Below are 63740 nucleotides of genomic sequence, written 5' to 3' on the forward strand. Positions count from 1 at the left end.
CTCCATCTATAGTGATTGAAAGCTGGGTGTAGTAGTCTGGGCCGGCATCCATGGTCTTCCAGTGTCGGTCCAGGACCTCCTGGCTTTCAGAGTTTCCATGGAGAAGTCAGGTTAATTCTGATAGATTTGCCTTCATATGTTACTTGATCATTTTCCTTAGCTGCTCTTAATATTCTTTCTTTATTCTGTATATTTTGGGTCTTGAATATTATGTGGCAAGGGGACTTTTTTGTGGTCCACTGTATTTTGTGTTTTTTAAGCTTTGTGTACCTTCATTGGCACGTCTTCTTTAGGTTGGGAAAGTTTATTTCTATGATTTTGTTGAATATATTTTCTGCCCCTTTGACATGGTTTCCATCACCTTTTTCTATACCTATTAATAATGATGTTCCATATTTCCTGGATGTTTTGTGTTAGGAATTTGTTGGACTTAAATTTTCTTTTGTTGATGATTCAGTTTTTCCTAGTGTATCTTCAACACTTGAGAGTCTCTCTTCCATCTCTTGTATTCTGTTGGTTATGCTTGCATCTGTAGTACCTGACCATTTGCCCACCTTTTCTATTTCCAGCCTTCCTTCAGATTGTGTTTTTTTTAATTGTCTCTATTTCAGTTTTCAACCCTTGCACTGTTTGAATTTTTCATGCAATTTTTGCTTTTCTTTTCATCCATTTGTTTCATATTTTGAATTTTTTGGTTTGCTTTTTCTTTCATTTCTTTGAGGGATTTTCCTGTATCCTCTTTGAGGGCCTCTGTCATTTTCATGATGTTGTTTTTAAGGTCATTTTATTCATATTTGTTTTATTGTTGCTGAGTGTATTTTTGTATTGTCTCTTTCCCATCCCTTCTTCTAGTGGGTGCAGAAAGAGTCTCTTTCTGGCCTGGTGGTTAGGGGACCAGACTTCCCTTTCAGTGGGTGCAAGCAAGTCCAATACTCTGGTAATTCTCCTCTTCCTGGTCTTAGTCCTGGTCCCCTAGGTGGAGAAGAAGACCCAGAATCTGGGGTGCATAAGGCTCCCTTCAGGAGAGGAGGCTCTGTGGCAGTCCCTAGGTACTGGAAGGCAGCCCCAGATACAGGACCTGGTTTACCTAGTCCCTTTGGTGTAAAGGAAAAGCAGGAATATTGGGTGTGGGTGCTTAAGCTCCTGCATGGAGTGGTGTCTGTAGCAGTTCCCAAGCAGTCCCCAGGCACTGGAAAACAGGCCGGTTAATGGAAAGATGGACTTTCTTAGCCCACATCTTATAGCTCAAGGTCTGTAACTTGTGCAACAGTCTCCCAATGGCTGTTTTATAATCTATTTTTTTTCACAGAAAACCCCAATAGAAGGGCAGGAAGTCTGTATTCAGTGTCTTTAAATCCTGGAGCAACCTGTTTCATTGGTCCATAGTGTGCTGCCCATTTAAACTGGGTCTGTCCATTTACAAGCAAAGATGGGTTGATTCACCTCTGACAATGGGAAGCTGAAGAACACAGTGTACACTTGTTTCTCTAGAAGAACCAGGCACATGAGAATCAGAGGTCCCAGGTTTCTTCACAGGTAGCAGAGGTGTATTCCAGGATGACTGGCAGCACACCAGAATGCCTGGCTCTTCAAGCCAGGCAAGATGGACTGAAATTTCTCCCTTTTGTTTCCATTGAGTACTGTTTAATCTTGACAGAGGTAGCTAAACTGGATAGTTGAACAATTATAGGAGTTTGGCCTTGGTCCAGTCCTAGTGGTTTGGTTTCTTCTGACAGGATGAGACACCAAAATGTTCCTGGATATCCATAAGTCTAACTGTCTCATTATCAGAGAAGGTGACAATGGCTTTCAGTTTATGAAAAGGTCTCATCCCAATCAGTTTTCCATTGATAAATACCCTTGAAGCTACCACCAGAGACTGTGACCTACATATATCTTTGTTTTATCCTTTGAAACAGTTTTTTTTAATATCTGGGAATGACTGGATAATAAAGGACATCTTCTTAGTTGTTGTCTTTAGTCCTTTAGTGGTAACATAATTGTCAACATATGTGCAGGGCCTTCATTTTTATCTCCAGCACTTAAAAAATCAGATTGAAAAATATATTATGGCAGTGACCCCAGCTTCAGGTGAGCTTGGGTCTCCCTGGGGCCACTCCCCATCCCCAGCCCTTCATCCATCCCCTCAATCTTCAGGGGGCCCGCTCCTGGCATCCAGAGGACCTGCCCACTCAGGAAAGGCATCAGCCCTTCCAGGCCTCATCCTCTGGCAACCCCAGCTTCAGGTGAGCTTGGGTCTCCCTGGGACCACACCCCATGCCCTGCCCATCACCCATCCCCTTAATCTTCCGGGGGCCCACTCCTGCCACCCAGAAGACCCACCCACACAGGAAAGGCATCAGCCCTTCCAGGCCCCAACCTCCAGTGACCCCAGCTTCAGAGGACCTGCCAACACAGGAAAGGCATCAGCCCTTCCAGGCCCCAACCTCCAGCAACACCAGCTTCAGCTCCTGGCATTTAGAGGACCTGTCCACACAGGAAAGACATCAGTCCTTCCAGATCCCAACCTCCGGCGAACCCAGCTTCAGCTTCAGCGTCCCCATCTTCAGGTTCAAGAAAGAAGGAGACCAGTGGAGACAGAAAGACCCCACCGCACACACTGGAAGAAGAGATGGGAAGAAGACAGAATAAGAGCTCACTCAGCAATAGAAAGCCCAACATGACTCCACCAGAATCTAGAGACCCAACACCAGCAAGACCTGAAAAGCACTACATAGATGAAGCAGAAGAGACAGACCTTAAAAATTATTTTATGAAGATGATAGAGACCCTCAAAGAGGAAACGAGGAAATCCCTTAAAGAAATAGAAGAAAAAAAAAACAAAAAATTCATGAAATGGGGGAAAAGGCAAACCAAAAAACTCAAGAAATAAACAAATCTCTTAAAGAATCTAAAGAGTACCAAGAAAAAACAACCAAACAAATGAAGGAAACAACGCAAACAGTTGAAGGATTGAAAGCTAAAATAGAAACCATAAAGAAAACACAGAACGAGGGGATGCTAGAAATAGAAAAGCTGGGTAAATGATCAGAAACTACAGATGCAAGTATCACCAATAGAATACAAGAGATAGAAGAGAGAATCTCAGGTGTTGAAGACTTTAGAGAATATACAATTATCAACCAAAGAAAATCTCAAAACCAACAAATCCCTAATAAAAAAAAACATCCAGGAAGTATGGGACATTGTGAAGAAGCCAAATTTGCTTTCAATTACCACAGATGGAGAAAAAAAATATTCCATGACAAAGCCATATTTAAACAATAGTATCCATGAATCCAGCTCTACAGAAAGTGTTGGAAGGAAAACATAGACCCAACGAAGATAACTGCACTCACAAAGACACGGGCAATAGATAATCCCACTTTACCAAACACCAAAAGTAAAAGGGAGGAGAACCTACACACAATAACTCCACTACCAATAAATCAAGCACAAACAAGAATCATCAATCAATGGTCATTGATATCCTCAGTGTCAACGGTATCACCTTGCCTATAAAAAGACACAGACTAGCAGAATGGATATGAAGACAGAACCCATCTTTCTGCTGCATACAAGAAACACATCTCAACGTCAAAGACAGATGTTACCTCAGAGTGAAGAGTTGGGAAAAGATTTTCCAATCAAACCGACCCAAGAAACAAGCAGGTGTAGCAATCCTAATATGTAACAAACTAGACTTCAAATTGAAATCAATCAAAAGAGATGAAGAAGGATATTTCATATTCATCAGAGGAAAAGTCCATCAAAGTGAAGTTTCAATTTTGAACTTCTATGCCCCAAATACAAAGGCACCCACATTCATTAAAGAAACATTACTAAAGCTCAAATTGCATATAAAATCTCACACTAGGAGACTTCACCACTCTGCTCTCACCTCTAGACAGGACCTCCAGACAGAAACTTAACAAAGAAACAAAAGAACTAATAGAAGTTATGACCCAACTGGGTTTAACAGACATCTATAGAACATTCCACCCAAACACAAAGGGATATACCTTTTTCTAGCACCACATGGAACCTTCTATAAAACTGACCACATAATAGAAAACATAGCAAACCTCCACAGATACAAAAAATTGGAATAACTTCCTGTATCTTATTGGACCACCATGCATTAAAATTAGAACTCAACAATAACACAAATCACAGAAAACTTACAAACTCATGGAATTGAACAATGCACAATTGCACCATCCCTGGGTAAAGGAAGAAATAAAAAAAGAAATTAAAGACTTCCGGGAATTCAATGAGAATAAAGACACAACATACCCAAACTTATGGGACACTCTGAAAGCAGTACTGAGAGGAAAGTTCATAGCACTAAATGCCCACACGAAGAAACTGGAGAACAGTCACACTAGAGAACTAATAGCACAGCTAAATACTTTAGAACAAAAAGAAGCAAACTCACCCAGGAGGATCAGATGCCAGGAAATAATCAAATTGAGGGCTGAAATCAATCAAGTAGAAACCAGGAAAATATTGAGAAGAATCAATGAAACAAAGAGTTGGTTCTTTGAGAAAATCAACAAAATAGACAAACCTCTGTCCAAACTAACCAAAAATCAGAGACAGTGCATGCTAATTAACAAAATCAGAAATGAAAAGGGGGGCATAACAATGGACATTGAGGAAACCCAGAGAATCATCAGGGAATACTTTGAAAATCTGCACTACACAAAATTGAAAAATTAAAGGAAATGGACAATTTCCTGGATATATATCACTTGCCAAAACTAAATCAAGAACAGATAAACAATCTAAACAGACCTATAACCCTTAATGAAATAGAAGCAGTCATCAAAAGTCTCCCAACCAAAAAAAGCCCAGGCCCAGATGGCCTCATTGCAAAATTCTACCAGAAATTCAAAGAACAGCCTATACCAATTCTTCTCAAAGTATTCCACACGATAGAAGTTGAAAGGTCTTTGCCAAACTCTTTCTACGAGGCTTCAATAACCTTGATGCCCAAGCCACACAAAGACAAAACTAAGAAAGAGAACTTCAGACCAATATTCCTCATGAACAACAGCCATTCATGATAAAGGTCTTGGAGAGATATGAGATAACAGGAACATACCTAAACATAATAAAAGCTATATACAGCAAACCAACAGCTAACATCAAACTAAATGGACAGAAACTCAATGCAATTCCTCTAAAATCAGGAACAAGACAAGACTGTCCACTCTCTCAATACCTTTTCAATATTGTACTTGAAGTTCTAGCCAGAGCCATATGACAACAAAAGGAGATCAAGGGGATACAAATTGGAAAGGAATAGGTCCAACTTTCCCTATTTGATAGTTTACATAAATGACCCAAAGAACTCTACCAGGGAACTCTCACAGCTGATTAACATCTTCAGTAAAGTGGAAGGCTACAAGATCAACTCAAGAAAATCAGTAGCACTACTATATACAGATGATAAAAGGGCATAGAAAGAAATCAGAGAAACATCACTCTTTACAATTGCCACAAACAACATAAAATACCTTGGGGTAATGATAATCAAACAAGTGAAAGACCTGTATCACCAGAACTTTGAATCTTTAAAGAAAGAAATTAAAGAAGCCCTCAGAAAATGGAAAGATCCCCCAAGCTCTTGGATAGGTAAGATCAATATAGTAAAAATGGCAATCCTGCCAAAAGCAATCTACAGATTCAATGCAATCCCCATTAAAATCCCAGCACAATTCTTCACAGACCTTGAAAGAAAAATAATCAATTTTGTATGGAAAAACAAAAGACCCAGGATAGCCAAAACAACCCTGTTCAACAAGGCAATGTCCAGAAGTATCACCATCCCTGACTTCAAGCTCTATTATAGAGCTATAGTCCTGATAACAGCTTGGTATGGGCAAAAAAACACACACACACACACAAAAAAAACAGGTAGACCAATGGAATTGAATTGAAAACCCTGATATTAACCCACACATGTATGAAAATCTGATCTTTGACAAAGAAGCTAAAAATATACAATGGAAAAAACAAAGCATCTTCAACAAATGGTGCTGGCATAACTGGCTGCTAGCATGTAGAAAATGTGCATAGATCCATGTCTATCATCATGAACAAAACTTTAGTCCAAATGGATCAAAGACCTCAACATAAATCCAACCACACTGAACCTCTTAGGGGAGAAAGTGGGTGGTACCCTTGAACAAATTGGTACAGGAGACAGCTTCCTGAACATAACACCAGTAGCACAGACAGTGGGGTCAACAATTAATAAATGGGGCCTCCTGAAACTGAGAAGCTTCTGTAAGGCAAAGGACACAGTCAGCAAGACAAAAAAGCAGCCCACAGAATAGGAAAAATATTCACTAACCCCACAGAGCAAAGGACACAGTAAACAAGACAAAATGACAGCCCACAGAATGGGCAAAGATATTCACAAACCCCACATCTGACAGACGGCTGATCTCCAAAATTAAAAAAGAATTCAAGAAGCAAGTCTCCACAACACCAAAGGATCCAATTTAAAAATGGGGTATAGAACTAAATAGAGAATTCTTAATAGAGGAGTCCAAAATGGCCAAGAGACACTTGAGAAAGTGCTCAACATCTTTAGCCATTAGGGAAATGCAAATCAAAACAACTCTGAAATATCATCTCACTCCTGTCAGAAATGCAAAAACCAAAAACACTAATGACAGTTTATGCTGGAGAGGATGTGGAGAAAGGGGTACACACCTCCACTGCTGGTGGGAATGTCAACTCGTGCAGCCACTTTGGAGATCAGTTTGGAGATTCCTCAGAAAAATGGAAATCAGTCTACCACGAGATACAGTAATTCCACTCTTAGGCATATACCCAAAAGATGTACCCTCATACAACAATGACATCTGTTCCACTATGTTAATAGCAGCATAATTTGTTATAGCCAGAACTTGGAAAGAACCTAGATGCCCTTCAACTGAAGAGTGAATAGAGAACATGTAGTACATTTACACAATGGAGTACTACTCAGCAGACAAAAAATGGAATCTTGAAATTTGCAGTCAAATGAGTGGGACTAGAAGAAAACATTCTGAGTGAGGTAACCCAGTCACAAAAAGACAAACATTGTATGTCCTCACTCATATATGGATTTTAGACATGGAGGAGGGCACTGCCAGCCTATAATCCCACCGCCAGCAAGTCTGGGGTGGAGGGAGGACACTAAGATAGATATGCACGATAACCCAGAGAAGGGTTATGGGATGTGATCTCCTTATTAGATTGGAGAGGAGTAGAAGGGGAGGGCAGAAGGAGATGGGAGAAAGAGAGGGAGAGAACGACACGGGAGAGCAGGAAGGTTGAGCCAGGGTAAGAATAGAGGAGATGGAAGATACCATAAAAGAGGGAGCCATTATAAGTTGGAGGAGAGAACTGGCTCTAGTGAGATCTTCACAGATCTACAGGAATGACACCAACAGGCGTTAAGGCTACCTCAAATGCCCTCCCATAATGGTGAGAATGATGACTGCCTTATATGCCATCCTAGAACTCTCATCCAGTGGCTGACGGAGACAGAGGCAGACACCCACAGCTGTGAACCGAATTGAACTCCTGGAATCCATTTGCAAAGAGGAGTGATGACAAAGAGAATCGTGATCGGTCTGGCGTGGCCCCCAGGAGCAGCTGACCAAAACAAGGGGCATCACATGGATCCCAGACTGATGATTGGGGGGGCAGCATGGGACTGATCCAAACATCCTCCCACCGAACCTGGGTGACAGAAAGGAGGTCTTGGCAATCTGTGGGACCTTGGAGAGTGGAGCAGTATTTATTCCTGGCAAACAGAGGGACTCTGGGAGCCTATGCCACATGGAGGGATGCTCTCTCAGTCTGGACACATGGGAAAGAACCGGTGCCATTCCTGAGATGATGTGACAGACTGTGGAAATCCCTCATGGAGGCCCTTGCCCTCCCTGGGGAGGGGAGGGGGGATGGAGTTGGGGTGAGGTGTTAGGAGGACTGGAGGGTGGGAGGAGAGGGGAGGGAGAGGGAACTGAAAGTGACATGCCTAAAAAGCTAAATAAAAAATAAGGAAAAAAGAAAGAGAAAACACTGTAGTTAAAAAAATCATTTTTAGAGCATAAAAGGGAATCCCAATTTGGCAAACCCAGAATGCAACATCCTACTATATGACTTCCCAAGAAACCCCCAATGAGACACATACTTATTTCCTTGAGCTCTGTCGAACAGCAGTGGAATGTAGACTGGGATCCAGCATTACATTCTGCTACGGGCTGAGAGATGCTTACTGGAGTCAGAGATTACTCAAACTGAAATAGAAAGTATTATCCTCTTACAACTCTGTTCTTCTCAACAACTGGGCTGACAATGAAGATACCAACACAGCAGCCTTTCTTAAGTCTTAGCAAAACCAATATTTCATTGAGTGTGACACACTGATCCACTATGAAAATGCTTTGTCCTTCTGAAATAAATGTAAATATCAATATGATCTGAAGACAATTATACATTTAGACTCTGAATGAACCAGTGATATTTCCTACTTTGTCACACCTGGACTAGGACTTCTCTCAGGCAGAGCCTGTGTCCTGCTCCCTCCTTTCCCCTTCATTTCTGCATTGTCTCCTTCTAGCACCTAATTCAGAGTCCAGCAGGTGAGTATAGGAACACTGAGCATCAAGTCAGACTGCAGGGGAAATAGCATTAAGGACCTCAAACACTTGGTCCACACTATTTTCTTCCCCAGTATAGGCCCGTGCCATATTCACCATGGAAACCACTCCTGATTGAAATGCCCATGCTTATTCTAAGATTAACCACATAATAATGTGTCATATTTCCAGAGCTATGAGAAAGCATGGCCAATTCTTATAGTGACACTAGACTCCCTTGTATTTATCTATGAGGGAAACTACAACCTGCTTGCTTCCATGGTTGTACCCCTTGGGGAGGGAAGGGATAGTGATATTTCAAATTACACTAAAATAGATAAACATGAAAAGTTTCAGAAATACTTCTAAATTATGGAGCCCATCCGACCCACCCTCAGTCTTTTTTTGATTTTTCAATCCTATTCTTCTCTTAATGGTTTGAATGACCAAGGCAGGAGTCTATTTACAGTGTCAAAAATGTATTTATTTCCATAAAGGACACACAGAATTCTAAAATATTCATTTTGAGGGAATGCGCTGCAGTGAATGGAGAGAATGAGTCCGTGATAATGTAAGAAATAGGATGATACTAGAGGTCACCCTTTCCACTACTGCTGGATGAGTAGACACAGAAAATAATTCTGGACTTGTAATGGTTGTCTGTGCTGTTCAGTCCCGACGGTGTCTTTTCAGTCTAAGGTGGAATTTCCCTCAGAGGGCCACTGGTACTCATGCTATAGAGAAAGGATTATAGTCAACTATGTAGACACTGTCTTCAACAATGTTCTCCCACTGATACCAACCTGCAGAGAGAGAGAGGGAGAGAGGGAGAGAGAGAGAGATGTTGAATGAACAAATGGTCACCTTTTTAATAATTCTCCATTTAAGACAGCATCTAATATGTACCCAAACTAACCGCCGACTTGGAATGTTGCGATAATAGGCACATGACACTAGAGACAGCTTAAATAATCTTTTCAGATACACAAGTTCTAAATAGCAAGTAAGAAACATCATGAAGTTACACAGGAATAGTCTTGATTTTTTTAAGTGTTTCAAGATAGGATTTCTATGGTTAGCTTTGGCTTGCCTGGAATTTCCAATGTAGGAAAGATTGACCTCCAACTCAGAGATCCTCCTGTTTCAGTCTCCCAAGTGCTGGGACTAAAGCCTTGTGTAATCAGAGACAAGAGACAGACATATCATTATTCCCCATTTTATGCCCAGTAAATGAAACAGGTCAGTAAGTGGCTCATGCCTATGTTTTATAAAGTCCATGACTGAAGTTCTTACACAGGGAATGCACTACACACAGAAAAACCCTGTGTACAGTTGTACAATTCATGGGAAGGACAATGTAGAACTGGGCATCACCCACAAATAGTCTGTTCCAGCATTTTTCTGGGGGTTTCCCTCAAACATCTTGTTTGTATCTTCTACTAAATACATGCCAGAATATTCCACAGTATGATATTGGGGAACAAGTGAGACCCCAAGTGTAGGAGAGAACACATCAGAAGTCTAAAGTGACCTGAAAATGTCAAGCCTATTAACAAATCTCTTGTGTCATAGTATTTAAATTTTTTATGGAAAATGGAATGTTTCCCCTTTAATGGAAACAGCTGAACTACAAAGGACAGGGTAGGAAACCAGTATTGCCAAGCACAGCAGCCTATTCATGTGAGCCCATCACTTGGATGTTGAAGACAGTAGGATACTGAGGAAGGTCATCCTCAGCTACTTAGTAAGGGCAATGCCATCCCAGACTACATGATCACAGAGCAAAAATCTGAAACCCAAACTAAAAACAAAGCAAAATGAAGGCACAAAAAATAAAACAGAAAATGGTAATAACCCACTGCATGCTATGCTGTGGTTAGTTGATATCCATAGGAAACCTGGCATTCTGAACAGAAACAGAGGAAGTGTATATTGGACTGAAAGTGGGATTGTAAGATGGGCAGCAGGGAGAATGAATGGGGGAAATGTGGGAAGGGAAACTAGAGGCAGGGTCAGGATGTAAAATGAATAAATAAATAAATACATAAATAAATGAATAAATAAATGGTTTCAGCTGAAAACTCCAGTAGTATTTAAGCTCCTTGAGTTTTACAGATTAGGAATATTTGCAGACATAGTAGCAATGGTGTAAGATCACTGAGCACAACACTCATCAAATAATAGAAACCAGCCACAGAGTCGTGTGGGTCCTAACATATCTCGTGAGAATCAGATGGCTTACATGTATGTCTTGGATCTGGAGATAGGGAAGGCAGGTGAACTCAAAGCCCCTGAGGAATGTGCACTTGCTTAAAGGCAGTCAGAGATCACTGGGTCTCATTGTTTGGCGGACAGTTATGAGAAATTACTTACTCATGACAGCCAGGGCACCCACAAACAGCAGCAGCAACAGGGTGGCAATGGGGATGACAAGCGCAAAGTCCTTAGTCATTTTCTCTGGTGGATTTAGTGAAGGGATTGATTCCTAGGGAAACAGTAAAACAGGAGTAGGAATAAATGAGCAGCAGTAAACACAAGAGTCACCGAGGGAACGAAATAGAATGCACATGCTTGAAATTAACCTAGACTCCAGGTCCTAGAGCTTCATCTTTACTGGCCTATCGCTAGTGAAATGTGCAGTAAGATGCAAGAATCTGAAGTGGTATAGGCAGTGGAACTCTAACACAATGGAAATCAGTGTCTTTGACCATGGTGGAAACCTGTTCTGTGTTAATTGAGGTGACTGCATGGGCAGATACCTCTGTCAAAACTGTAATCACATTCTTAATATGGGCTCATACATCATGTATGTGATTTTTGCCTGATTTAATCACATTCTGTGCTGGTTTGTGTGTGAAACAAAATATCACCATGTACTCTACAGAGAATGGTCAGTGGGAACGTTAATGCGTATCTTGAATTCAAATATCTTTTGTAAACATCAAATACCCTTTTTGAAAAAAGATTTAATTTATTCAGTACATATAGTGTTCCACCTGTATGTTTATCTGCACACCAGAAGAGTGTACCAGATCTTATTTTAGATGGTTGGGAATCAACATGTGGTTTTTGGGGATTGAACTCATGACCTCTGGAGGAGCCTCTCTGAGCCATCTCTCCAGCCCCAAAGTCAAATTCTTATTTCTTTATTTTTAAATATTTACGAATTTACTTATGTACATTTATTGAGACAGGGTGTAACTGTATAGTCTACATTGCCTAATGGTCCAGGCTGGCCTCACACTTCTGATATTTTGTATCAACTTCCTGAGTCCTGAGAATAAGGAGGATACTACTATATCTGACTCTTTTTTAAGCAAGTACCTTGAACTAATTTTACAGACATCTTTAGCTACACATTGTTTCATAGAAGATATACAAGACAGCATGGCTGATTGGGGAGGAATATACTTACAGTGTAATTATTCCAAGAGTCGTTCCAGAATGTCACAGTGTTTTTCCAATCTGCTCAACAAGAGGAAAAATTATAAACATACAAATTTAGATTTTTTTTCTACATCTATAATAGTCACCAACAGAGACGAAGTGTCATACCATGTTAGGGTGGGATTTAATAAGGCAGGAGATTTACTAAACAGCAAGTTTTGAACATTTAGATAATCAAAGTATATTTGAAATGCCCATTATATATCAAGGAATATATTGTTTTTATGTTCTGTTGTCTATGTATGAAACAGAGAATCCCATTTCCGCTGATGTAAGGGTTGTGACATCCTGACAAGGAGCCATTCACTGCAGTTTGCAGATGAAGCAGCCATCACATGACTCCATGTTTCTAATTTTAGCAAATGACAGACATCTAAGCTGGTAAAGTACACACAGTGACCATGCAATGAGGGGAAATACTTCAGGTCCTCAGTCCATGAGCCAATTCCCTGAAACAGGCTGAAACTAAGTACTGAAAAATTCTGTAAATCCTGAGAGAGTCTTGCATTTCTTCTGAATGTGCGGCTACCTGAAACAAAGTATTTGTTTTTCTCCCAAATTGTATTCTTGACAACCCTAGTTATAACCTAGAGGCCTCTGCAAACTCGGCATGGAGCACAGTCTTTCAGGGTCTTCCTGCTTGAATTACCAAAAAGCCATGGTGAGGCAAAATAAATAAGTATCACCCATCAGATTACCCTAACCATAACAACAAAAGTTATGAGGTTTCTGTCATCAGAACCAAGCCCTACCCACAGGATACAAGTTTTAGGAAGCTTTGAGACACACTGTAATAGCTGTCTTTTCATTCCTAGTTGTGAAAGGTTTGAATCTAAACTTGCCTTCGTGGTGGCATGCTTCTCTGATCTGTAAGTCAAGGTACTACCCATTAATGTAAACTTTACCAGTAGACAATTTGATGTATCAATTACAAGGCATCACTCAAAAGCATGAGCATGTTATATCACTTCCTAAAGCCTCTGTATTTGATGTGTATGTGTGTGTGTGTATTTTATCCCTACAAAGTATATATATATATATATATATATGCACACACACATATATATATTGCACTTTGCAGACTACCTGAATAAGCTAAAAGATCCTTAAAGTAAACCTTTATAAGCATTCACTATCTTTTTAAAGGGTGGTGTCATGATGCCTTTCCAGTGAGGATGTGGGAACAGTAGAAACCCTCTCCACATCATGCTCAGGGCAGATGTTCTGACCCTAAAGTCAGAAGAACCAGGTTCCTACTCAAGGTAATAGGGACAGAGACTTAGCCAATTTCTGTCTTCACAACTCTACCATGAACTTTCAGACTCTGTCAGTTCCTGTACCTATAAAATAGGAACAGATAACAGCTATATAGGACATAATTGTCTGACAATTGAACTCTGTATCATAAAGCATGAAGCATGCTGGCTAGTGATAAGAGGGCACTGCGTGTTGAACTGTATTGGGATTTACCTGGTGTATAAGTTTGTGCATGTACTGGTGTTGTAGCATTCAAGGAAGAGACTCTGCCTGATGCTGGTTCATCTGTGGGTTTCATTGACACATTCCTGGGTTCCATTGTAATTGTGGGCCTTTTTGTAGCTGTGAGTATTCTTGTTTTGAGTATTCTTGTTGTGGGTTTTCCTGTTGCTGGTCTTCCTGTTGTTGTGAGTCTTCCTGTTGTTGTGATTCTTCTTGTAGTTGTGGGACTTGTTGAAGGACTTGTTGGAATTTCTGTATTTGGAAATCAAGATGAAACAAGGATGAGTCAATAAGAAGGGGCAAGAGCTTCTGTTTTAGCATCATTGAGAAGCTGTCCCCCAGAGAGGCTCCTCTCCTAAACTTCTCTAATTTGTCACTGAGCAACTACTACAGGGCAGGGCAGGGCTGTGGGGACAGCTGACCAATAAGAGGCAGCTGAACTGAAGACATGGAGATGAGAACAGAGTCCACGTTCTTAAGGACAGTATAAATGACAGCTGTCAGGTCCTCAGATCTCTAAGCATCTGTGACACTGGAGCCTGTGGGAACCTGTGAATGCTCTCACTGGCTACTGACTTAACCCAAAGTTTTTATTCCCTGCATTTGCACTACAGTCAGTCCCAAGCAGCCACACCATATAGCCCTGCATCTTAGCATGCAGATCCCACACCAGCCCCAGCACAAATGGGATTTGAGCATTTGGGTAGAGAATGGACATTGTCTTCCTCTATAAGACAGAGAATGTTAATACCCCATATACAAAATTGCTTGGTATCAGAATTTAAATCCTTTTAACAATTCAAAATATTTGCATATAGATTTTGTCTTATAAAAGATCCTCAACTACAAACATGGTTTATGTATCATTCATATGCCTGCAATTTAAGTATATATGTTAATGGAAACTTTATAAATCTTTGATAATCCTGCACATAAAAATTTCATGGCGTTGAATTTTTCCTGGTGTTTTACCAAGGACATGCTTAAAAGGTTCTAGATTTTTAATCTCTTAAAAGTTAGGATTTTTGATTCAGGAAGGTTCAATCTACAGTTCACAAATCAACAGCATCCTAAGGACTCCAATCATCCAAATGGGTACCGATAGTCTTAGTATGCTACGTTCCTAGACAGGTCCTAAGGCAAATTAGTGCCAGGACTCATACTCTCAGTGTCAGCAAACATTACCCATGCAAGTTATCTCACTCAATTTTACCTCTGCTAACTACAAAATAATAGCTCAAGAATAAGGAAAATAGCTTTAACCATTCCTTATGTGGGGTACAGTGTAAGACTTCATGCAGTGTGTGTCTACCTTGTTGTTAAGGAGGAATCAGAGTTGCTGGATCACTTATGGCATCTGTAAGCATTGAGCTGTTAATGAATTTTTGAGCCTCATAAAAACTTCAATTAATGAATTGAAATTGGGTATTTTATGCTATGATGCCATGCCTATCCTTATGCTAGTTCTGGAAATCTAACCCCAGTGTTTTAGGCAAGAATATGTGCTAGACAAGTGCCTTCCCAAGCTACACCACAGGCTTTACTTGATTAGTGTGTTTGCAGTTCTAAGGACAGAAGCCAAGGCTTCAGGCATTCTAGAAAACTCACAACCCCTAAGAGGTATTTTTTTTAGTTACCTCCCTCTCTCTCTCCCTCTCCCTCCCTCTCTCTCTCTCTCTCTCTCTCTCTCTCTCTCTCTCTCTGTGTGTGTGTGTGTGTGTGTGTGTGTGTGTGTGTGTGTGTGTGTATGTGTGTGTGTGTGTGTTCCAGGTCAGCCTGATTTACAAGAGAAGGCCAAGTCTCAAAATCAATAAATCAATTAATAAACTGGGAGACAGAATAATGGTTCAATGGGTAGAGCCACTTGACTTGGATAACTGGACAGTTGACTAACATTCATAGATCTCACTTAAATATATATAAAGAGAGTTTCAACCCCACAAGTTTGCCCTCTGAAAAATTCATCCTGGTGTGTATACCCAACTCATACATATCATCCACTTATAGCCACAGAATATTAATGCAGGTTTTAAAACCAATTTAAACATAAAAGTGAATGAGTGAATGGATGAATAACCAAGTCTAGAGCTGAAAGGCTACAGAAAAAATTCTTAATTTAAAAGAATAGACAGATTATTTCCATTATTGATCTTTGTTGTCCATGTGTATCCTTTAGTGAAAGGATTAGGAGCAGCAGCAGAAGACAGGCAATTTTCATGAGTCTACTCCTTTAGTCAATGCAAAGATACCCTTTTATCAATAAGGAGAATGTAAAGCCTTGTGGTGGTGGAACACTTCTTTAATTCCAGCACTCTGGAGACAGAGGTAGGTGGTTCTCTGAATTCCAGGGCAGGCTTTTCTACAGAGCAAGTTCCAGGAAAGACAAAGATACAACGAGAAACCCTGGCTTTAATGAAAAAACAAAACAGAAAGGAAAGAAGTAAGAAAGGAAGGATAGAATTAGGGAGGGAAGAAGGAATCAAGGAAGGAAGGAAAGAAGAAAGAAAATGTAATATGTCAATATTTCAGGTTTTCATCTTGCTCAGTGTCCACTGCTTTTCCCTTTAATTTTTACGTTCTAATGAGCTCTCCTGCCATTGTGTCTCCTAGATTAAGAAAGCAGCAAGTCTCAAATATTTTGGATTGGTATGAAATATTGTATGACATTAAAATACATGGTTAGATTTCTTACAACATACTATATATGTGATTCAGCTCTGCTTTAAAATGTATTCTATAGCCTGGAGGTGGTGGCACATGCCTTTAACCCAGGCACTCAGGAACAAGAGGCAGGCAGATCTCTGTGAGATTGAGAGCAGTCTGGTCTGCAAGAGCTATTCTCAGGGCAGCTTCCAAAGCCACAGAAAAACCATATGTCAAAAAATAAAATAAAATAAAATAAAATAAAATGTACTCTATATGGTACTAAAAATTTCAAATTATTAAGATCTATTCAGGCCAGGTGGTGGTGGCACATGCCTTTAATCCTAGCACTTGGGAGGCACTTGCAGGTGGATCTCTGAGTTCTAGGCCTGCTTGGTGAGCTGAGTGACTCCCAGGGTAGTCACTACTAGACAGAGAAACCCTGTCTCAAAGAACCAAAAAAAAAACTATTCAGATCAACAAAGGCAACTTAGAGATTTACATTTATGTATTTATGTCTTTACCAAATGTTCAACAACAAGAATTAAATAAGTGGCAACATATGTTTGTTAAATAAGATATACTGAGTTGGGTATTGGGGCAGAGGCCCAAATGACCTGTCAAGGGCAGTGCTGGCCTCTGTGCTCTCTTAATCCCTGCTTATGGGACACAGCCCAACTCACAAGCCCCCTTTCTCCTTTTCACAATTTGTCCTGGCATCTTTCCCTTATCACTTTTCCTTGCCTTATCAGGTGACAGTCTTAGATTGTACAAGCTTATTCTGTTACTATCCTATGAATGGCCATCTTTTGTTTCTTATTTTAATACTAAAAGTGCTTCAATTCAAAAATCATTATTTTTAGAGCTTAACCTGACAGGAATGTGAAGTCCTAGTATTATGGAAGCTGCTAACCAATTGTAGACTGTTGAGGAATACCAGAGTCATCTTATAAATGATCAAGCTCTTTAATTGTGGTCATGCTAGATGATACTGGTGTAATTAACTACAGGTATAAGCCTGACCTAGTCCCCTATAAGTTTTCAGAGTCAAGCTTAAATCAAATAACTAGAAATGAAATGTCTACTGAGATATACCTAATAGACAGACAGTCCTCAAATGCTCAGAGATCTGCAAAATATGGCATCTAAAATGTTTACTTAAAAAGCTTTTTGTAATAGAGAGAAATGCCAGGCCCTTGAAGCACCCCTATTTCCTCAAAGAAGATGGATGGGCACAGAAGAACCTCCACCCAGAACTGGCTTCAAAAGTGGCAGCACCAGCCACGGAGCCAACCTGCCTTTCACCTCAACTGCTGTAAAGACCCTCTTCAGACCCTGAACAAAACAGGACACTGGTGAATTCATAGCCTCAATTTGCCTAAGCAATGTGACCGGGGAGGGCCCCGGGGTAGGCAGCCAGTAAATGTCTGCCCTTTTTATTCAATAACTCAGGTAAAGTTTATCCTTCTCAGAACACTGAAGCTGTTTGACTGACTAGTAGTTTGGCCAGTGTAACAAAAAATAAATAAATAAAAGACCCAGACACTGATACTGGGGTTCAAACTTCAAGCTGAGTATCAGAAAACCAAAACAGTTGGCCATTGCCTTTTTACCTCTACCTCAGATTGAATGGCTGAACCCTGTGCCTTCCCTTCACCAAGCTTCACACGACTGCCTCTCCTCAGGGTGGCTGGAGACTGAATGATTCATACTGACTACTGAAGACCCTGCTTCCCTCTTTTATACCCTACTAGTGCTGGGACTCATGGAGTGTGATCTGTTACTCTTTTAGACTGATTCAATCTCGTATATCTCTAGGTGGCCTTGGAATCAAAGAGATGCCTCTATCTCTTAATTCTGAGTCCTAGATTTAAGGAGTGTACTACCATCTCCTAGCTTCAGGATGCTGGGATTAAATGTGTTTATCACCAATGCCTGCTTTCAAAGCTTGAAACCTATCTTGCTGTTCTGAATCCTCAGGCAAGCTTTGAATAAATGAAAGTACCACTTCAGGTCAGCTTAACAACAACAACCAAAGCATCAGCTCACTTCTCAGTTCCCTGTAAAATTCAGGTCACAGGCCTCACTCTCCTAGAGCCAATACCAAGTCTAGACACAGTTCACCTTGATACCACCTCAAAAGAAAACTCACAAAACATTTGTTGTAACTGTTACCATTTCTTTGTTTAAAAGCCCTGCTTTGCAGTGACTGCTCTCAGTGGTCAGCCACCTGTATTTTAAGCTGTGAAACTTAAAGGGTGACAATCTAAGAATGTTTCATGGTATGGGAAAGTGACTTAAGGTGAGTAAATGATAATTTTGTTGTCAGAGGCTTTCAAAAAGCCTTAAATGATGATGAAACATGTTCCCAGATATTTCTCTCTCATTATGCTACTGTTATATTAAGATTCTGAAATTCAATAGTCTTAACAATCATGGATAACATTCAGATATCTTTTGACCCAGCTCTGGCAGAGTACTAAACAGCAAATTATCACTATATGATGTTGGCTATAAAACCAGGATTCTAAATTCACTCTACCAATACACTTAAAGGTTATTGTTTTCACTGTGATAAAAACATCTCTCAGGTTTCCAGACACAAGAAAGAATGTCAATGCTCTCAACCAGAATCATGACTGGCATGAGCTTCCTGTCATTTCTTCAGTGTGAATCTCATTACAGGTTAAAAATAATGTGATCACTAGGATGTCTAAAACCATCTCTAAATCTTAACTATTCACAAACTTAAGGAATTCTGGTAGGTTCCAGGATGTCAACTTGGATTCACCTCAAAAAGGTGAGATGCACCTATACCTCATTTACCAGTACCCAAGCAGCTAAGTCCTCCCACCTTTCCCCTTGTCTTGACACACACTTCCCTCACTCACAAGAACTAACTCCTTAAACTTAACCTTGAAATTGCTGGGCTGGCACATCACCAGGCCTAAGAGACACTGGACAGTTCTATAGAACCTGGATAATGTTGAGGCAACCTGCTACTCCAGGATGTGGCCTGCTCCTCAGTTCTCAGGTTCCCAAAATTCCAATATTCCCAGATCAGCAGGAAGTAGTCTGGATACCTAGACACCTTCATTGCCCTATCCTGCCATAACTAACTCCTCACCTTTTTTTAATAACCCAAAATAGAAGGAATGTTAGCATCCACACAGATGCCTGCCCAGCACAGAGGCAGTAACCTGTCTTGCTGTGTGATCTGTGTACATTCACCTCAGCTGCTCTCCCTGTCTCCCTCTTCTTCTCTCCCTTCCATGTCTCTCTGGCTCTCAGTGCCTTCCTCTCCCCCCTCTTTCTCTCTCTCCTGCCTCTTCCCACAATGCTGCCCCGCACTCCCTTTCCCCATCCCCTCTTTCCTTCTCCTCACCTCTTTCCCATTCCCTTCCCCCAATAAAACTCTCCACACCAGCAGTGTGCGCACGGCTCATCCACATCTCTCCCATCATGGTCTGGAAACAAGCCATCAAGGTCTCTCTCATGTAGAATCAGAACAATGCTGAGAAGATTATTGTTCAGGCCAGTCACTGAAGACAGTTCTCTGTCTGCCCTGCCATTGCTTTCTCTACTCCTCCCCCATTCCTGCTATTAATGAATCTCCTGTCCAGGTTATAAGAATAGACTCCCCGTCCCTGTTATCCTCTTCTTACCCATCAAGGGATGAGCCTCATAGATTGTATTGTTTCTTGCTAAAGCTCTCCCTCCCACCTGGAGGTCTGATCTCTGCCTTCTCATTCTCAAAAAGTTCATTGGAGGGAACTGTATGTTAGCATCATTCATGGACCAACTACTGGTGATCATGAAATCACACTGCACAGTGATTATGGACTAACCACTGCTCTTGTAACCACACTTCAGAGTGACAATGGACTAGCTGCTCATGTGACCACACTGCAGACTGACTATGGACTAACCACTGCTCATGTGATCATGATGCAGAGTGACAAGTGAACAGGAAGTGGAGGGAACACAATTCTATCAGAATATTTCCATTGTTCAAGCAACAAACTGTGTGACATGATGTGAGTCCTATTCCAAAAGCACAAGTCAGGAAAGACAGGGAGTGGAACTCTCCACCTATACTCAAACATATTTATAACAACATTCAGTTTCCTTCTTAGAGGAATTCAGAAAATATTAGCAAACAGAGGACTCAGTTCACTTGCAAGAAATACCAAAGGAAAGAAAGAACGCTTACCTGGTTTAACTTCCAGCAAATAGTTCACATAACTGAAAGACCCAGGAATTTCAACTGTACAACAATAGTGACCACTGTCACTCTGATCAGCATTCTGTATTGTCAAGGACACGTTTCCTTCTGAAATAGACCCCTGTAGCTGGTATCTTCTGTTCCTCTGATAGGTGACTCCATATCCATTGGTCCATATAAGTGTTCTTGCACAATAATAAAATTGACATTCGCCAAGGCCCCAGCAAGTGTTACTGACCCCGAGATTTGTTGAGTAATTACATGGCAGTGTGACAGGGTCTCCCACCACTGCCTTCACAACTACAGCAGAATCCACGAAACCTGTGATATAAAATGGGGGGAGGTGGAAAAGTGGAGAATTATTACTCAATATTTTTCTAAAATATTGTTTTTATATCTTTTTAAAAAATCTTAAGGGGTTGTACTCTTCCCTGTCATGTTTTTGGAATCATGTTTATTCATCCATATATTTGTATTCATTCAGGAACAAGAACATTTTGGAGCTTCAATTTATCCTGATTCTCTGCTCACTATATAACCTATAACCAAAAAGTCTTAAAGATTGTCATTAATTCTACCTACTTTAGACTCTTGAGCATTCCCCAGTTCATTGAATAACTTACCTAGGAGAAATAATATGAGGCCTGAAATGAAGACTTGAGCATGCATCATGGTGTTGACCTGAAGGACAATGAGAAGACACTCTGGTTGGCTGTGGCTCTCAACACACTGTATGGGGCAATTCTTCATTCTGACTATGAATCACACAGGCCTCTCTGCCTGGGACCCATGGCCTCCCAAACACTGTCTTCTTACTCTGTCTCTTCCCCACATATAGTCATCAATCTCACTTCTGGTCATGACATAAATAAGGCAGTAAACAGAGAAAACTGAAGACAGAAACATGAGCATGTTCTATTCGTAGACCTCTAAGCAAAGACCAGCCTTCTTCTTTGAAGTTTTTTGTTTTTTGTTTTTTGTTTTTTTGGTTTTATGAGACAGTGTTTCTCTGTATTGTTTTGGAAGCTCTAGGTCCAACCCGGCCTTGAACTTTCAGAGATCCCCATGCCTCTGCCTCCCGAGTGCTAGGATTAAAGGCGTGTGCCACCAACGCCCGGATGACCAGCCTTCTTCTAATATCAAAGACACACTTGTCTCCTAGGGGACACTGAGCTGTTTCTGCTCAGATCCACACTGGTTAGGTCCTGAAAACAGCCAAAACAAGAACACTAACAACATGGAATCAGAGAGAATATGAAGCATCTCTCATACTTCCACACACAGTGACTGAGATCACATCTTCCTTAGAGTTATCTAGAGACAAACAGAAAAGCATGGGGTACAAAACAGTACATTCCATTCCCAGAGCCCCTCCATGCCTAGATTTCCTCCTACATAATATAGCATTTATGTTAGCTCAGATTTTGGAAAATCTTCTGTGAAGGAGGAAATCATTTGGCTGTTTACTCACAGGCACCTAATCCTTTTAGAATCCCTAGCACCTATTCTTTTCAGTCATTTATGCCTGATGTTACCTGTCTTCAGATTCCAATATCTGGATTTTGACATTTGTTTCTTAATTGGCAAACCATAAAAACATGAGTAAGTCTGCCTAGTAAGTCTTTATTTTCACTTCTGGTCAGAGGAATCTGTGATTTTCTCTCTGAGAGGAGAGTCAGCCCTGTTACCAGTCTTAAAAATAGTAATGGCTTTCATGAAGGCCCATGAGCTCCGTATCTTCAGGTCTGGGATTCTGCACTATTACACTAATAGTCTCTGTACTTAGAGATCAGCAAAGTAATGCCTCAATATAGTGGCTAGAAAGTGACTTTAATGAACATCTTAAACATTGTATTTATTTAACATGACAGTGTTGGAACAAGTCTTTAATCCCAGCACTTGGGAAGCAAAGGCAAGTTGATCACTATGACATCAAGGTAACCGTGGTCTGCAGAGTGAATTCCAGGACAGCCAAGACTGTTTCATTAAGAAACCCATCTCAAAAAAACCAAACCAAAACAAAACAAAACAAACCAAAAAAAAAAAAAAACGCTTCTCATTTACTATAAAACAACTCCAAAGTATATAAAACCAACATGAGACCCCACTATTATTTTTAACATGGTACCAAACATTCAGTCCCTTTAGAATTCTACTGAGGAAGCACAAATTCTAATTGGTTTTAATAATAAAAACTCGAAGTTGGATATAGGATTTAATACTGAAATATCAGAGAACCCACCATAATTTTTTACCTCTACTGAATCCTCAGACAAAATGTTCGATCGTGTCGCTAGGAATCCTCAGACTGAAGGCCATGAGCTCTTGTCTCCTCCTTATATTCCTCTCTCCACCCACCCAAATCCCCCCTGTCTCCACCTCCCTAGTGCTGGGATTAAAGGTGTGTGACTCCCAAATACTGGGATTTAAGGTGTGAGCAACTGCCACCTGGCTGTTTCTCCTTGAGAGTGAATCAATCTTGTGTATCCCTGGGTGAACTTGGACTCACAGAGATCTGTCTATCTCTTAACCTTGAGCCCTAGGATTAAAGGTGTGTGCCACCACTGCCTCACCTCTATGGCTCAGCACTTGTTCTTCAGGCAAGCTTTATTTGTTAAGGCACAAGAAACTGAGACACAATTCCTTACCTAGAGTTTTTGTAGGTGCCCTAGTTATCTGGACCCTGCCTAGGCTCAGATTTGCTTTGGAGACCTCCTGTACTTGCTTTGGCAGTGGTGGTACACACCTTTAATTCTAGCACTTGGGAGATAGAGGCAGGCAGATCTCTGAGTTCAAGGTCTATAGATCAAAGTCAGATAAAGCTACAGAGAAAAATCTTGTCTCAAAAAAACAAAACAAAACAGAAAATGACCTCCTGTACCATAGTCATTGGCATTCTTTCCAGTTGATCTCCTAAGACCCTTGTTCAGGTGGTCTACTGCCTATGTTCCACTTCCTTCACTCCACATTTTTCACTTTTTCTCCTTTCTTACTGATCTGCTTCAGTGTGGGACATTTCCCATGGATCACTTATAGCCTTCAGCACCCATCCTGCCTCTGTCCCAGATCTCAGTTGTTCATGGCTGTCATGCCCTTGTTACCCTGAACATCCACCAGTGTGGGTATGATAGTGTGGGCCCTGCATCACTTCTCATGACCAGTGCTATCCAACAAAGCTAACATGTATTTTAAAAAGCAATGTGGAAAACAGCTAGGAAGAGTGGAGATGTCCCAATTGAAGAATACTGGAATATTCTAAAACCCCTTTTGTTTTGTTTGGTTTTTTTTGAAACAGGGATTCCTCTTTCTGTCTCTCTTTCTTTCGTCATATGCACTTCAGTGCTAACACCCACAACACAAACATACGCTATCTATCTATCTATCTATCTATCTATCTATCTATCATCTATCCATCCATACATACATATATAAATTCATCTACATATCTATCTCTAAGCATGCCTCCAGCGTGCTTATATTAAGGTCTTGGCCACCATGTACAGTCTTCAGAAGAACACTGATACTAGAGAGATTTCCAGAGATCTCCACGGATAATACCAATTGGCATCTAAGCAATAGTGGATAGACTTCCTTAATAGCCCCTCCCTGATGATAAGATTGGTGACTACCTTATATGCCATCCTAGAACTTTCCTCCAGTGACTGATGGAAGCACAGGAGGATACTCACAGCTAAACACTGAACTGAACTTCTGTAACCAAGTGACAGAAATGGAGGAGTGATGTGCAAAGGGGTCAAGACCATGCTGGTGAAACCCACAAAGACAGCTAGCCAGACGAGGGTGAGCTCTTGAACCCCAGACTGATGACTGTGAGGCCATCAGGGGACTGATCAAGACTCCCTAAATGTAGTGTCAGTGAGGAGGTCTCGGCCATCTCTGGGGCCTTGGGTAGTAGATCAGTATTTACAGTGGAGTAGGAAGGAAATTTGGGAGCCCGTTACACATGGAGGGATAGTTTGTCAGCCTGGACACATGGGGAAGGGCCTAATCCTGTCCTGGAGGAAATGACAGACTGTAGAGTTCCCCCTATGGAGTACCTCACCCTCCCTGGGTAATGTTGTTGGGATTTGGTGGGAGGTAGGTGGGGCTCTAGGAGGGACAAGGGAGGATCGGTGGCAGAGGGAGTTGGGATTGACATGTAAAGCATGCATGTTTCTAATTTAAATAAAACCATATATTGAGAAAATGATGATCAATACTGAAAGACCCTTCAGTCTTTCTCTCATGACCCTTGCCCCAAAGACCACCAGGGAGACAAAGTTCGTTGCAAAAGGCAAGAAGATTTTTATTAAGCCAGTGCACTGGGGTTCAGCAGCCTTTGGAAGGAGTGAACCTGGCACAGAAATTACAGCGAGTTTTTGAAGCCTGAAACCACAAATGGGGTGGTGGGGGTACAAGGGGAGTTTGGTAATCGGTGCCAGACCTTCATGAAAACACCCATGCTTGTGGCTGTCTGGCTGACTGGCTCGTTGTCTGTCTTAGGGAAAGTCTGTGCTCTGGCTGAACTTTACGACCAGCCTGGAACCTAGAGTTCTGGGGATGTTCCCAAGTCCTTCAAGACTGAGGCCTAGGAAATATTTTCCTGTCCATGATGACCACTAGGGGAGGCTGTTTATCTTTAAGTGCAGCTGCTCATGTCTGAGGATGGGACAGCTTAAAATTTTCCAACTGTTGCCTGGGGACGGGGGTGAGGGGGTTCTTCAATATTAAAAATAAAATAAAAATTAAAAAAAACCTCTCTGATGCGGGTGTCATTATGGGTGATCTCTGGGCAATACTGCAATGACCAGGGACTGAATTAGCTATTGAAATTTGACTAGTACAACTGAGTAAAACAAAAATAAAAACAAAAACAAAAGATGTCTTTTTGAGACATGGTTTCATATGTATCCCTGAGTGTCCTGTTACTTACTCTGTTGACCAGATTCACTGGCCTAAAACTCATAGACATGTGTTTCCTTTGCCTCCCAAGTGCTGGCATTAAAGTGATGTGCACCACACCCAGCTATATGGAATAAATAGTTTTAAAGATTTATTTGTTTATTGTGGGCACAGTTTCCTGTCTACATGTATCCCTGCAGGCCAGAAGAGGGCACCAGATCTCCTTAGAAATTGGTGTGAGCCACCAGGTGATTGCTGGGAATTGAACTCACAAACTCTAGAAGAGGATACAACACTGTTAACCTCTCCAGCTCTATTGAGTAAATTTTTAAAGATTTGATTTTATCATTTCTTAAACTATATATTTCTATGTGTGGCCCACGTGTACTTGAGTGCAGGTGCCTGCTGAGCCCGGGGACATCAAAATCCCTAGAATTGATATTACAGGAAGTTCTAAGACCCCTGGGGTGGATGCTGGGAACTGAACATACATCCTCTTTACTGTTGAGTCATCTGTCAAGCCTCCAGTGGAGTAGACTTTGTTGGAATCCAACTATAGCTTATATATTTCTTTGAGGCAATTTAATTGTGGATGAAGAGATGAACAAATGGAAAGTTAAGAATATCAAAAGAGATGACTCCCTCACTCAGGATTAGCAAAGAGAGAAAACAGGACACAATTTCTTTAAGAAATTGATATGTAAGAGTCAGGAGTGATGGCTCCTATCTACGATCCATTACTCACTGGACTGAGGCATGAGGCTTGCAATGAGGTTAGGGCAGCCTGGTGGACATAAAGTTGGCTCACACCTTTAATCCCAGCACTTGGTAGGCAGTGGCAGGCAGATCTCTGTGAGTTCCAGGCCAGCATGGTCTCCAGATAGAGTTCCAGGAAAGCCAGGGCTGTTACACAGAGAAACCCTTTTTCAGTAAACAAATGAACCAAACAAAAATAAAACATTTATCTAGACAAAGCTATCGAATAAAAATCCTTCAATAAAAGAAAAAGCAACACATAAGCCAAGTCTGGTGTCATAGTTCTGTAATCTCAGCTTGGAGAGGCAGAGACAGGTAGATTGGGGATGATGGCCTAGCCTGGGCTACAAAAAAGGAAAAAATATAAAGAAGCAAAACCAAAACAAGTGAGAGGAGAGGATAAGATCTTAAGGAAGACAGGTGAAGGGCAGAGGGTGCCAGAATTAAGGAAATGATGAAGATGGGAGCTGAGGAACTGAGGCATTAAATAACCACAAATCCTTAGTATTCAATTTCCCCACACTGTCCCATTGGCTTCCACAAGACAAGCAGGGCACCATAACATTTGAAGAGGATGTAACCCAGTAGAATTTCTTAATTATTTTATTCATTATTCTTGTATTTAACTACTTCTGTCTATGAATGTGTGCATGCCATGGAACTCATGTGAACAGAAGATAACTATCAGAAGTTGTTTCTTTCTTTCCACCAGTCTTAGGTTTCCAGGATCAAACTCAGGTGTCAGGTTGGCCATGCACTTTGATCCCCTGAGCTTAGTCATGGATGATGGGACTTTGCTTTAATAACTTAAGCTTCGTAGTCTTCCCAAGTCACTACAGTTTAGGGTCAACCTTGGCATCCTATGAAGGTTCCTGATGTCTTGCAGGGAGTTCTTTGTGATGTCTAAAGAGCAAGATCAAGGATTGGCTCCAAAGCTACACAGAGAGACCCTGTCTCACAAAACTGAAAAAAAAGTAGAAGGCTTTAATAGCTCATCTATGGAAGTCCATGGTTCCATTAAAATGAAGATCCACCTTCCAAGAATACAAAGAACTCCATTGGATTCTAAGTTTCCCTAAAGTCTGGAGACTCAAGCTACATTGTCCTACTGTCTTGCACACAATCACTCATCATCCCAAATGTCATCTCATAAGGTTCAGAAACTCCGAGGTGTACTATCCTGATTTCTTCCTTCCAGCACGATTCTGAAGAAGACTGTATTCACCAGTTAGGTAGGAGAGCCCCAGCTTCCTGTTACTGTCTCTCCTTCTACTCCTCTGCTGCTGCTGGACTTCCAGAAATTTCCATGGACACAGTTGAGACTCTCCCAGAATTCCATCCTTACCTCCTAGTTGCACATTCAAGTATTTTTTGGAAAACTGAGTATATCTGGTTCTACAATCATTTTCCACATAGTATCTATTCACCCACTTAAGGAGACGTCAAGAAAATAGTTAAAAAGCACACAGGAAGCAAAGGAAGGTTGATCATGTGATTTCAAGGTCAGCCTGATCTGTATAGGATGACCCTTTCTCTAAACGAACCAACCAACTAAACAAACAAAGACAATAACAAGAATGAAATTTCTTCTGAAATGTCTCTATAGCCTCAGCCAGGTCTTCACTTGAGTTCAGATGCCAGACCTGGAGATCATGTTGACTTTAATGTGTTTCCAGTATTATGGGATTTTAATGCCTGAACCAGCTTTCTCATCCTGCAGAAGAATCAACTGATAGGCACACAGAGCCATAGACTACAGGTGAAGCCCAGGGAGGTTCCTGGTGCTGAGGCACAAGTGAAAGCTGACTAATACAATCACTGGTATACCAACAACTATGGTCGTCCTAACACATGTTCATTTAGGGTCTATGTTAATAGTGGAATAGTCTAAGCAAATGAAGTTAGACTAGAGTGTCTGCCTGCAGACGTGTAGGCAGAGGGGCTGCCAGCACCCACAGCTGAGCTTCTCCATGCCCTGACTTCCCGTTGAGGGGTAATAATTGGCCTATGCAGGCTTCCAGTGTTGGGGAGGTGTGGGGTATTCGCCAGAGAAGACTGCTCAGACATATGTTTAAGTCAGTAGAAAGTCTGTATTATCTGGTCTGTGACTACACTGGGTGCTCAGGATCCCAGTGCAGCATGGAACCTAATATCAGTTTGGGTTTTTAAGCACGAATCTATGCTGTGGGTTGACCTATACTTCAGTTAAAAGGCATGGGTAGCCAGAACTCCAGAAGGTAAAAAGCAAGGTTAGTACATTTAGATACTTTACCAGAACTATGTGGATTTGATGTATTGGGCCTTTGATTTAGTTTTCACAGGTGTTGTTTTCCATGTGCTGAGATTTACAGCCTGAATGGCACTTCCATCATGGAGTCAGTTATGCTACGTTCTCAGTTTCTTCTAAGGTCTGGGGTCCTGTTATATTTCTCACTGGTCTTAGTGTATGAGTCTAATTAGGGACTCATCATGTTGTAAGGATACATTATTGGTTCTGAGGACTACCTTGCAACCATAGGAGTAGAGAGAATCACCACATAGAGTCCTTTCCAAGTTAGTTTTAGTGCCCATTTTGCTACCTGCTTTACTTCGACATCATTTTTGGACTGGAACAAAGAGGAGCTGGTGGTGGACTTGGAGGTCAAATGAATAGCTTTTATGGAGTACTACAGTGCCTGGAGTGACTTGAGAAAGGAATGGCTAGACATTTCTGCTGGTCTTCGAGCCTGGGAAGCAGTGGGAGAGGTCTTTGAAACATTATCTCATAGGGATCACTCCTTCCCTACATGGAGTGTAGCAGTCCAATGCAAAGTAAAGCTAAGAGGCCCATTCAACTTTTGTAGGACTCTAATGGGAGTTTTTGTTAGAGATGGTGTGTATGTGTGTGTTTGTGTGTATGTGTGTGTGTTGTGTGTGTATGTGTGTGTGAGTGTGTCCTGATTACTCTTTTTACCTGGCCAGAACTCTGAGTTCTATATGCACAATGAAGTTTTAAATCTGTGTTTATAGCTTTTGCTATTAATTGAAATGTTTGGCTTTGAAAGCCAGACCATTTTGAACACCATTGTTAGGAGGAGGCCAAATCAGGGGACTAGGTCATGGAGGATCTTTTTAAGCTACAATCGAGCAGTTTTTTTCCAGGTGGTGAATGCTTTTACCCAGTTTTAAAAGGTGTCTTTTTGTTTGTTTGTTTGTTTGTTGTTATTTTTCGAGACAGGGTTTCTCTGTATTGCTTTGGAGCCTGTCCTGGAACTCGCTATATAGATCAGGCTGGCCTCGAACTCACAGAGATCTGCCTGCCTCTGTCTCCCAAGTGGTGGGATTAATGGTGTATGCCACCAGCGCCCAGTTGGAAAAGATATCTTTAAAAACTAGTAAATATGCTGGACAGTTGTGATTCATGCCTTTAATCCCAGCAGTTGGGAGGAAGAGGCAGGTGGATCTTTTTGAGTTTGAGGCCATATTGACCTACAGAGTGATTTCCAGCACAGCCAGGGCTACACAGAGAAACACTTACTCGAAAAACTAAAACAAAACAAAATCTAGTAAGTGCATTTATCCTCCCCTAGCAGTTCAGTTCTTGGTGAAGTCAGCTTTCCCAGGATCCACTGGGGTATTGGTCTTTCATTCCTACCCCTTCTTGGGTAAGAGCCTCTGTTTTGGGTTCACTTGAGCACAAACCTAGCATCTGACTGAGACTTCTTACACTAGGCTGTCCAACATACCTCTATCTAGGCAACTCATAAATTTTTGTGGGTCACACAGGCCTTAGATAGTCAGCATTCTGGTATCCCTCAGAGGAGTTGTGTTATGTTGTGAGTTAAAGAGCTTGACCCAGAGTTTGTTAACATTCATAGCTCTTGGACAGGAGGGCCATCCTGTAGCTATAGGGCCCAATTGTTTGGATAGGTATGTCACAGAGGGTTTCTAGGGCCCCAAAGCTTGGATAATAACCAGTTTTGTCTTCTGCTTCGTCTCAGTCCAAATTCAGGGGTTAGTGTCCTCTTTGTGCTGGTGGATAGACCCTTCTATTTTCACAAAAGTCTTGTATCCAGAGGCAGCAATACTCAGTTGTCCCTAGAAACACTTGTACCTGTCTAAGAGTTTGGAGTGAAGATCTGAAGGATAGCAGCAATCCTATTGTAAGACAAGCTCCCTTTGCCTCCCTTCAGTTGGTAGCCAAGATAGGGAGTCTTCTGCAAAGCTGGGCTTTCTTTGCCCCCATTTTATACCTCATGGTATGTAATTCATGCAGCATTATCCCAGTGGCTCTTTTATGATCCATTTTCCCAGAAAACCCCAATGGAAGGACAGGAAGTCTGCATTTAGTGTCTTTAAATCCTGGAGCAACCTGGTTCATTGGTCCAAGGTGTGTTGCCCATTGAAACCTCCCTCTGGGTCTGTCCATTAAAAGCAAAGATGAGTTGACACACCTATGCCGATGGGAGGCTGAAAAACACAACTTTCAGGTTGAAGACAATGTACACTTGTTCGTCTAGAAGAATCATACATGTGAGAATCAGAAGTCCTGGTTTCTTCACAGGCAGGTGTAATCCAGGGTGACTGGCAAGGCACCAGGATGTCTGTCTCTTCAAGCCAGGAACTATGACCTGCAATTTCCCCCTTTTGTTTCCAATGGGTACTGTTTAATCTTGACAGAGGTAGCTAAACTAGATGGGTGAACAATTAATTATAGGATTTTGTCATTGGTCCAGTCCTAGTGGTTTGCGTTCTTCTGACAGGTTGAGACACCAAAATGTTGCTCCATGTCTATAAGTCTAACTGTCTCATCATCAGAGAAGGTGGCAGTAGCTTTCTGTTTATGGAAGAGGTCTCATTCCAATCAGTTTTCCATTGATAAACACCCTTTAAGCTACCCCCAGCGACAGGGACGTACTTATAACTTTGTTTTAATTTGGAAACTGTTTTGTTTTAATATCTGGCGCTGACTGGATAACAAAGGACATCTTTTTAGTTGTTGTTTTTAGTCCTTTAAAAAGGACCTAGGAAAGGTCGTTTAAAGCCTCCTTGGTCGCCCTTGGACAGAAAGGAAATCTATTCTGCCCAGGCTGCATAGTCTGTCATCCATCCTCTGCCTATCCCAGCAGTGGTTTTGTTGTTTTCCTTTGTTTACTATTATTCAGGGAATGGTGGGTGTTATGGAGCATTGATTGAAACAAAGACATAAACTACAAAAACAGAAGGGAATGGAAGGGAAAGGAACATTCTCTTTTCCTTTGGGCTCAGACAAGTGGAACATTCTCCCTTTCCCGAGGCTGTTTAAGCAAGCCCAGGGAAGAGCAGAGGGAAGGTCTTCTAGGAGAACTATTTCCCCCTCCCTGTGTGCACTCCACACAGATGACAGTTTGGCTTGAATGACAGTCCCAGGCGCTCCCTCTCCCCACCTTCACAAAGGAACCAACCCTGACCTTAAGCAAGAATCAAACTAAACAAAACTATCCAAGACAAACAAAACAAGCAAACACCCCTGTTCCCAGAGTTGGACAGGTGGAGGGAGTCTCTGAGTGACTTGGGAGACCCAAAAGGATTTGGATCCCCATCAAGAGGGGGCATAGGTCTTAAGCTGCATGGAATTAGTCTCTCAAACCTGAAAAAGCACCTGTTCAATACTGAAAAACAAAACTGACAGAACACATAGTAAGACACAGACACAAGCACACAGCCCTTAAAAACAACCAGGAGTGGCCAGAATGCATTCATACACCTGAACAAACAGAAGCATCAAGTGGTGTCTCATATGGATCTTGGACCCTGTATCAGTAGCTATGTCTGAACTGTGCAGCTGCAGATGCCCAGCCAGCTCAGAACAGGTTGCTCAAGACCTGAGTTGCACCAAGCCTGAGGCATTTGTTATGTAAACAGTGGAACTCCGGACACTCCCCTTGCTCTGCACCAATATGTATTCTGCCCCACTGTTGCTCATTGTTTCTCCTACACCACCTGCTGTATCTAATGGACTGAGAATCCCAGTAAACTTGTAAAATAAAGACACCTTGATTTTGCATGGGATCTGATCTTTTGGTGGTTTTGGGGGTTCAGAGTTTGGGCACAACAAAAGTACATGGCTGAAGTCAGACAATTATTCACTGTCCTATCTGTATTATTCTCAAAGTTGTGCACACATTTTTCTCAGAAAATGTGGTCCTGTTGCACCAAAATGTCCACAGAGTCATAAAGTTTAAATGGGTTGTCAAAATGGTCATGCTGCCACATAATTTTAATCACGGCGCTCAGAGTTTGAAGCTAAGAGAATCTCAGAGACATTGAGACCAGCCTGGCCTACATTGGGAGGTCTAGTCAAGCTGAGGGTTTACATTGACCCTATCTCAAAAAGTAAAAATAATTGCTAAGTATTGTAATGAAGTATTAAACAGCAGGTTATAGATAATAGAATCCATGGTGTCTGAAAGTGCAAGATTGAAAGAAAATTTAATAAAATCCACAAGACTTATACAATGATGGCATTATTAACAAAATCCATCTAGGATTTTTCTATAAGTTCTCTCAATTGATGATTTTTGTATTGTATAGGAAAAACACCAACCATGTCACAGGGAAAAATGATCTATTAAAAGAGGTCTCAGACAACATACAAAATATATTTCTGGTTGTAATAATATGGAAATCATTGACTCAGCTATAACTCAACATCTGCTATTACTATAACATCTGCTAGGGTGGGGACGTACACTCTGGAATGTTTTACTGCTAAAAGTTTCTCACCAGTCACCCCTCATTGTGACAACCACAACCCACCAAGAAAAGTGTGGCCATGATATCAGCAAACAGATGGCTTAAAAAGAGAGCTAACCCTATATATAACTTGTTTTGCCCTGAGTTCCACATACTTTTACAGAATGTCACTAGTCTCCGTGTTCTTGAATTCTAGCATGATTTGCAAATGCTAGGTGGGACAGACAGACAGATTTCCAGACCTCTTCTTGTCATCCGTAACTCTCTAGGAAGACTGAATAACAGAGCAGGAATCACAATCTCAGAACCTTGCAGTCACCAGACAGGAATCAGGAAGGAGGAAGGACAGGGCACCCATGGATGGCCCCATCTAGTGGTCTTATCACTCTAGAACACATGTTGATCTTAACAAATCTTTCTAGCAAAGCTACAAATCAGTGTAATCATTGCTAAACACAAGCTTTGATGTATAATTGCTGCAAATATAAGAAATAGAAAACACTATAGTTTAATGACAATCATTTTGAGAGCATAAAAGGGAATCCCCATTTGGCAAACCCAGAATGCAAATTCCTACTACATGACTTCCCAACAAACACCCAATGAGACACATACTTATTTCCTTGAACTCTGTTGAACAGCAGTGGAATGTAGCTGGGATCCAGCATTCCATTCTGCTACGGGCTGAGAGATGCTTACAGGAGTCAGGGATTACTCAAACTGAAATAGAAAGTATTATCCTCTTGCAACTCTGTTCTTCTCAACAACTGGGCTGACAATGAAGATACCAACACAACAGCCTTTCTTTTTTTTTTTATCTCCAGATTTATTTTGGTAAAAAAAATCAGATATAACCTTTCAAAAATTACATTAATGTTTAACATGTATTCAAATAACTTTCTTTTTTTCCAGTTTAAATTTAGATAAGAAACGAGGTTGCTTCACAAGTCAGTTCCAGGTCTTGCTCCCATTCCCTCCACTCCTCCCATGCCATTCCCCCAACCCCCCCTCCCCCGTTATCCCCTCATTCCCCCAAGGAGGCTGAGGCCCTCCATGGGGGTGTCCATAGTCTGTCATTTCATATAGGGCAGGGCCTAGACCCTTCCCCAAGAGTTCAGGGTGAGAGTGCACCTCACATTGTTCTATGGGAGTCCAAAGTCCGTGTGTATACTTGGGATGGGTACTGATCTGCTGCCCAAGGCTCAATAGGTTCCCTAGGCCTCCTCATTGACACCCAAATTCAGGGGGGTATTGATCAGTCCCATGCTGGATTCCCAGGCTGATGCCTGGGATTCAAGAGTTAACCTTTGTCTGGTCAGCTGTTTCTGGGGGTTAAACCAGCCCAGTCTTAATCCCTTTGATCATCAGTCCTCCCTCTCTGTTACTGGCTTTCTTGAGTTCAGCTCAGTACTTAACCGGCCACTAAATGAAGTTTCTGTTTCCCAGACTCTCTGGCCATAGGATTGTAGGCTGGCACTCCCCAGATCTATGTCTAAAATCCATATATGAGAGAGTACATGCCATGTTTCTCTTTTTGTGACTGGGTTACCTCACTCACGATGGTTTCTTCTAGTGTCATCCATTTGCCTGCGAATCTCATGATTCCATTATTTTTTTCTGCTGAATAGTACTCAATTGTGTAGATGTACCACATTTTCTCTATCTACTCTTCGGGTGAGGGACATCTAGGTTGCTTCCAAGTTCTGGCAATTACAAATAAAGCTGCTATGAACATAGTGGAACAGACATCTTTGTTGTATGAATGGGCATCTTTTGGATATATGCCTAAGAGTGGAGTTGCTGGGTCTTGTGGTAGGCTTATTCCCATTTTTCTGAGGAATCTCCATACTGATTTCCAAAGTGGCTGAACCAGTTGGCACTCCTACCAGCAATGGAGGAGTGTTCCCCTTTCACCACATCCTCTCCAGCATAAATTGTCATTGGTGTTTTTGATTTTAGCCATTCTGACAGGAGTGAGATGGTATCTCAGAGTTGTTTTGATTTGCATTTCCCGAATGGCTAAGGATGTTGAGCACTTTCTCAAGTGCCTCTCAGCCATTTTAGACTCCTCTATTGAAAACTCTCTATTTAGTTCTGCAGCCCACTTTTTAGTTGGGTCCTTTGCTGTTTTGGAGACTTGCTTCTTGAGTTCTTTGTAAATTTTGGAGATCAACCCTCTGGCAGATGTGGGATTAGTGAATATTTTTTCCCATTCTGTGGGCTGCCTTTTTGTCTTGCTGACTGTGTCCTTTGCCTTACAGAAGCTTCTCAGTTTCAGTAGGTCCCATTTATTAATTGTTGATCTCACTATCTGTGCTCCTGGTGTTATGTTCAGGAAGCTGTCTCCTGTACCAATTCGTTCAAGGGTACCACCCACTTTCTCTTCTAAGAGGTTCAGTGTGGCTGGATTTATGTTGAGGTCTTTGATCCATTTGGACTTAAGTTTTGTGCATGGCGATAAACATGGATCGATCCGCATTCTTCTACATGCCAGTCTCCAATTATGCCAGCACCATTTGTTGAAGATGCTTTCTTTATTCCATTGTATATTTTTAGCTTCTTTGTCAAAGATCAGATGTCCGTACGTGTGTGGGTTAATACCCGGATTTTCAATTCGATTCCATTGGTCTACCTGTCTATTTTTGTGCCAATACCAAGCTGTTTTCAGGACTATAGCTCTATAATAGAGCTTGAGGTCAGGGATGGTGATGCCTCTGGACGTTGCCTTGTTGAACAGGGTTGTTTTGGCTATCCTGGGTCTTTTGTTTTTCCATACAAAATTGATTATTGTTCTTTCAAGGTCTGTGAAGAATTGTGCTGGGATTTTAATGGGGATTGTATTGAATCTGTAGATTGCTTTTGCCAGGATTGCCATTTTTACTACATTGATCCTACCTATCCAAGAGCATGGGAAATCTTTCCCTTTTCTGAGGGCTTCTTTAATTTCTTTCTTTAAAGATTCAAAGTTCTTACGATACAGGTCATTTGCTTGTTTTGTTAGCGTTACCCCAAGGTATTTTATGTTGTTTGTGGCAATTGTAAAGGGTGATGTTTCTCTGATTTCTCTTTCAGCCCTTTTATCATCTGTATATAGTAGGGCTACTGATTTTCTTGAGTTGGTCTTGTAGCCTGCCACTTTGCTGAAGGTGTTAATCAGCTGTAAGAGTTCCCTGGTAGAGTTCTTTGGGTCATTGATGTAAACTATCATATCGTCTGCAAACAGTGAAAGTTTGACCTCTTCCTTCCCAATTTGTATCCCCTTGATCCCCCCTTGTTGTCGTATGGCAATAGCTAGAACTTCAAGTACCATGTTGAAAAGGTATGGAGAGAGTGAACAGCCTTGTTTTGTTCATGATTTTAGAGGAATTGCGTTGAGTTTCTGTCCATTTAGTTTGATGTTGGCTGTTGGTTTACTGTATATAGCTTTTATTATGTTTAAGTATGTCCCTGTTATCCCAGATCTCTCCAAGACCTTTATCATGAAGGGGTGTTGGATTTTGTCAAAGGCTTTTTCAGCATCTAGTGAGATGATCATGTGATTTTTGTTTTTCAGCTTGTTTATATGGTGGATTACGTTGATGGATTTTCGTATGTTGAACCATCCCTGCATCCCTGGGATGAAACCTACTTGATCGTGGTGAATGATTGTTTTGATGTGTTCTTGGATCTGATTTGCCAGTATTTTATTGAGTATTTTTGCATCAATGTTCATGAGGGATATTGGTCTGAAGTTCTCTGTCTTAGTTGTATCTTTGTGTGGCTTGGGGATCAAGGTTATTGAAGCCTCATAGAAAGAATTTGGCAAAGACCCTTCTGCTTCTATTGTGTGGAACACTTTGAGAAGAATTGGTATAAGCTGTTCTTTGAATTTGTGGTAGAATTCTGCACTGAGGCCATCTGGACCTGGACTTTTTTTGGTTGGGAGACTTTTGATGACAGCTTCTATTTCCATAGGGGTTATAGGTCTATTTAAATTGCTTATCTGTTCTTGATTTAGTTTTGGCAAATGATAGCTATCCAGGAAGTAGTCCATTTCCTTTAAATTTTCGAATTTTGTGGAGTACAGGTTTTCAAAGTATGACCTAATGATTCTCTGGATTTCCTCAGAGTCTGTTGTTATGTCCCCCTTTTCATTTCTGATTTTGTTAATTTGCGTGTTCACTCTCTGCTGTTTGGTAAGTTTGGACAAAGGTTTGTCTATCTGGTTGATTTTCTCAAAGAACCAACTCTTCGTTGCATTGATTCTTTGTATTGTTTTCCTGGTTTCTACTTTATTGATTTCAGCCCTCAATTTGATTATTTTGTGGCGTCTACTCCTCCTGGGGGAGTTTGCTTCTTTGTGTTCTAGAGCTTTTAGCTGTGATGTTAATTCTCTGGTATAACTGTTCTCCTGTTTCTTCATGTGAGCACTTAATGCTATGAACTTCCCCCGTAACACTGCTTTCAAAGTGTCCCATAGGTTTGGGTATCTTGTGTCTCCATTTTCAATGAATTCGAGGAAGTCTTTAATTTCTTTTTTTATTTCCTCTTTGACCCAGGGATGGTGCAGTTGAGCATTATTCAATTTCCATGAGTTTGTAGGTTTTCTGTAATTTGTGTTCACAACAGCCTTTCTTAAGTCTTAGGAAAACCAATATTTCATTGAGTGTGACACACTGATCCACTATGAAAATGCTTTGTCCTTCTGAAATAAACTTAAATATTAATATGGTCTGGAGACAATTATACATTTAGACTCTGAATGAACCAGTGATATTTCCAAACTCTGTCACACCTGGACTAGGACTTCTCTCAAGCAGAGCCTGTGTCCTGCTCCCTCCTTTCCCCTTCATTTCTGCATTGTCTCCTTCTAGCACCTAATTCAGAGTCCAGCAGGTGAGTACAGGAACACTGAGCCTCACGTCACAGTGCAGGGGAAATAGCATTAAGGACCTCAAACACTTGGTCCACACTATTTTCTTCCCCAGTATAGGCCTGTGCCATATTCACCATGGAAACCACTCCTGATTGAAATGCCCATGCTTATTCTAAGATTAACCACATAATAATGTGTCATATTTCCAGAGCTATGAGAAAGCATGGCCAATTCTTATAGTGACACTAGACTCCCTTGTATTTATCTATGAGGGAAACTACAACCTGCTTGCTTCCATGGTTGTACCCCTTGGGGAGGGAAGGGATAGTGACATTTCAAATTACACTAAAATAGATAAACATGAAAAGTTTCAGAAATACTTCTAAATTTTGGTACCCATCCGACCCACCCTCAGTCATTTTTTAAATTTTTCAATCCTATTCTTCTCTTAATGGTTTGAATAACCAAGGCAGGAGTCTATTTACTGTATCAAAAATGTCTTTATTTACATAAAGGACACACAGGATTCTAAAATATTCATTTTGAGGGAATGCGCTACAGTGAATGGAGAGAATGAGTCAGTGGTAATATAAGAAATAGGATGATACTGGAGGTCACCCTTTCCACTACTGCTGGATGAGTAGACACAGAAAATAATTCTGGACTTGTAATGGTTGTCTGTGCTGTTCAGTCCCGACGGTGTCTTTTCAGTCTAAGGTGGAATTTCCCTCAGAGGGCCACTGGTATTTATGCTACAGAGAAAGGACTATAGTCAACGATGTAGACAATGTCTTCAACAATGTTCTCCCACTGATACCAACCTGCAGAGAGAGACAGAGGGATAAAGGTAGAGGGAGATAGAGAGAGATGTTGAATGAACAAATGGTCACATTTTAATAATTCTACTTTTAAGACACCATCTAACATGTACCCAAACTAACCACAGACTTGGAATGTTGCGATAATAGGCACATGACACTAGAGACAGCTTAAATAATCTTTTCAGATACACAAGTTCTAAATAGCAAGTAAGAAACATCATGAAGTTAGTTACACAGGAATAGTCTTGATTTTTTTAAGTGTTTCAAGATAGGATTTCCATGATTAGCTTTGGCTAGCCTGGAATTTCCAATGTAGGAAAGATTGACCTCCAACTCAGAGTTCCTCCTGTTTCTGTCTCCCAAGTGCTGGGACTAAAGCCTTGTGTAACCAGAGACAAGACACACGCATATCATTATTCCCCATTTTATGCCCAGTAAATGAAACAGGTCAGTAAGTGGCTCATGCCTATGTTTTGTATGTCCATGACTGAAGTTCTTACACAGGGAATGCACTACAAACAGAAAAAAACCCTGTGTACAATTGTACAATTCATGGGAAGGACCATGTAGAACTGGGCATCACCCACAAATAGTCTGTTCCAGCATTTTTCTGGGGGTTTCCCTCAAACATCATGTTTGCATCTTCTACTAAATACATCCCAGAATATTCCACAGTATGATATTGGGGAACAAGTGAGACCCCAAGCGTAGGAGATAACACATCAGAAGTCTAAAGTGACCTGAAAATGTCAAGCCTATTCAAAAATCTCTTGTGTCATAGTATTTAATTTTTTTATGGAAAATGGAATGTTTCCCCTTTAATGGAAACAGCTGAAATACAAAGGACAGGGTTAGGAAACCAGTATTGCCAAGCACAGCAGCCTATTCATGTGAGCCCATCACTTGGATGTTGGAGACAGTAGGATCCTGAGGAAGGCCATCCTCAGCTACTTATTAAGTACAATGCCATTCCAGACTACATGATCACACAGCAAAAATCTGAAACCCGAACTAAAAACAAAGCAAATGGAAGGCACAAAAAATAAAACAGAAGATGGTAATAATCCACTGCATGCTATGCTGTGGTTAGTTGATATCCATAGGAAACCTGGCCTTCTGAACAGAAACAGAGGAAGTATATATTGGACTGAAAGGGAGATTGTAAGATGGGCAGCAGGGAGAATGAATGGGGGAAATGTGGGAAGGGAAACTAGAGGCAGTGTCAGGATGTAAAATGAATAAATAATCAAATACATAAATAAAAGAATAAATAAATGGTTTCAGCTGAAAACTCCAGTAGTATTTAAGCTCCTTGAGTTTTACAGATTAGGAATATTTGCAGACATAGTAGCGATGGTATAAGATCACTGAGCACAACACTCATCAAATCCTAGAAACCAGCCACAGAGTCGTGTGGGTCCTAACATATCTCGTGAGAATCAGATGGCTTACATGTATGTCTTGGATCTGGAGATAGGGAAGGCAGGTGAACTCAAAGCCCCTGAGGAATGTGCACTTGCTTAAAGGCAGTCAGAGATCACTGGGTCTCATTGTTTGGTGGACAGTTATGAGAAATTACTTACTCATGACAGCCAGGGCACCCACAAACAGCAGCAGCAACAGGGCGGCAATGGGGATGACAAGAGCAAAGTCCTTAGTCATTTTCTCTGGTGGATTTAGTGAAGGGATTGATTCCTAGGCAAACAGTAAAACATGAGTAGGAATAAATAAGCAGCATTAAACACAAGAGTCACCGAGGGAGCGAAATAGAGTGCACATGCTTGACATTAACCTAGACTCCAGGTCCTAGAGCTTCATCTTTACTGGCCTATCGCTAGTGAAATGTGCAGTAAGATGCAAGAATGTGAAGTGGGATAGGCAGTGGAACTCTAAGACAATGGAAATCAGTGTCTTTGACCATGGTGGAAACCTGTTCTGTGTTAATTGAGGTGACTGCATGGGCAGCTACCTCTGTCAAAAATGTAACCACATTCTTAATATGAGCTCATACATCGTGTATGTGATTTTGCCTGATTTAATCACATTCTGTGCTGGTTTGTGTGTGAAACAAAATATCACTGGTGTACTCTACAGAGAATGGTGAGTGGGAATGTTAATGAATATCTTGAATTCAAATATCTTTTGTAAACATCAAATACCCTTTTTAAAAAAAAGATTTAATTTATTCAGTACATATAGTGTTCCACCTGTATGTTTATATGCAGACCAGAAGAGTGTCCCAGATCTTATTTTAGATGGTTGGGAATCAACATGTGGTTTTGGGGGATTGATCTCATGACCTCTGGAGGAGCCTCCAGTGCTCTTAAACTCTGAGCCATCTCTCCAGCCCCAAACTCATATTCTTATTTCTTTATTTTTAAATATTTACAAATTTACCTATCTACATTTTTTGAGACAGGGTGTAACTGTATAGTCCACATTGCCTAATGTTCCAGGCTGGCCTCAAACTTCTGATATTTTGTATTAACTTCCTGAGTCCTGAGAATAAGGAAGGAGGATACTACTATATCTGACTCTTTTTTAAGCAAATACCTGTGAACTAATTTTACAGACATCTTTATCTACACATTGTTTCATAGAAGATATACAAGACCGCATGGCTGATTGGGGAGGAATATACTTACAGTGTAATTATTCCAAGAGTCGTTCCAGAATGTCACAGTGTTTTTCCAATCTGCTCAATAAGAGGAAAAATTATAAACATACAAATTTAGATTTTTTCTACATCTATAATGGTCACCAACAGAGACGAAGTGTCATACCATGTTAGGGTGGGATTTAATAAGGCAGGAGATTCACTAAGCAGCAAATTTTGAACATTTAGATAATCAAAGTATATTTGAAATGCCCATTATATATCAAGGAATATATTGTTTTTATGTTCTGTTGTCTATGTATGAAACACAGAATCCCATTTCCGTGATATAAGGGTTGTGACATCCTGACAAGGAGCCGTTCAGTGCAGTTTGCAGATGAAGCAGCCATCACATGACTCCATGTTTCTAATTTTAGCAAATGACAGACATCTAAGTTGGTAAAGTACACACAGTGACCATGCAATGAGAGGAAATAATTCAGGTCCTCAGTCCATGAGCCAATTCCCTGAAACAGGCTGAAACTAAGTATTGAAAAATTCTGTTAATCCTGAGAGAGTCTTGCATTTATTCTGTATGTGCGGCGACCTGAAACAAAGCGTTTTTTTCTCCCAAATTGTATTCTTGACAACCCTAGTTATAACCTAGAGGCCTCTGCAAACTCGGCATGGAGCACAGTCCTTCAGGGTCTTCCTGCTTGAAATTACCAAAAAGCCATGGTGAGGCAAAATAAATATCACCCATCAGATTACCCTAACCATAACAACAAAAGTTATGAGGTTTCTGTCATCAGAACCAAGCCCTACTCACAGGATACAAGTTTTAGGAAGCTTTGAAACACACTGTAATAGTTATCTTTTCATTCAGAGTTGTGAAAGGTTTGAATCTAAACTTGCCTTCGTGGTGACATGCTTCTCTTATCTGTAAGTCAAGGTACTACCCATTAATGTAAACTTTACCAGTAGACAATTTGATGTATCAATTACAAGGCATCACTCAAAAGCATGAACATGTTATATCACTTCCTAAAGCCTCTGTATTTGATGTGTGTGTGTATGTGTGTGTGTGTGTATTTTATCCCTACAAAGTATATATATATATATATACATGTGTATATATATATATATATATATATATATATATATATATATATATTGCACTTTGCAGACTACCTGAATAAGCTAAAAGATCCTTAAAGTAAACCTTTATAAGCATTCACTATCTTTTTAAAGGGTGGTGTCATGATGCCTTTCCAGTGAGGATGTGGGAACAGTAGAAACCCTCTCCACATCATGCTCAGGGCAGGTGTTCTGACCCTAAAGTCAGAAGAACCAGGTTCCTACTCAAGGTAATAGGGGCAGAGACTTAGCCATTTTCTGTCTTCACAACTCTACCATGAACTTTCTGACTCTGTCAGTTCCTGTCCCTATAAAATAGGAACAGATAACAGCTATATAGGACATAATTGTCTGACAATTGAACTCTGTATCATAAAGCATGAAGCATGCTGGCTAGTGATTAGAGGGCACTGCGTGTTGAACTGTATTGGGATTTACCTGGTGTATAAGTTTGTGTATGTACTGGTGTTGTAGAATTCAAGGTAGAGACTCTGCCTGATGCTGGTTCATCTGTGGGTTTCATTGACACATTCCTGGGTTCCATTGTAATTGTGGGCCTTTTTGTAGCTGTGAGTATTCTTGTTTTGAGTATTCTTGTTGTGGGTTTTCCTGTTGCTGGTCTTCCTGTTGTTGTGAGTCTTCCTGTTGTTGTGGGACTTGTTGAAGGACTTGTTGGAATTTCTGTATTTGGAAATCAAGATGAAACAAGGATGAGTCAATAAGAAGGGGCAAGAGCTTCTGTTTTAGCATCATTGAGAAGCTGTCTCCAGAGAGGCTCCTCTCCTAAACTTCTCTAATTTGTCACTGAGCAACTACTACAGGGCAGGGCAGGGCTGTGGGGACAGCTGACCAATAAGAAGCAGCTGAACTGAAGACATGGAGATGAGAACGGAGTCCACGTTCTTAAGGACCGTATAAATGACAGCTGTCAGGTCCTCAGATCTCTAAGCATCTCTGACACTGGAGCCTGTGGGAACCTGTGAATGCTCTCACTGGCTACTGACTTAACCCAAAGTTTTCAGTCCCTGCATTTGCACTACAGTCAGTCCCAAGCAGCCACACCATATAGCCCTGAATCTTAGCATGCAGATCCCACACCAGCCCCAGCACAAATGGGATTTGAGCATTTGGGTAGAGAGTGGACATTGTCTTCCTCTATAAGACAGAGAATGTTAATACCCCATATACAAAAATGTTTGGTATCAGAATTTAACTCCTTTTAACAATTCAAAATATTTGCATATGGATTTTGTCTTATAAAAGACCCTCAACTACAAACATGGTTTATGTATCATTCATATGCCTGCAATTTAAGTATATATGTTAATGGAAACTTTATAAATCTTTGATAATCCTGCACATGAAAATTAAATGGCATTGAATTTTTCCTGGTGTTTTACCAAGGCCATGCTTAAAAGGTTCTAGATTTTTAATCTCTGAAGAGTTAGGATTTTTGATTCAGGCAGGGTCAATCTACAGTTCACAAATCAGCAGCATCCTAAGGACTCCAATCATCCAAATGGGTACCGATGGTCTTAGTATGCTATGTTCCTAGACAGGTCTTAAGGCAAATTAGTGCCAGGACTCATACTCTCAATGTCAGCAGACATTACCCATGTAAGTTATTTCACTCAATTTTACTTCTGCCAACTACAAAATAATAGCTCAACAATAAGGAAAATAGCTTTAACCATTCCTTATGTGGGGTACAGTGTAAGACTTCATGCAGTGTGTGTCTACCTTGTTGTTAAGGAGGAATCAGAGTTGCTGCATCACTTATGGCATCTGTAAGCATTGAGCTGTTAATGGATTTTTGAGCCTCATAAAACCTTCAATTACTGAATTGAAATTGGGTATTTTATGCTATGATGCCATGCCTATCCTTATGCTAGTTCTGGAAATCTAACCCCAGTGTTTTAGGCAAGAATATGTGCTAGACAAGTGCCTTCCCAAGCTACACCACAGGCTTTACTTGATTAGTGTGTTTGCAGTTCTAAGGACAGAAGCCAAGGCTTCAGGCATTCTAGAAAACTCACAACCCCTAAGAGGTATTTTTTTTAGTTACCTCCCTCCCTCTCTCTCTCTCTCTCTCTCTCTCTCTCTCTCTCTCTCTCTCTCTCTCTCTCTCTCTCTGTGTGTGTGTGTGTGTTTTTGTGTGTGTGTGTATGTGTGTGTGTGTGTGTGTGTGTTCCAGGTCAGCCTGATTTACAAGAGAAGGCCAAGTCTCAAAATCAATAAATCAATTAATAAACTGGGAGACAGAATAATGGTTCAATGGGTAGAGCCACATGACTTGGATGACTGGACAGTTGACCATCATCCTAGATCTCACTTAAATATATGTAGATTTCTTACAACATACTATATATGTGATTCAGCTCTGCTTTAAAATATATTCTATAACGTGGAGGTGGTGGCATATGCCTTTAACATAGGCACTCAGGAACAAGAAGCAGGCAGATCTCTGTGCGATTGAGAGAAGTCTGGTCTGCAAGAGCTATTCTCAGGACAGCTTCCAAAGCCACAGAATAACCATATGTCAAAAAATAAAATAAAATGAATTAAAATGTACTCTATATGGTCCTAAAAATTTCAAATTATAAAGATCTATTCAGGCCAGGTGGTGGTGGCACATGCCTTTAATCCCACCACTTGGGAGGCACTTGCAGGTGGATCTCTGAGTTCCAGGCCTTCTTGGTGAGCTGAGTGACTCCCAGGGTAGTCACTACTAGACAGAGAAACCCTGTCTCAAAGAACCAAAAAAAACTATTCAGATCAACAAAGGCAACTTAGAGATTTACATATACGTATTTATGTCTTTACCAAATGTTCAACAACAAGAATTAAATAAGTGGCAACATATGTTTGTTAAATAGATATACTGAGTTGGGTATTGGGGCAGAGACCCAAATGACCTGTCAAGAGCAGTGCTGTCCTCTGTGCTCTCTTAATCCTTGCTCATTGGACACAGCCCAACTAACAACCCCACTTTCTCCTTTTCACAATTTGCCCTGGGATCATTCCCTTATCACTTTCCCTTGCCTTATCAGGTGACAGTCTCATATTGTATAAGCTTGTTGTTACTATCCTATGAATGGCCATCTTTTGTTTCTTATTTTAACACTAAAAGGGCTTCAATTCAAAAATCATTATTTTTAGAGCTTAACATGACAGGAATGTAAAGTCCTAGTATTATGGAAGCTGCTAACCAATTGTAGACTGTTGAGGAATACCAGAGTCATCTTATAAATGATCAAGCTCTTTAATTGTGGTCATGCTAGAAGATACTTGTGTAATTAACTACAGGTATAAGCCTGACCTAGTCCCATATAAGTTTTCAGAGTCAAGATTAAATCAAATAACTAGAAATGAAATGGTTACTGAGATTATACCTAATAGACAGACAGTCCTCAAATGCTCAGAGATCTGCAAAATATGGCATTTAAAATGTTTACTTAAAAAGCTTTTTGTAATAGAGAGAAGTGCCAGGTCCTGGAAGCACTCCTATTTCCTCAAAGAAGATGGATGGGCACAGAAGAACCTCCACCCGGAACTGGCTTCAAAAGTGGCAGCACCAGCCACGGAGCCAACCTGCCTTTCACCTCAACTGCTGTAAAGACCCTCTTCAGACCCTGAACAAAACAGGACACTGGTGAATTCACAGCCTCAATTTGCCTAAGCAAAGTGACCGGGGAGGCCCCTGGGGTAGGCAGCCAGTAAATGTCTGTCGTTTTTAATCAATAACTCAGTTAAAGTTTATCCTTCTCAGAACACTGAAGCTGTTTGGCCAGTGTAACAAAAAATAAATAAATAAAAGACCCAGACACTGATACTGGGGTTCAAACTTCAAGCTGAGTATCAGAAAACCAAAACAGTTGGCCATTGCCTTTTTACCTCTACCTCAGATTGAATGGCTGAACCCTGTGCCTTCCCTTCACCAAGCTTCACACGACTGCCTCTCCTCAGGGTGGCTGGAGACTGAATGATTCATACTGACTACTGAAGACCCTGCTTCCCTCTTTTATACCCTACTAGTGCTGGGACTCATGGAGTGTGATCTGTTACTCTTTTAGACTGATTCAATCTCGTATATCTCTAGGTGGCCTTGGAATCAAAGAGATGCCTCTATCTCTTAATTCTGAGTCCTAGATTTAAGGAGTGTACTACCATCTCCTAGCTTCAGGATGCTGGGATTAAATGTGTGTATCACCACTGCCTGCTTTCATAGCTTGAAACCTATCTTGCTGTTCTGAATCGTAAGGCAAGGTTTGAATAAATCTTAAGTACACTTCAGGCCAGCTTAACAACAACAGCCAAAGCATCAGCTCACTTCTCAGTTTCCTGTAAAATTCAGGTCACAGGCCTCACTCTCCTAGAGCCAATACCAAGTCTAGACACAGTTCACCTTGATACCACCTCAAAAGAAAACTCACAAAACATTTGTTGTAACTGTTACCATTTCTTTGTTTAAAAGCCCTGCTTTGCAGTGACTGCTCTCAGTGGTCAGCCACCTGTATTTTAAGCTGTGAAACTTAACGGGTGACAATCTAAGAATGTTTCATGGTATGGGAAAGTGACTTAAGGTGAGTAAATGATAATTTTGATGTTAGAGGATTTAAAAAAGGCTTAAATGCTGATGAAACATGTTCCCAGATTTTTTCTCTCATTATCCTATTGTTATATTCAGATTCTGAAGGTCAATAGTGTTAACAATCATGGATGACATTCAGATATCTTTGACCCAGCTCTGGCAGATTACTAAACAGCAAATTATCACTATATGATGTTGGTTATAAAACCAGGATTCTAAATTCACTCTACCAATACACTTAAAGGTTATTTTTTCACTGTGATAACAACATCTCTCAGGTTTCCAGACACAAGAAAGAATGTCAATGCTCTCAACCAGAATTATGACTGTCATGAGCTTCCTGTCATTTCTACAGTGTGAATCTCATTACAGGTTACAAATGATGTGACCACTCGGATGTCTAAAACCATCTCTAAATCTTACCTATTCACATACTTAAGGAATTCTGGTAGGTTCCAGGTGGTCAACTTGGATTGACCTCAAAAAGGTGAGATGCACCTATACCTCAGTTACCAGTACCCAAGCAGCTAAGGCCTCCCAACCTTTCCCCTTGACTTGACACACACCTCCCTCCCTCACCAGAACTAACTCCTTAAACTTAACCTTGAAATCTGCTGGGCTGGCACATCACTAGGCCTAGGAGACACTGGACAGTTCTATAGAACCTGGACAATGTTGAGGCAACCAGCTACTCCAGGATGTGGCCTGCTCCTCAGTTCTCAGGCTCCCAAAATTCCAATATTCCCAACCAGCAGGAAGTAGTCTGGACACATAGACACCTTCATTGCCCTATCCTGCCATACCTAACTCCTCACCTTTTTTTAATAACCAAAAATAGAAGGAATGTTAGCATCCACACAGATGCCCGCCCAGCACAGAGGCAGTAACCTGTCTTGCTGTGTGATCTGTGTGCATGCACCTCAGCTGCTCTCCCTGTCTCCCTCTTCTTCTCTCCCTTCCATGTCTCTCTGGCTCTCAGTGCCTTCCTCTCCCCCCTCTTTCTCTCTCTCCTGCCTCTTCCCACAATGCTGCCCCGCACTCCCTTTCCCCATCCCCTCTTTCCTTCTCCTCACCTCTTTCCCATTCCCTTCCCCCAATAAAACTCTCCACACCAGCAGTGTGCGCACGGCTCATCCACATCTCTCCCATCATGGTCTGGAAACAAGCCATCAAGGTCTCTCTCATGTAGAATCAGAACAATGCTGAGAAGATTATTGTTCAGGCCAGTCACTGAAGACAGTTCTCTGTCTGCCCTGCCATTGCTTTCTCTACTCCTCCCCCATTCCTGCTATTAATGAATCTCCTGTCCAGGTTATAAGAATAGACTCCCCTTCCCTGTTATCCTCTTCTTACCCATCAAGGGATGAGCCTCATAGATTGTATTGTTTCTTGCTAAAGCTCTCCCTCCCACCTGGAGGTCTGATCTCTGCCTTCTCATTCTCAAAAAGTTCATTGGAGGGAACTGTATGTTAGCATCATTCATGGACCAACTACTGGTGATCATGAAATCACACTGCACAGTGATTATGGACTAACCACTGCTCTTGTAACCACACTTCAGAGTGACAATGGACTAGCTGCTCATGTGACCACACTGCAGACTGACTATGGACTAACCACTGCTCATGTGATCATGATGCAGAGTGACAAGTGAACAGGAAGGGGAGGGAACACAATTCTATCAGAATATTTCCATTGTTCAAGCAACAAACTGTGTGACATGATGTGAGTCCTATTCCAAAAGCACAAGTCAGGAAAGACAGGGAGTGGAACTCTCCACCTATACTCAAACATATTTATAACAACCTTCAGTTTCCTTCTTAGAGGAATTCAGAAAATATTAGCAGAGGACTCAGTTCACTTGCAAGAAATACCAAAGGAAAGAAACAACACTTACCTGCTTTAACTTCCAGCATATAGTTCACATAACTGAAAGACCCAGGAATTTCAACTGTACAACAATAGTGACCACTGTCACTCTGATCAGCATTCTGTATTGTCAAGGACACGTTTCCTTCTGAAATAGGCCCCTGTAGCTGGTATCTGCTGCTCCTCTGATAGGTGACTCGATATCCATGGGTTCTGATAAGTCTTCTTTCACAATAAAAAGACTGACATTCGCCAAGGCCCCAGCAAGTGTTACTGACTCCGAGATTTGTTGAGTAATTACATGGCAGTGTGACAGGGTCTCCCACCACCGCCTTCACTACTACAGCAGAATCCACAACACCTGTGAGATAAAAAGGGGTATTGGAGAAGTGGAGAATTATTACTCAATATTTTTCTAAAAAAAGTCTTAAAGATTGTCATTAATTATACCTACTTTAGACTCTTGAGGATTCCCCACTTTATTGAATCACTTACCTGGGAGTAGTAATATGAGGCCTGAAATGAAGACTTGAGCTTGCATCATGGTGTTGACCTGAGGACAATGAGAAGACACTCTGGTTGGCTGTGGCTCTCATAACACTGTATGGGGAAAGTCTTCATTCTGACTAGGAATCACACAGGCCTCTCTGTCAAGGACCCATGACCTCCTAAACACTGTCTTCCTACTCTGTCTCTTCCCCACATATAGTCATCAATCTCACTTCTGGTCATGACATAAATAAGGCAGCAAACAGAGAAAACTGAAGGCAGAAACATGAGCATGTTCTCTTTGTAGACCTCTAAGCAAAGACCATCCTTCTTCGTTGGTTTTTTTTTTTTTTTTTGGTTTTACGAGACAGTGTTTCTCTGTATTGTTTTGGAGGCTCTCGGTCCAGCCCAGTCTCGAACTTCCAGAGATCTGCCTGCTTCTGCCTCCTGAGTGTTGGGATTAAAGGTGTGAGCCACCACCGCCCGGCCGACCAGCCTTCTTCTAATATCAAAGACACACTTGTCTCCCAGGGGACACTGAGCTGTTTCTGCTCAGATCCACACTGGTTAGGTCCTGAAAACAACCAAAACAAGAACACTAACAAGATGGAATCAGAGAGAATACAAAGCATCTCTCATACTTCCACACACAGTGACTGAGATCACATCTTCCTTAGAGTTATCTAGGGGCAAACAGAAAAGCATGGGGTACAAAACAATACCTTCCATTCCCAGAGCCCCTCCATGCTTAGATTTCCTCGTACATAATATAGCATTTATGTTAGTTTAGATTTTGGAAAATCTTCAGTGAAGGAGGAAATCATTTGGCTGTTTACTCACAGGCACCTAATCCTTTTAGATGCCCTAGCACCTATACTTTTCAGTCATTTATGGCTGATGTTACCAGTCTTCAGATTCCAATATCTGGATTTTGACATTTGTTTCTTAATTGGTAAACCATAAAAACATGAGTAAGTCTGCCTAGTAAGTCATTATTTTCACTTCTGGTCAGAGGAATCTGTGATTTTCTCTCTGAGAGGAGAGTCAGCCCTGTTACCAGTCTTAAAAATAGTAATGGCTTTCATGAAGGCCCATGAGCTCCATATCTTCAGGTCTGGGATTCTGCACTATTACACTAACAGTCCCTGTACTTAGAGATCAGCAAAGTAATGCTGCAAAATAGTGGCTAGAAAGTGAGTGTAATGAACATCTTAAACATCGCATTTATTTAACATGACAGTGTTGGAACAAGTCTTTAATCCCAGCACTTGGGAAGCAAAGGCAAGTTGATCACTGTGACATCAAGGTAAGCCAGGTCTGCAGAGTGAGTTCCAGGACAGCCAAGACTGTTTCATTAAGAAACCCCGTCTCAAAAAAAACAAAACAATACAAAACAAAACAAAAAAAAACCACTTCTCATTTACTATAAAACACCTTCAAAGTATATAAAACCAACATGAGACCCAACTATTACTTTTTTTAACATGGTACCAAACATTCAGTCCCTTTAGAATTTTACTGAGGAAGCACAAATTCTAATTGGTTTTAATAATAAAAACTCGAAGTTGGATATAGCATTTAATACTGAAATATCAGAGAACCCACCATAATTTTTTTACCTCTACTGAATCCTCAGACAAAATGTTCGATCGTGTCGCTAGGAATCCTCAGACTGAAGGCCATGAGCTCTTGTCTCCTCCTTATATTCCTCTCTCCACCCACCCAAATCCCCCCTGTCTCCACCTCCCTAGTGCTGGGATTAAAGGAGTGTGACTCCCAAATACTGGGATTTAAGGTGTGAGCAACTGCCACCTGGCTGTTTCTCCTTGAGAGTGAATCAATCTTGTGTATCCCTGGGTGAACTTGGACTTACAGAGATCTGTCTATCTCTTAACCTTGAGCCCTAGGATTAAAGGTGTGTGCCACCACTGCCTCACCTCTATGGCTCAGCACTTGTTCTTCAGGCAAGCTTTATTTGTTAAGGCACAAGAAACTGAGACACAATTCCTTACCTAGAGTTTTTGTAGGTGCCCTAGTTATCTGGACCCTGCCTAGGCTCAGATTTGCTTTGGAGGCCTCCTGTAGTTGCTTTGGCAGTGGTGGTACACACCTTTAATTCTAGCACTTGGGAGATAGAGGCAGGCAGATCTCTGAGTTCAAGGTCTATAGATCAAAGTCAGACAAGGCTACAGAGAAAAATCCTGTCTCAAAAAAACAAAAGAAAACAGAAAAAGACCTCCTGTACCATAGTCATTGGCATTCTTTCCAGTTGATCTCCTAAGACCCTTGTTGAGGTGGTCTACTGCCTTTGTTCCACTTCCTTCGCCACACAGTTTTCACTTTTTCTGCTTTCTTACTGATCTGCTTCAGAGTGTGGGACATTTCCCATGGATCACATATAGCCTTCTGCAACCATCCTGCCTCTGTCCCAGATCTCATGGCTGTCATGCCCTTGTTACCCTGAACATCCACCAGTGTGGGTATGATAGTGTGGGCCCTGCATCACTTCTCATGACCAGTGCTATCCAACAAAGCAAACAAGTATTTTAAAACAAAATGTGGAAAACAGCTAGGAAGAGTGGAGATGTCCCAATTGAAGAATACTGGAATATTCTAAAACCCCTTTTGTTTTGTTTGTTTTTTTTTGAAACAGGGATTCCTCTTTCTGTCCCTCTTTGTTTCTTCATATGCACTTCGATGCAAACACCCACAACACACACATACTCTATCTATCTATGTATCTATGTATCTGTCTATCATCTATCCATCCATACATACATATATACATTCATCTATATATCTATCTCTAAGCATACCTTCAGAGTGCTTATAATAAGGTCTTGGCCACCATGTTCAGTCTTCAAAAGAACACTGATACTAGAGAGATTTCCATGGATAATACCAATTGGCCTCTAAGCAATAGTTGATAGACTTCCTTAATAGCCCCTCCCTGATGATAAGATTGGTGACTACCTTATATGCCATCCTATAACCTTCATCCAGTGAGTGATGGAAGCACAGGAGGATACTCACAGCTAAACACTGAACTCAACTCCTGTAACCAAGTGACAGAGATGGAGGAGTGATGAGCAAAGGGGTCAAGACCATGCTGGTGAAACCCACAAAGACAGCTAGCCAGTCGAGGCTGAGCTCTTTGAACCCCAGACTGATGGCTGAGAGGCCATCAGGGGACTGATCAAGACTCCCTAAATGTAGTGTCAATGAGGAGGTCTCTGCCATCTCTGGGGCCTTGGGTAGTAGATCAATATTTACAGTGGTGTAGGAAGGAAATGTGGGAGCCCATTACACATGGAGGGATACTTTGTCAGCCTGGTGACAGATTAGGTGAAGGGCCTAATTCTGTCCTGGAGGTAATGACAGACTGTGGAGTTCCCCCTATGGAGTGCCTCACCCTCCCTGGGTAATGTTGTGAAGATTGGGTGGGGGGTAGGTGGGGCTCAAGGAAGGACAAGGGAGGATCTGTGGGAGAGGGAGCTGGGACTGACATGTGAAGCATGCATGTTTCTAATTTAAATAAAACCATATATTGAGAAAATGATGATCAATACTGAAAGACCCTTCAGTCTTTCTCTCAGGACCTTTGCTCCAAAGATCACCAGGGGGCAAAGTGTTGAAAAGTTCTTTGAATCCTGAGGGATCCTCACAGTTCCCCAGTGTGTAGAGCTGCCTGGAGCAAAGTGGCAAGGACACCCTTTCATTCAAGTCACTTGAGTTAAAAAGCTACCCACCATGTTTCAGGACAGGAAATAGATACAGTTTCATGGAAAAACAAGACTGTTCTAAGTACAATTAGGACCTGGTTCCTGGCTTAGCTCTTCGTCTTAGGGCTTATAAATAAACAATTTGGTGGTATACAACTGAATTATCAGGACTAGAGTGCTATTGGCAGGAGGACTGCAGGGGTGGGGTGGGGCGGTGGTGGGGACATGGTCATTAAAGGACAACCTGAGATACATGAGATTGTGCCATTTAGAAATTACTAAAAAGCAAGTGTTTAACCACAAGCATGGTTTTCAGAACCTTCATTTCCGTGTTCTAGGAAAAGAACAAATAGCTAACAAACAGAGACGCAGTTCACTTGCAAGACATAAAGCAACAAGGCCGGCTTACCTGGCTGAACTTGCAATGAGACGGTCAGTCTCTGTACACCATTCGGGCCCTTCATTTCCACTCGACAGCAGTAGAGACCACTGTCACTCTCAGTGGTATTCTCTATTGTCAAGGACACATCCCCTCCAAGAAGCTGTCCCTTCAACTGGTAGCGATTGTTTGTCTGATAGTAGATCTTGTGTCCATCAGCCCAGATAAGTGTTTGTCCACATGTATCCCCGCATTCCCCTCGGCCCCAACACATGGATGAGATCCCATTAGAGACTGGATAAGTACATGGCAGTTTCACAGGGTGACCCACCACTCCGCGCACTTCTGGGAAACAATGCACAGCAGCTGTGATTAAAAAAAAAAAAAAGAAAGTGGAATTGGAGAATGAGTACTCATCATTTGCCTACAATTGATTTTACTTCTTCCTTTCTTTCCCATTTTTCCTTTTGGCTCAACTGAGGCCTGACCCCGGGACATAGGGCACAGGAGACATGTGTTCCACCATTATGCCCCAGGCCTTCTTTGCATTTTTCTTTGCAGAGTTTCCATAGCTTAACATTTTCACTATAAACAATTTTCTGTTAGCTTGTTCTTCCAAGTGATTATATAATGGCTATGCATGTGGATAAAGCAACTTACCACACTGTATTATATTCACACTGGATCTTTTGAATTCTTTTGTATTTATTTATTTCCCTTTGTTTCTCTCTTTCCTTTCTTCCTTCTTTCCTTCATGTTTCTTTCTTTCTTTCTTTCTTCCTTCCTTTCTTTTGGAGGCAGAGACCACTAGATAGTTATCACAGGCCTAGAACTCTCTATGTAGACTAGGCTAGCCTGAAAGCCATGGAGATCCACCTTTAACTCTGCCTTCTGACTGCCTGCATTAAAGGCACACACCACCACGCCTGACCTGTTGGCTTGTGTTAGACAGGATCTTGCTCTGTGTCTCAGGCTGGCTCATACTTACTCAGAATCCTGAGAAATGGGACTTCAAACATGTACCGCTGACATTAGCTCTAAGTCTTAAAATTTTAAAGCTGCTCTCCCAGAAGTTGTGCATGATGATGGGTGCCTGCCAAGCTAGAAGTCGAAGGTGAAGTCAGGAAACTAGGGAATTCACAACCAGCCTGGGCTCATGAGACCCTGCCTCAAACCGACCTTAACTCCCCTCAATGCTGCTGAAAATGAAACCACTAACTTTACTCACCTCTCCTATACAAAGACTAGGTCTTGTTTGCAGCATTGTTGGTGTAAAGGCAGAGCTTTACTAACTTCAACATAATTTTCAGAATTCCAGTTCCTTTTGTTTGCACATATGCTTTTCGGTTTTTTTTTTTTTTTTGAGACAAGGTCTTGCTATGTAACCCTTGCCTAGCTTCAGTATTTAGAACTCTGACTGCCTGAATTCATGGAGATCTGCCTGCCTCTACCTCCCCAGTGCAGGGATTAAAGCTGTGCACCATCAGGGCAAGCTCACAATCAGTTTTGCAATAACATCAGGAAGAATGCGGCCTTATGATCAATTCTTTAAAAATTAAAAAAAAATGCAAACCTGAACAAGGATCCATGCTTATATGTTAACATTCCAGAAACTGAACAATGCTCGCTTATAAAGTGCAACCACAAAATCAGAATGTTAAATCAAGAACTAAACCTTGCAACTTTTAAACCTAAAGTAATGATTTTACTATACCTCTGTTGAGATACAAATTGCTTCCATGTAAGGAAGATCTGAGAGTTGAAGATGCAGCTCTCGGGTACCATGCTCACCTTCCCATGCCAGCCTCTAGGTTGGATCCAAGCACAGGAACAAACAGATAAGCAAACAGCACGAAACAGTGAGTGAACTAACTAACACTTGTCTTTAAGCCTAGGCCATGTGTATGGGACATGGTATGAGAAACCATGTTCCTTGTTTTAGAAAATGAGTATGTAACAGGTATGTGATTCTCCTTGGGACACCTGTCACTTGATTTTGCTTATTAATTTTTTAGGATAAAAAAATTTATAGTAAAGTTATAGAAATGTCTGATAAGAATTAATGACCTTCCACAATCGCACTTCCTAGAGATTAGATTATAAAATTTAGAATATATAGCATGTGTAGGGGCACACCTCTATAATCTTAGCTCTTGGGAAGCATTGAGGTCATTCCCAGTTGTCCATTGTGTGGGTGGGGCAGCTTAGGCTGCCTTACACCTTGCCTCAAAAAATTGATATGCTATTCACTAACATAGAATTTTTTCTATTATTGTTTTTAATAAAATAATTGAAAAGGAGTGTTCTTTTTATACAGCATATGGGCCAAATGAAGATTAGGTTGCCCTTCCGTGTCCTGTCTTCAGCCCTCATGCATTGCCTACAACATGCATGCACTGTATCCACACTTACTTGAATGTAACATGTAGTAGTCTTGCGGGTCTGACTTTTTAGGCATAAATTTTGAAATTCTTGTAGGTTAAGAAATGTCTTTGGAGCTACAATTTCATCCAGGTTCATTGCTTACTACGTAACCTGTAATATAGACCCCAGGGAATGTTTCATCTGAACCTCCATCCTCCTAGCCGTCCCCAGCTCACCTCTCACTTACCTGGGAGAAGGAGTAAAAGGCCTGATAGGAGGACTTGAGGATGCATCATGATGGTGACCTGAAGGACAATGACAAGACACTATGGTTGGCAGCCACTATCCGCACTGTATCTGAGAAGTTCTGAATGCATGAATCATATAGGACTCTCTGTTAGGGACCCATGTCTTTCCAAACAGCCTCCTCTTCCTGGTCCTTCCCCACATATAGCCATCAGCCTCGCACCTGTTCTTGGCACAAATAAGATGGTAAACAGAGAAAATTTGAAGGCAGAGACAAGAGTGCAATTCCTTTGTAGAACCCTAAGCAAGAACCAACCTTCTAATGGCTGTCTACTTGCCCTCTGGTGATCAGGCTGCTCCTGGAAGTAACTGGAGAGGTTGGTTCCTAAGCCTCAATCAAGTTCATTATTAGCAAGATGGCCTGGGAAGAATGGATGTGTTGTGTCTAAGCCCATTGTCCCATATAGGCCAAGATCAGGGTTTTGAAATTTTTCATTTTAGTTCCACTGTAACTACTAATAGATTGAGCCTGAGGGAGTATGAACAAATACTATTCTAGCTAAACATTAATGTTAGGCTGCTACGATGACTCATAGATAAGAATGTCCACTGCTTTTATATAAAACCTGGGCGGGGTTTCCCAGCACCTGCTTTGGGAGGCTCACAACCACTATTCCTGGAGATGCAGAAGGTAAACCTGTTGAGACATGTTTAAACTAGGAACAGAAGTTAAAATTTATGTGCTCTATCAGAACTCTTAGACCCATAGGTTTAGTGGTGAGGAAGGGCAGGAGTCCCAAGACCAGGAGAGAAAATTCCATCTTCAGGAACAGACAGGTGGGAAACTTATCTGGAGTCCTTTAGACCTGTGTGAAGTGTATCCAAGCTTTATGACCTTTTGATCCTCTGAAGCCTATATGAACTTTACTTAACAAGAGAGCATAAAATTTTAGATATATTAGCTTTACCAATCTGTATTGAAATCCCCATTTCAGAACAAGCAGATATTGGGTATGTGTAATAGACTCATTTAACTCTCAACAAAACCTACAGTTTTGGACATTTTTCTTCTGTCCAGAGATAGCCATTTATAGACTGGACAGAGATACATTTGGCCTGAATAGAAGTCCTGTAGGTTTATACTTAGATGACAACCAAAATAAATCAAAATTCTTGAGCTTATGACTGAACAGCAGGTAGTCACTGCTTTATCAGCTTATCAGAACTTTATTTAATGTTAAGCTCTAAACTTTTATATCATAGAAGGGGAAAAGTGTTTAAAATTATTTTTATATCCTTGAAACTTAAATGTGCTTACATCCTTGGGTTATTTTTAGGAACTATATCAAACCTTGGTCTTAATATATAAAATGAACTACCAAGCCGGGCATAACCTTATGGCAGGATCTGGCTGCCTGATGCTTGCCAAGCTAACAAAGTTATAGCTAGCCCAACCATCAATACTATCAGAGATCTGAGAAGGATAAATGCTATTTAACTTTTGAATCTAATACAAATGACAGGGACCAGTCCATATGCAGTTAGCCATACCAAAGTCTCCATAGTGTTGGAGGCAGAAGTATCAAAGAACAGCATCAATCTTTGACAAGACCATAAGGTGAGAGGTTTTTTTTCCTCTCTGTGGAAGGGAGACATGGAAAAGACTGACCTTATTTTGTCTAGGCAAAAGTGGTACACTCAATTATCCATTGTCGCATAGCTTGTCCACAGTCTGGGCCGGGTCCTGGCAGCAGGTGTTGCATTGGGGCATCTTGCCCCCGGTCAGTGTCAGAACCGGTGTGCCCATAATTTTCTTTGGAGACCTTGGGTCACTGCCAGGATCTGGGAGTCTCTGTCTGATATTATAAGCTTTGAAATTAACATAAAATGCCATATTCTACAAATCTCTTAAGTATTAGAAGGTTGCCTAGTTAAATCTGAAAAGACAACTTTGTTTTCAGTTACTTGTTTTCAGCTAAATTTTGAAAACATATTCAGGGGACTAAGTAAGATTTATGCCTGTAATTAATCATATTAATATTTAACATGATTAAAATCAACAAACTTAGTCATTTATAAGGGTGGCTATTAACTTGTATTTTTAACATTTTATAATACAATTAGCAGCTTTTATAAGACTAGGACTTTTCATTGTCAGGGTTAGCTTTTTAAAATCTTAATGTTTTGACCTTTGAAAGGAGTTTCCCATGTTGTGGTGATTTCTTTACTACAAAATTTTCCTGTTATTACCAATGCAAACATCTGACATTTAGGCGGTCCTAGGCTACCTTTATGAAAAGTTTTTTTTAACCCCAAAGGATTGAGACTCATGGGCTTAGAAGCTACTCCAAGCTCTTTTTTTAGATTTAGGTCATTGTCCTAATGTATCTCAAGACATAAACATCCCAGTTTTCAGTTGGCATATACTGCTTATAGCTATGATCTTAAAAGTTAGCTTTTAAATTTAAGTACAATATTAACAATAAAAACATCTTTTGAGCACAACTATTCCATAGTCTTATAAATTTAATTTAAAGTCTCTCAATGTCTTTTCATAATATCAAATATAAAATACCATTTCTGCCTTTAAAACCATTATCACCTAGGTGACTATGAAATTACAAAGTTTAGCATTCTTGTGTATAGAGGTGTACACCAGAAAACATTGACAAAAGCTTTTGACTAACCTATCAAATTTTCGTGAGTAACAGACAATCCTTTTAACCTGAATTAACCTAATATGGTTAAATTTTTAACTTATATTACCAATTTTTAAAATTAAGTATTTGTAAGAATGAGAAACCATAGCAAACATAGTTCACATTTCCATCTAACCTTTGACAACTCTTCCTCTGACCTTCAATGACTTTCATCTGACCTTTGACGACTTTCTATATTACCTCTATGGCTTTTTATGTTACCTCTAGTAGACAATATTTTTCTGCTTTTTATTTGTTACTTTAGTCTCCTACCTTTTTTCTCATTTCTAAGTCAACATAAAATCTCTTACCAAAATCCTTATTGCAGTTTTAATAACTATAAACTTGTATCAACTTAATAAACCCCTGTAAAAGGGTGACACATCTTAAATAGTGACAATAAACATAACCCATTAGATTTAAATGACTAAAATTATATTTTTTTCTTTGGAAACAAAACCATAATTTTTCCCCAAACATAATGTATCTTTGCCTTTTATTTCAAAGTCAAATTTCCACAGTATATAAACTGGTATAATTTAACATTTTTGTTTTCCAAGCAGAGTCAGGACAGAGAAGGACTAAGGTGGACAGCTGCTGGCCAGCAGAAGAGACCTTGGCTGTTACCACAGTGAAGAATTAGGCTTAGGAGTGAAGGGAGGAGGGAAGCAGCGCTGGGCATAGCATCCTTGGCTGCCAGTTTTCTTAAAAGAAAAAAAATTTTCCCAACATTTTTAACTACAGTCCCAGACTCTCTGTTTTACATCCTTCCAATGAGTCAGTCAGCGACCCATATTACCAGTCAGGGGGTCAAAGAAATACAGAGACTCACAAACAATGTACAGACAAGGACAAACAAAAACAGCACACAATGGCCATGGTGAGTGCACAGTAACACAGAAAACAAATCTGATGGCCAAGCAACTGACACAGATTAGTGGGGTAGGACTGTCCCCTCTGTAAATTTCACGGGGCCTCCCCCAGGGCTTATACTGATTTCCCTTCACCACATGGGGATACTGATTTCCTCACACCACTTGGGTATACTGACTTCAGAATTCGTAGACAGAAATGAAAAGACAGACAGAGACACCCCTAACCAAAAGTAAAAGCAGAGAGAAGAATTGAAGGTGTGGAGTGCTTCAGAGGTTCCTCTGATCCCCGGTGTCCCGAGGTCTAGGGGCACAAGAAAATCCCGGGCAAGCACCCAAAATGAAAGACCCTTCAGTCTTTCTCTCAGGACACTCACCCCAAAGACCACCAGGGAGCCGAAGTTCGTTGCAAAATGCAATAAGATTTTTATTAAGCCAGTGTTCCGGGGTTCCCAGCAGCCTTTGGAAGGAGTGAACCCGGAGCAGAAATTACAGTGAGTTTTTGAAGCCTGAAACCACAAATAGGGTGGTGGTGGTACAAGGGGAGATTGGTAATCGGTGCCAACCTTCATGAAAACACCCATGCTTGTGGCTGTCTGGCTGACTGGCTCATTATGTGTCTTAGGCAAAGTCTGTGCTCTGTCTGAAGTTTGTGACAGGCCCGGAACCTTGAGTTCTGGGGAATGTTCCCAAGTCCTTCAAGACTGAGGCCTAGGAAATATTTTCATGTCCTTGATGACCACTAGGGGAGGCTGTTTATCTTTAAGTGCAGCTGCTCATGTCTGAGGATGGGACAGCTTAAAATTTTCCAACTGTTGCCTGGGGACGGGGCTGAGGGGGTTCTTCAATATTAAAAATAAAATAAAAATTAAAAAATAAAAAAACCCTTTCTGATGCGGGTGTCATTATGGATGATCTTTGGGCAATACTGCAATGACCAGGGACTGAATTAGCTATTGAAATTTGACTAGTACAAGTGAGTACAACAAAAATAAAAACAAAAACAAAAGATGTCTTTTTGAGACACGGTTTCATATGTATCCCTGAGTGTCCTGTTACTTACTCTGTTGACCAGGAAAATGGCCTAAAACTCAAAGATATGTGTTTCCTTTGCCTCCCAAGTACTGGCATTAAAGTGATGTGCACCACACCCAGCTATATGGAATAAATAGTTTTAAAGATTTATTTGTTTATTGTGGGCACAGTTTTCTGTCTACATGAATCCCTGCAGGCCAGTAGAGGGCACCAGATCTCCTTAGAGATTGGTGTGAGCCACCAGGTGGTTGCTGGGAATTGAACTCACAAACTCTAGAAGAGGATACAACAGTGTTAACCTCTGAGCCACCTCTCCAGCTCTATTGAGTAAATTTTTAAAGATTTGCTTTTATCATTTCTTAAATTATATATTTCTATGTGTGGCTCACGTGTACTTGAGTGCAGGTGCCTGCTGAGCCCAGGGACATCAAAATCCCTAGAATTGATATTACAGGAAGTTCTAAGACCCCTGGGGTGGATGCTGGGAACTGAACATACATCCTCTCAACTGTTGAGTCATCTCTCAAGTCTCCAGTGAAGTAGACTTTGTTGGAATCCAACTATGGCTTATATATTTCTTTGAGGTAATTTAATTGTGGATAGAAGAGATGAACAAATGGAAAGTTAAGAATATCAAAAGAGATGACTCCCTCACTCAGGATTAACAAGGAGAGGAAACAGGACACAATCTCTTTAAGAAATTGATATGTAAGAGTCAGGAGTGATGGCTCCTATCTATGATCCATTACTCACTGGACTGAGGCATGAGGCTTGCAATGAGTTTAGTGCAGCCTAGTGGACATAAAGTTGGCTCACACCTTTAATCCCAGCACTTGGTAGGCAGTGGCAGGCAGATCTCTGTGAGTTCCAGGCCAGCATGGTCTCCAGATAGAGTTCCAGGAAAGCCAGGGCTGTTACACAGAGAAACCCTTTTTCAGTAAACAAATGAACCAAACAAAAATAAAACATTTATCTAGACAAAGCTATCGAATAAAAATCCTTCAATAAAAGAAAAAGCAACACATAAGCCAAGTCTGGTGTCATAGTTCTGTAATCTCAGCATCAAGAGGCAGAGACAGGTAGATTGGGGATGATGTCCTAGCCTGGGCTACAAAAAAGGAAAAAATATAAAGAAGCAAAACCAAAACAAGTGAGAGGAGAGGATAAGATCTTAAGGAAGACAGGTGAAGGGCAGAGGTTGCCAGAATTAAGGAAATGATGAAGATGGGAGCTGAGGAACTGAGGCATTAAATAACCACAAATCCTTAGTATTCAATTTCCCCACACTGTCCCATTGGCTTCCACAAGACAAGCAGGGCACCATAACATTTGAAGAGGATGTAACCCAGTAGAATTTCTTAATTATTTTATTTATTATTCTTGTATTTAACTACTTCTGTTTGTGAATTTGTGCATGCCATGGAACTCATGTGAATAGAAGATAACTCTCAGAAGCTGTTTCTTTCTTCCGCCAGTCTTAGGTTTCCATGATCAAACTCGGGTGTCAGGTTGGCCATGCACTTTGATCCCCTGAGCCTACTCAGGGATGATGGGATTTTGCTTTAATAACTGGAGCTTTGCACTCTACCCAAGTCCCTACAGTTTAGGGTCAACCTTGGCATCCTATGAAGGTTCCTGATGTCTTGCAGGGAGTTCTTTGTGATGTCTAAAGAGCAAGATCAAGGATTGGCTCCAAAGCTACACAGAGAAAACCTGTCTCAAAAAAACTGAAAAAAAGTAGAAGGCTTTAATAGCTCATCTATGGAAGTCCATTATTCCATTAAAAAGAGATCCACCTTCCAAGAATCCAAAGAACTCCTTTGGTTTCTAAGTTTCCCTAAAGCCTGGAGACTCAAGCTGCATTGTCCTACTGTCTTGTACAAAATAATTCATCATCCCAAATGTCATCTCATAAGGTACAGAAACTCCCAAGGAGCACTATCCTGATTGCTTCCCTCCAGCACGAGTCTGCAGAAGACTGTACTCACCAGTTAGGTAGGAGAGCCCCAGCTTCCTGTTACTGTCTCTCCTTCTACTCCTCTGCTGCTGCTGGACTTCCAGAGATGCCCATTGATTCAGATTAGTTTCTCCCAGAATTCCATCCTTACCTCCTAGTTGCACATTCAAGTATTTTGTTGGAAAACTGAGTATGTCTGGTTCTACAATCATTTTCCAGATAGTATCTATTCACCCACTTAAGGAGACGTCAAAAAAATAGTTAAAAAGCACTCAGGAAGCAAAGGAAGGTTGATCTTGTGATTTCAAGGGTCAGCCTGGTCTATATAGGATGACCCTTTCTCTAAACCAACCAACCAACTAAACAAACAAAGACAATAGCAAGAATGAAATTTCTTCTGTGGTGTCTCTATAGCCTCAGCACAGATCTTCACTTGAGTTCAGATGCCAGACCAGGAGATCATGTTGACTTTAATGTGTTTCCAGTATTATGGGATTTTTAATGCCTGAACCAGCTTTCTCATCCTGCAGAAGAATCAACTGAGAGGCACACATAGCCATAGACTACAGGTGAAGCCCAGGGAGGTTCCTGGTGCAGAGGCACAAGTGAAAGCTGACTAATACAATCACTGGTATACCAACAACTATGGTCGTCCTAACACATGTTCATTTAGGGTCTATGTTAATAGAGGAAGAGTCTAAGCAAATGAAGTTAGATTACAGTGTCTGCCTGCAGAAGTGTAGGCAAGGAGGCTACCAGCACCCACAGCTAAGCTTCTCCATGCCATGACTTCCCGTTGAGGGGTAATATTTGGCCTATGCAGGCTTCCAGTGTTGGGTACTTGTGCTAGACATTGATGAGGGGTATTCACCAGAGAAGACTGCTCAGACATATGTTTAAGTCAGTAGAAAGTCAGTATTATCTGGTCTGTGACTACACTGGGTGCTCAGGATCCCAGTGCAGCATAGACCCTTATATCAGTTTGAGTTTTTAAGCGCAAAACTATGCTGTGGGTTGACATATACTTCAGTTAACATGAATCTTTAGCCAGAAGTAGAACTACAGAAGTTAAAATGCAAGGTTAGTACATTTAGAGACTTTCCCAGAACTACATGGATTTTTATGTATTGGCCTTTGATTTAGTTTTCACAGGTGCTATTGTCTCTGTGGTGAGATTTACAACCTGAATAGCACTTCCATAATGGAGTCAGTTGTACTAAGATCTCAGTGTCTTCTAAGGTCTGGGGTCCTTTTGTATTCCTCACTGGTCTTAGTGCATGAGTCTAATTGTGGACTC

General features: G+C 41.0%; 2 protein-coding genes across 2 annotated transcripts; both read right to left on the bottom strand.

Annotated features, from left to right (window-relative positions):
- Positions 1 to 11010: 11010 nt before the first annotated feature.
- LOC110341207 (T-cell immunoglobulin and mucin domain-containing protein 2-like) lies at positions 11011 to 49224 on the bottom strand. The gene is made up of 8 exons (XM_040747935.1): positions 49176 to 49224; positions 48709 to 49041; positions 42659 to 42901; positions 41133 to 41182; positions 40071 to 40182; positions 20428 to 20760; positions 12061 to 12110; positions 11011 to 11130 (listed from the first exon to the last, which is right to left on the bottom strand). Exons 1-8 carry the CDS (start codon positions 49222 to 49224, stop codon positions 11011 to 11013), a joined length of 1290 nt encoding a protein of 429 aa, XP_040603869.1.
- Positions 49225 to 49781: 557 nt separating this feature from the next.
- Positions 49782 to 55930, bottom strand: LOC121141087 (hepatitis A virus cellular receptor 1 homolog). Its single transcript, XM_040747936.1, has 3 exons — positions 55882 to 55930; positions 53301 to 53636; positions 49782 to 49852 (listed from the first exon to the last, which is right to left on the bottom strand). Exons 1-3 carry the CDS (start codon positions 55928 to 55930, stop codon positions 49782 to 49784), a joined length of 456 nt encoding a protein of 151 aa, XP_040603870.1.
- Between the last annotated feature and the right edge of the window lie 7810 nt (positions 55931 to 63740).

The sequence above is a fragment of the Mesocricetus auratus genome, unplaced genomic scaffold (assembly GCF_017639785.1).
Source record: "Mesocricetus auratus isolate SY011 unplaced genomic scaffold, BCM_Maur_2.0 Super-Scaffold_100007, whole genome shotgun sequence".
NCBI classification, from domain to species: Eukaryota; Metazoa; Chordata; class Mammalia; order Rodentia; family Cricetidae; genus Mesocricetus; species Mesocricetus auratus.

Excerpts from the sequence above, each read along its gene's own strand:
- LOC110341207 (XM_040747935.1), bottom strand. The coding sequence starts at position 49,224 with ATGATGCAAGCTCAAGTCTTCATTTCAGGCCTCATATTACTACTCCCA. Across the intron at positions 41,183-42,658 it reads TACACAAACTTATACACCAG|ATTGGAAAAACACTGTGACA; the intron begins GTAAATCCCAAT and ends CTTATTGAGCAG. Across the intron at positions 20,761-40,070 it reads GGGTGCCCTGGCTGTCATGA|GTTTCGTGGATTCTGCTGTA; the intron begins GTAAGTAATTTC and ends TTTATATCACAG.
- LOC121141087 (XM_040747936.1), bottom strand. The coding sequence starts at position 55,930 with ATGATGCATCCTCAAGTCCTCCTATCAGGCCTTTTACTCCTTCTCCCA. Across the intron at positions 53,637-55,881 it reads CCTTTTACTCCTTCTCCCAG|CTGCTGTGCATTGTTTCCCA; the intron begins GTAAGTGAGAGG and ends TTTTAATCACAG. Across the intron at positions 49,853-53,300 it reads CTCATTGCAAGTTCAGCCAG|ATAACTCTAAGGAAGATGTG; the intron begins GTAAGCCGGCCT and ends GTTTGCCCCTAG.